Source organism: Bubalus bubalis, chromosome 8 (assembly GCF_019923935.1).
Source record: "Bubalus bubalis isolate 160015118507 breed Murrah chromosome 8, NDDB_SH_1, whole genome shotgun sequence".
NCBI classification, from domain to species: domain Eukaryota; kingdom Metazoa; phylum Chordata; class Mammalia; order Artiodactyla; family Bovidae; genus Bubalus; species Bubalus bubalis.
Genome location: NC_059164.1, coordinates 87,437,014 through 87,509,102, shown reverse-complemented (window position 1 = coordinate 87,509,102; position 72,089 = coordinate 87,437,014). Strand labels below are relative to the sequence as shown.

The 72,089-nt window shown below is 39.9% G+C and overlaps 2 protein-coding genes across 2 annotated transcripts; both read right to left on the bottom strand.

Annotated features, from left to right (window-relative positions):
- Positions 1-6,109: 6,109 nt before the first annotated feature.
- LMOD2 (leiomodin 2) lies at positions 6,110-14,940 on the bottom strand. Its single transcript, XM_025291455.3, has 3 exons — positions 14,542-14,940; positions 7,299-8,660; positions 6,110-6,342 (listed from the first exon to the last, which is right to left on the bottom strand). The coding sequence occupies exons 1-3, from the start codon at positions 14,812-14,814 to the stop codon at positions 6,316-6,318; spliced, it is 1,662 nt and encodes a 553-aa protein (XP_025147240.1). The 5' UTR covers positions 14,815-14,940; the 3' UTR covers positions 6,110-6,315.
- Positions 14,941-31,773: 16,833 nt separating this feature from the next.
- Positions 31,774-66,417, bottom strand: ASB15 (ankyrin repeat and SOCS box containing 15). Its single transcript, XM_006060580.4, has 11 exons — positions 65,455-66,417; positions 59,790-59,858; positions 51,511-51,647; positions 49,926-49,978; positions 49,708-49,839; positions 48,440-48,598; positions 40,938-41,183; positions 39,377-39,548; positions 37,239-37,809; positions 36,563-36,716; positions 31,774-32,813 (listed from the first exon to the last, which is right to left on the bottom strand). The coding sequence occupies exons 3-11, from the start codon at positions 51,615-51,617 to the stop codon at positions 32,641-32,643; spliced, it is 1,767 nt and encodes a 588-aa protein (XP_006060642.3). The 5' UTR covers positions 51,618-51,647; positions 59,790-59,858; positions 65,455-66,417; the 3' UTR covers positions 31,774-32,640.
- Between the last annotated feature and the right edge of the window lie 5,672 nt (positions 66,418-72,089).

Here is a 72,089-nt window from a genome sequence, read left to right as displayed (position 1 = left end):
TGGGGACATCCCCTGGAGAAAGCAATGGCTAGCCACTCCAGTATTCTTGCCTGGAAAATCCCAAGGACAGAGGAGCCTGGCAGGCTACAGTCCATGGGGTCACAAAGAGTCGGACACGACTGAGTGACTAATGTCACATCACATCATATGCACATACATATGTCACTTTTATTTGACATGAGGAAAAATATGTACATAATATATGAATGTATTTGTATCTAAATATGTAAATATTACATATAAATAAGATTTTATCACATCAAGTAAAAATTATAGTAGATAGTTGCGTATGTAAATACATCTGGTTGGCCAAAAATGTTCATTTGAGTTTTTCCGTAAGAAGGTACAGAAAAACCCAGATGAACTTTTTGACCAACCCAATATATACAATATAATACAATATAATGACATACCAGGAATATGTGACTTTTAATTCTGAGGTTTGTGGACACTCCGACCCTCTTCAAGAGGAGCATATCCATTTTCTGAAGCATTTGAGTTATCGCACTCTACCCCTCCAACCTGATGTCCATCTTCACGGCTCCCATGGACTTGCTCCCACCAAGAGCACCAGTTTGAGTGAACGCCTTTGAGCTCAGGAACACACTGAGGCATTTTGCGCTGCCAACTGGCCCTTCCTTAGCGCAACTCTCTGCTTTGCCACCTGACTCTCCTCTGGTTTTTCTTTAGACATACTCAGTCAGCTTCTGCCCTTTTCTTGGAGTGACCTCGTCCAAACCCCCATCTTTAAGTGCTACTCTTATTAACCCCACAAATCCTTATTTCCAGCACAAACCTACCTTCCCCATAATCACTACTTTCAAATGGACAGGTACCTCAGACACAACACTACTTAAAACTGAACGTATCTTCTTCCTCCAATACTTGCTGTATCCTGTTCTCCCATTTTGTGGCATGACTATCCACCCAAACGGCCCAGCCTGAACATGTCAACCTGGACGCCTCTCTTCTGTTGCCCCCTGCCTCCCTTCATCTAATCAGTCACTAAATTCTGTGGAGCATGCGCTTTCTCAGTCTCTGCTTTATCTGTTCTGACGTCTTCACACCTACACAGTGTTCACAGTCTGTCTGCATTTCTTCATTTCTAGGTCATTGCAGTGGTCTCCTTACTGGTCTTCTTGCCACCAGCCTGGGCCTCACTGAGTCCGTTCTTCTCTCAGTCACTGTTGTTCAGTCGCTCAGTTACAATTGACTCTTTGCAACCCCATGGACTGCCATGCTAGGCTTCCCTGTCTTCACTGTCTCCTTGGTCAAACTCATGTCCATTGAGTCAATGATGCCATCCAACCATCTTATCCTCTATTTCCCCCATCTCCTGCCCTCAATCTTTCCTAGCATCAGGGTCTTTTCCAATGAGTTAGCTCTTTGTATCAGGTGGCCAAAGCCATATTTTTGCAAAGCTGTATAAACATCATGTCATGCTTTTTGAAATTCTTTGATGCTTGCCATGACCTTCAGAATTAATCCCCATTCTTTAGCTTACACTGAGCTGTTCAGGGTAGACTATTGTGGCTCTTAGACCCTTCCAGCCTTTTTATTCAGACATAGATAATTTTATGGACTTTTGGAAATTTGTCTTACCAAGCCATGCCTCTGTGGTTCAGTAGGCATATGATTTGACTGAGAGAAAGCTGGTAAACATGACAGTTTGGTCGAAACCTAATTTCCAGTTTTGGTGCACCATAATGATGGTGTATTCACAAACCCTGGCTAACTGGGGGATGGCTTCTCAGCTGTGATTTTTTTCAGTCAGTCGTTTCTTCTAGCGGCTTTTCAGAAAAGTTAAATGTTAGAATGACTCAAAAAGATAAGTTGGAACAAACCAAATTCCAAATCAGCAGTCTAATCAAAATAACCTAAATATCGAAGTTATTAAAATTGCTTAAATAAAATACAATAGGTTATGTGATGGTATGTAAGTTATATGTGTGTTTAAATATGCATTAAGAAGGGTCTAAAAGGATATACTAAAGAGTTGTCAGCAATTCTGCATGGGTGAGATTGTGGAGATTTTTATGTTTTTTGCCTTATCTGTATATTCTAATTTGTCTTAATGATCACATACTACTTTTGTCAAAGACCATACAGAAACTATTTACTAGTACTAGTCTTAATCCACAAAATCTATCAATACTAGAAGAAAGACTGAAATATTAACTCTTCACCAAATTCTTGCTTTTTATGGAATGACATTAACCCTATGATTTTCTATTTTCGGTAATACCCTGTTCTCTCAAGCTTAAATGTCTTCCCTCATTCATCACCCCTACCATTTGATTCCTTTTTCAGCCTGGTGTCTTCTCCATTCTTTAAAATTCTAAAACAAGTGTCACCTTCCTTGAGAAGCTTTTATTGACCCCTTATCTGCTTATGGTCAAGGGTCTATGGTAAACAGTGGCTGGCTCACAAGTCAAACCCATCCAATTCTTCTACTGTCCAGTCTGCAGACTAAAGAGAGTTTTAACATTTTTTAATTGTTGAAAAAATGATCAAAAGAAGAATATGAACAACACATGAAAATTACATGAAATTTGAATTTTAGTGTCTACAAATAAGTTGTATTAGAACACAGACATCTCATTCACTTGCATATTATCTGCAGCTGTTTTCACCCTATAATGGCAGGGTTGAGTAGTTATGGCAGAGACCAAGTGGCCCACAGAGTCTAAAATGTTTAAATATGTTATACAATATTTTAAGTATCTCTGGCCCTTTATAGAAATTTGCTAACACCAGTTTTAGAAGATTAGGCTTCCTCAGTGCTCACAAAGGACTCTATACCTCCTGCAAATTCTGGAAGGAACAAGGATCCTGTTTGGAAGTGAAAGACACTTTCTAATTTAACTTGGTCTCCCCAGCATCAAGCAGAGAGCCTCATCCACAGGAGGCACCTGATAGACACACAGTGCTTGAAGGAATGGTGTCAGTTACCTCCCCCAGACTTGTAAGTGACATGAAGACAGGCAGTTTTATCTCCTTTGTTCACTGCACACCCTCGGTGTCCAGAAGTATTTGGAAGGTGGCAGGCACTCAGAGAACAATTGTGAAAGTTCAGTGCCTCAGTATCAGTGCAATATTTCTGAGTTTTGTAATTCTTAGGTCAGGTCTTTGACTTTTATATCTACTATTTGATGACTGATGAAAACAAAACCCCACCTTCCAAACCTCAGAGAAACAAAGAAAAGACAGTGTGAACTTCTCACAAAAAGAAGTAGTTAAGAGGTCTTTTCAAGAACATATCAATTTACCCCTGTCTATGGTGCCTCTCAATACATGCACTGCAGTCTGTTTTTACCTCTTCCTCTCCCTCACATCGCATGCGAAGAGTTGACTCATTGGAAAAGACTCTGATGCTGGAAGGGATTGGGGGCAGGAGGAGAAGGGGACGGCAGAGGATGAGATGGCTGGATGGCATCACTGACTCGATGGACGTGAGTCTGAGTGAACTCCGGGAGTTGGTGATGGACAGGGAGGCCTGGCATGCTGTGATTCATGGGGTTGGGAAGAGTTGGACACGACTGAGCGACTGAACTGAACTCCCTCACTTGGAGCAACTGCATCAGGGCAGGTATTAAATCACGATCCTGCTGACACTGAGTTATTGAATACCTATGGCAGCAGGGCTCCAGACGCAGAGTGAGACTCAGCATTTTGGCCCTGTTTCAACCAGGATGAGGTGTACTTTAAGAGATTAATGTGCAGATATAAATCATGGTCTAAACACTTCATCTGGTCTTGGACAGCCCCTCTCCCAGTGAGCTGAACGCTCTTTATAGGGGATGAACTAGCTGGCTTTCATACCAGGTCTGTGAGTTTGCAGGAATGATGAACTTGGGATTCCTGTTCTGGGCTGAAGAGGCATGACACTTTGCCTGGCTCTAGTGCTGTCTTCTGAAATCACATTCTAAAAATGCTTTCCTTGAATGAAAAATATGCCAACTTAGTGTCCGACTATATTGTAAAGTTTTGAAGGTTGAGTATGGGGATCTGGATGCTTATTTCCATTTTGTTAAGTGCCTTATCAGTGGATGCTCCTCTCTCTCGAAGCTCAAAAATTTCCAGCAAGGCCAAAATCAATGTTTTGAAGGTTGAGTAGGGGATCTGGATGCTTATTTCCATTTTGTTAAGTGCCTTATCAGTGGATGCTCCTCTCTCTCGAAGCTCAAAAATTTCCAGCAAGGCCAAAATCTGAAGGAGGAGATATTTGTCTCCCAAACACTCTTGTCTGGTGAGAAGGCCTAGCCAGTCCCCACAGCCTAGCGTCTCTTGGCAGCCCAGGAACTAGCCTCTTCCTCATACCTCTGCACACCCCCTTTTTTATGGGATTTATACATGGTTTTATCAAAGGATCTATTTATCAGCAACCATTTACTCCTTTGCTTCATCATGGGGGAGCTAAAAGCTCTTCACATTCAGAAGAGCCCTGTTCTCATGCACACACAGAGGTCAGGGGAAAGGAAGGTCAGTCTTGGCTTTTTGTGCTAATTGACTACACACACACACACCCCCATGCTTGCCTTTTAAAAACCTATATTTTAGCACTTTTTTTTGGCACAACAGTAAATGAGCATGATTGTGAACATTCATGAAAAGGGGTAAAATACTGAAGTCACTGCTAAAGGAAACTGACATTCCCATCGTCCTTCTAAGCACAGGGAGCCTTAGGACTCTGAGTCCAGATGGAAGCAGAGACATGCAGGGATGCAGAAGGAGCATGCATGGGCTTCTGAAACAGTCTCCCATGCATGCCCAGCCCCTCTGAACCTGGTTTTCCTCGTGGATTAAATGGAAAGAGCACCTTTTAATGTTGTTCTGAAAACAACATTAGTTTGTTTTCAACAACTTAGTTCAGAAAATGTCAGTCACTCCCCACACAAAGTCAGGAAATAATTATTAAATGGGTGACCCAAGAGCTCACCAGGACCTCTGTCATTCTCTATAGGACACAAAGGAAACATTGCTAATCAAAGATAATATGAAGGACTTTAGAGGAGATTTGTAGTTTTCATAAGCTGGAGTGCAGCACCAGGTGGAATGAAGGTAATCTCTGACAGATCTTTCTCTTATGTGAAAATCCAGATCTTTCTTGAATGAAAGAGAGATGGGGTAGGATGATTGCAAATGCATGCACCCTTGTCGTGCATGTGTGGAGTGGACGCTGACATCACCACTACGTAGGCAGAGCACAGAGACGCACTAAACTCAGGGTCCCCAACCTCCAGGATAGAATGCCTGATGATCTGAGGTGGAGCTGATGTAATAATAATAGAAACAAAGTACATAATACAGGTAATGTTCTTGAATCATCTGGAAAATATCTTCCCCTCCCCCACCCCCTTCCATGGAAAAATTGTCTTACATGAAATCAGTCCCTGGTGCCAGAAAGGTTGGGGACCGCTGCACTAAACTAAAGCTTATCACAGGAGGAGCTCAAAGGAGACTTGAGTGGTGACTCTTTAGCATTACCCTCAAGACTCTTTAGCATTACCCTCAAGACAGGTATGCAGGGGGCCTATCTTCCAGGTGTTCCCTTAGCACTTGTTTCATCTCTACCAAGAAACTTTCCAATTTGCCATTTTCTTCCAGAAATAGTTAACTTTAAATATAAATGGTTGAATGACTTCTGGGTGTCTATCAGCCTTATGGGAATGGGGGAGTATCAGTTGACATCCTGGGTCCAATATTCATGCCTCTAGGATGACAATGGTTAAGTTGGGTCTTTTCCCAAGCTTTTATTAGTATCTCACTACCAAAAAGACCTTTAAAAGGGTTCTTGATTCCAGACCTTTAGAGAGAGCTCTGATCAGATTTTCTTAGACATGAGAAAACAAAGGCAAATGCTAAGTACCCAAAACTTTTTTGGGGTAAGAATGTAATATGTTTAATATTTAGCAAAGTTACATACACACCTGACAGATGTGATTATCCACTTACAAAAAATATTAGTTTGCTTAAAAAAAAAAAAACCTTCAATCCAAATTTATTAGGATTACAAAAATAACAGCACATTTCATGAACTCATTACAGCTCAGAGTTACCAACACATCCAGAGCATGTTTAAATAAACTACTTCTTGTCAATACAAATCTCATGACATAAAAAAGAAGTTTATTTTCATATTTACAGAAGAAACATGCCGGTAGTTTCTTAACATTCTCTTGGAATTAATGGGTGAGGCTATTTTTAAAGTCGGAGAACATCTCAAATTGAAGAAGGTATTTTAGAAACATCTCACAATACATTTTATCTAATACCAACTGAATAATTCTGCATCCTCTTCTAAAAATCAGGCTTTTATCGCAGAGCTTCTGGAACTTCCACCTACAAAAATAGGGGATTCTCTTTCAATAAAAACAATGCAAATGATAAAGTGAAAAAAATATATCTGTAGAGTATGACTTTAGCAGTATTTTCCAGAAAGAACTCAGATTGCTGTGAGTGTGTGTGTGCTAAATTGCTTCAGTCGTGTCCAACTCTTTGCGACTCTATGGACTGTGGTCCGCCAGGCTCCTTTGTCCACGGGATTCTCTAGGCAAAAATACTGGAGTGGGTTGCCATGCCCTTCTCCAGGGGATCTTCCCCACGGATTGAACCCAAGAGGTCTCTTACCTCTCCTTCATTGGCAGGTGGGTTCTTTACCACTAGTGCCACCTGGGAAACCCAGATTTTTGCTGGGTGATGTTCAAATTTTTTATTATAAATTAAGTGTTAAGTCACTTGCAAGAAAGAAAAGGAAAAATTGCTCAGTTGTGTCTGATTCTTTGTGACCCCGTGGACTGTAGCCTACCAGACTCCTCCATCCATGGGATTCTTCAGTCAAGAATACTGGAGTGGGTTGCCATTTCCTTCTCCAGAGGATCTTCCTGACCCAGGGATCGAACCCATATCTCCTGCAGACGCTTTACCCCCTGAGCCACCAGGGAAGTTCAATCACTTGCAACTCGGTGGTAAAATTTTTGTCAAATGATGAATCTGTTTTGGAGATATATACCCTGATTTCTTATTAAGGAAATTGGGATTTTTTTTTTTTCTTTTTTAGGTTGAAATGTCTTAAGATGAGCCTGGCCCTTAAAAGAATGAGATGCCAAGAAGGTGGACCAAGCACATATCTCAAACAGAAACGTCCTCTCTCTAGTGAGCTGCTCTTGATGCTCCAGATTTGGCAGCCTGCTCTGGCGTATACTGATACGTGTTAGAGAGGTGATTTGGTACCCGAGTGCGGTGGAGGCTGACTCCTATGCTAGGTGCTCGCCCCAGTCTGCCCTTTAGTTACTTACCCGCCTTAGCTGTTTTATGCTGCTTCCCCGAATAGCTTCCATGAGATTCTCGTGAGCTGATCTCTGTGGGGTAGAAGGTCGGGAACTGTCTTCCATTTTCTTCTCCTGCACCGACCTCAGGGAATTTTTAATTTCCTTTAGGATATTGTTTGGCTGTTTCTTAGCCTTTTTCCCTTTTTTCTTTTTCTGTCCGTTTTGTAATGCCCGCTGGGCACTCTCCTGCTGTTTGATGACTTCCGCAATGTTGCGGGTGATGAGCTTCTTCTCTGGGGGCGGAGGCGGGGGAGGCGGAGGCGGGGGTGGCAGCCTTTGGGGAGCAAGAGGGGGTGGCGGTGGGGGTGGAGGAGGGGGAGGGGGCGGAGGCGGAGGCGGGGGCGGGGCCGCCGGAGACGGAGGGCGGCTCCTCACAGTTTGGACTTTCTTGGGGAGTTTGGGGGACGACCAGGGGGAGTGCTTGGGAGACGCGTACGGTGAAGAGCCTGGCGTGCCTCTCTGCCAGACTTTGGTCCTAAGATTGGCTCCTCCGTCGTATCCCTCCTGCTGTTTCTGCTCCTGCATCCGCTTCTGCCGCTGCTTATCCATGTTTCTGGTCAAGAGGCTGGTCATGCTCATTCTTGGTCCTGGCAGCTCGAAATGGTAGCCCAGCCTCAGGAGCGTGGTGTTCTCCCTTAGCAGCTTGACGATCTCCATCTCCACCTGGCTGCCCATGATGTGCCTCTGGTTGTGGAAGCGCAGCTCAGTGAGCACGGTGTTGTGCTGCAGCGCCCTCATGATGGCCAGGATGCCCTTGCCCGTGATGAAGTTGGACTCGATGTTGATGCTGGTGATGTGCCGGTTGACCCGGAGCATGTCCGCGATGGCCGTGGCCGCGCTGTCGTCGGCGCGCGTGTTGGCCAGGCTGAAGGTCTTCACCACCGTGTTGGCCTTGAGGGCCTCGGCGAAGCGGGCGAGCGTCTGCGAAGTGATGTTCTCGATGTTGTTCAGATTGACTTCCGTGGTGTCGGGGTCGTTGTTTTTAATCTTTTCCAGAGCATCCTCGATCACTGTGGGGTTCCCGCAGGGGTGAATGGCAGCCGGGGGGGACTCCGTGTTCCTTCCACTGTGGCCGTTAGTCAGATGTATGTTTTCGATTTGACTTTTAAACGTCTTTGGCCTCGCGTTGTCAGAATGGACACTATCGGAATGCACAGCTCCGTTCATCCCTTCCGCGTTTGCACCTGTTCTTTCCTCTCCTTCGCTGTCCTCCTCCTCGTCGTCCTCGTCCTCCTCCTCCTCTTCCGTGTACACATCCTCAGAAACCTCACTGTTACATTCTGTAAAGACAAGCTCTTCCTCACTCTCCTCTTTGTCCTCTTCTGCAACCTGAAGAGCAGAGTATCCTCATGAGGTTTGCCGTTTTAAGCGCATTGTTACATTTTACAAAAGTAACACATGGCTTTGCAATATATACCTGTGCCAGATCATCACGGTGGTCCCTCTAAAACTCACACAATGTGATATGTCAATTATATCTGACTACATTCTTAAAAAAGTAACACAAGCAAGTAAGACAAAACTTCCTAAGGATAAAAAGTTGTCTCCAGCTACTAATCTCCCTGGTTCAGGTGAACAGGGTTAACATTTCCTTGCATAACTTTCACCAGCTTTTTCTGTATTCTGCAGAAATTTTTTTGTATTCTGCAAAATAAATACCCAGAATTCAGTTGATGGAATAAGAGTTCGCCATCATTTTGCCAGTTTTTAACAAATAAGTGGGAACTTCTGCTCTGGAAAACCCTTGATAGCATTCTTATTCTCTTAACTCCCTCTCCTGAATGACTTAAATTTTAGTCTACTTACAGTTTAGCAGAGTCAGCCGTCCCTTGGGGAATCACCCTTCTGTCCTTCCTTATTTCTCCATCCCAAACATACAAATGACAACAAAAATACATAACACATTTATAAGTTCCCTTTCTTTTCTTTAAGATTTTTTTTGAGGGGACCATTTTTTAAAAGTCTTCATATTGGATTTTGTTCCATTATTCCTTCTGCTTTGTGTTTTGGCTTTTTGGCCCTGAGGCATGCAGGATATTAGCTCCCTGAACAGGGATGGAACTTACACCTTCTGTATTGAAAGGCAAAGTCTTAACCACTGAAACATCAGGGAAATCCTTGGGTTCCCTTTCTTAATGTGCAGAAATTCTTGCCCCAGTCTGCCTCCTATAGTCTCTGTGACAGGAGCCCAGAGTCCTCTGCCATGTCCTATGTCAGTGCATACAGAGGCTGGGCACCTCCCTCTAAGTAGAGCCTGGCACGAGGTCTCAGAGACCACACCACCTGGAAGCTGAGGCTGTCTCTGTCTTTTTTCTGGGGAAAAAAACCGAGGGAGCAGATCAAAACCCATCTCTATGCAGAAACTCATTTGGGTCACCCTTTGCAGCAAATCAGCTTGAAATCTCATGTTATCATAGGGTTAAATGAGACGGGACTTCAGAAGACACGAGGTGGGAAAGATAATTGCCTTTGGCACTAACTACATTTCCACCGTCATGTGAAACAGCAGAGAACAGTAGGAAAATCTTGAAGCAAGCCACTGCCTCAGCCTGATGGCCTTAAATTATTTACCAGGTATCAATTATGAAAGACTTTCAGGCAAACACAATTTCACTTCATCTTGGTCTTTCCTGTTTACAAGACTTTGTACTGAGAAGTTCAGCTGACCCCCACTTTTTTCTTTTCCTTGCTACCTTTTCTGATAAAATAAAAATCTGGCAACTGCTGACTTTCCGATTTTCCCTAATGCTATCTTTTTAATCCTTTAGTTTCTCTAAAGCCTGAAGACCCTTTCCTGTCCCCAAAACCAGAATTCTTCCTTCTACATGGGAATGTTTTTGACCCCAGCCTCCTGCTGCCCGAGGCACGTGGAATGAGCTTTGGAAAACGCTGCGCTGGTCTCCAGGTTTGTGTGCCCAGTTGCTGTCACAAAATAGCCTCCAGTTATCCACTTGTTTGGAGTGGCAGGCACCAAGTGATGGCCTGGGGAAGGGGTCAGCCACTCCTGGGATGGCTTGTCCAGTCTTAATTTACTCACTTGTTCAGGAGCAGGAGGGAGAGTGACACTGTGTGTGTGTGTGTGTGTGTGTTTAGCTGTTTCAGTATTTGGAGGAAAGGGGCCTGTCTCAAAATTCAAGGTATGCTGCCTGTCATACCACTGTTAAATGGTACCCCTCTAGTTTTTCAAAGAGCTTTAGGCTTTATCTGCAAGAGATATTTTTCCCTTAAATATATTTGCAGAGATCATATCTGAAACTCTTATTCAGCAATGAGTTGTCCTGTGACATCTCAATGACATTTCCTCCAGAAAGCCTTCTTTGACATCTCCTCAAATTATCTTTGTGATGTGATCCCATGATGCTGTAACTCCTCCAATAAAGTACCTCTTTAATTATTAGGTTTTTTTTCTCCTGAAAGACTGTTTGCAGTGTGACAAAAAGGATCATGTCTGTTCTCACCTCACACAGTGCTCAGCAGGTATTAGGGGCTCGGTAAAATTTGTTAACTGAATGGCTCTAAATTGACATTGGTTAACAGCCTTTGGTGTTAACAGCTTCAGGCTTCCCTGGTGACTCAGTTGGTAAAGAATCCATCTGCAATTCAGGAGACCTGGGTTCGATCCCTGGGTTGGGAAGATCCCCTTGGTGGAGGGCATGGCAACCCACTCCAGTATTCTTGCCTAGAGAATTCCATGGACAGAGAAGCCTGGCAGGCTATAATCCATGAGGTCACAAAAAGTCAGACATGACTGAGCAACTAAGTACAGCACAGCATAACAGCCTCTAAGTCAGGGGAGGTCTCGGATAAGAGTAAAGATCGGGTGGATGGGAAGAAGGTGATTGATTGTCCTGGTTTGCCCGGGGCTGAAAGGTATTCCAGAAAAGAGTTCTGCATTCTAAAATCTACACAGTCCAAGCCAAGATGGTTAGCCACTCTAGTTGGGGGACATCTCAGAGAAGAAGAGCAGAAGGGAGAAAGATATCCAGAGAAGAATGAAGAATGATGTTAAAGCAATTGTTGCCCACTTTCAAAATAATTCTCTCATTTGGACTGACTGCAGTGTTCCAAATCGCCTATCTGCAACTGCTCTGAAGTTAACCCAGATCCTTGCAAGGGCTTCCCTGGTGGCTCAGATGGTAAAGAATCTGACTGCAATGCATGAAACCTGGGTTTTATCCCTGGGTTGGGAAGATCCCTTGAAGAAGGGAATGGCAACCACTCTAGTATTCTTGCTGGGAGAATCCCCATGGACAGAGGAGCCTGGTGGGCTATAGTCCATGAGGTCACAAAGAGTCAGACACGATTGACTAACACTTGCAAGAATGGGGGTGGAAAGGTTGGGGTGGGGTGAGGCAGGGAAGCTTGAGGCACTGAAGGGGGCGATAGGGAGAAGTGAATATGGGTACACTTAGGGAATAAATAAGGCAACAAGAAGAGGGTGGCCAAATATTTCTCCTCATTACTTCCCTGGCACCATTACATGAAGAAGGAGGCAGTAAGCATGGTTTCCCATTCTGGTTCTGGTTCTACCCATAAAAAGCTGGTTTTGTTTGTTGTGTTAGTCACTAAGTCATGTCCTACATGTGGTCACAAAGATGTGACCCAATGGACTGTAGCCCACCAGGCATCTCTGTCCATGGAATTCTCCAGGCAAGAATACTGGAGTGGGTTGCCATTTCCTTCTCCAGAGTATCTTCCCCACTCTGAGTTTGAATCCATGTCTCCTGCATTGGCAAGCAGATTCTTTACTGCTGAGCCACCAGGGAAGCCTCAAAAAGAGCTGGTTGATTTTAGAAAAACCACTAAATCCCTGGGATAGATGGTCTCAAGAAAACTGCAATAGAGTTGAGCGGTTCTCCAACCACAGGGTATGTCAAAAGCACCAGGAGGGCTTGTGAAGCCACACAGTGCTGGGCCCTACTCCCAGAGTTCTTCATTCAACTGGTCTGGGGGAGCCCTAGAATGAGTTGGAAAGTTCCAGGTGATGCTGATGTACCCACATTCTGAGAATCGCAGTCTTTGTGCCAACAGGACTTGGTTTGAATTTCAGCTATAAGCTGTTAATCTCAAGTGAGTTTCTTAACCTCTCCCAGGCTCACTTCTCACATTCAGAAGGTGAGAGTTCAATGAAGTAATGTGAATGTACTTATTGGCACCTATGCCTGACCCAGCAGATACTCAAGCTCAGGGAGTTGGACCTTTGGGTCTCCAGGGCCTCTTGGAGATGTTTAATGTAGGATAAGTTTGTGGGAGTCCAGGTGGACAGAAGCTGTCGTTCAATAGGTGTTGAACATGATTTTCATAAATATTTACAGAGCCAACAGTAGCCTGAGAAGCATGACCCCTCATCTCCTTCTCATGGTCTACACTGGGCTGCTCTTCACTTACACTGTCACCCCTTCCCCCACTCACCCACCAGTCAGCTGCTCTGAGCTTTTTCCTGGAGTTGAGATGGATTGACACCCTCCACTGGCAAACTTCTGCTCAGCACTCCTTGTGACTCTAGAGACAACTTGCCAGAGGGGAAAGGGTAGCTGGAGAAAAGTTAACTAGCTGAGAAAGGAATCAAAGTTCATCAACACACAGCCTGTCTAATTGAGCTGATAAGCCATTGGCAGGGCTCAGGGATCAGCAAAACCTTTGGCAGGAGCAGGTGGGTTTCATCAACAGCTGACAACAGGCTTTGTCCTTTGTTTTCCACTCATCTCAATACGTTATGACATTAAAATGCCTTTGTTGGGTGATTACTCCAGTGGCTGTCTGTCCCAGATCTTATGAGGCAATTTTAATCTTTTTTATTAGGGGAAATCTTTAAGAACGTTAGGAAAATGTGATACTTCCTATATTTGACCAGATTTCAGACACACATTTCCGCATAAGAAAAAAAAAGACCTTATGTTTGTGGAAGAATTGACCAACCCAAATCCTGGCCCATTTTGTGTAACCGTCCTTCTCACCACCCACCTTCAGACCCTCAATGCAGGTTGCCACTGTGGCCTTGGCAAACCCTGGCCTGATTCTGGTGGCCCATTCTGCAATGATTGACATGGACAAAACTCACACATATCTTACTACAAATGTGGCCCACACACTCTATCATCAAGATCATCTAACAGTTCCTGGATTAGTACTATGAAAATCTTGCCATTGGCGTCAGGCCATTTAGATCTTAGATGATTCCAGTAGAGCACACAGGTTTTAAACTATTGCTCTTGAGCAATGTTCTTCCACAAATTCAAGAATTTGTTATTTTTATATTCTTATTGCCATAACTATATTTCCAGAGCTTAGTCTTTTGAACTTCCTTCTGTGAATGATTTATTTGACAAATTCAAATTAACTATTTACTGGGCAGAGAACAAGAGCTTAACAGACCTGACCTCTAATATAAATGTATTTTCTGGCCTCAGAATCACCATTATAAAATAGGAAGGAATCTTAGAGATCATCCTAGCAGGGATGCTTAACCTGGAGCCTTAGGAGGGTTTCAGGATGTGTGCCATCATTTTGAAATTCTATGTAAAATTTTGTATGTTTACACAAGCACACATGCATTTTCTTAGGAAAATCTTTAACATAAAAATCTCAAAATGGTGTCTGAAGAACACCCTCCATTGATATGAAAGAGAACTCTGCAGAACTGACTCTCTGTTCAAGGTCTTACAACTTGGGCGCAGAGCAGGAATAAGAAATAAGGTCCCCTGACTCTCCACCCCATATATTACTCACCACCCTATGTTTCCTCATGTTGGAAAAAGGAATTAGTTTTATTGTAGCCACCATCACAGTCCAAGCAACAGATTACCCACTATTGTCTTTATAGAAGAAAATAAATTTACTTAGCTGCCATATACGTTTACATATATATGTGTATAAAACAAGTATTATGCCACATCCTTAACTTATGACTCACATTAGACTTTTGTTTGGCAAAATATCTAAACCCATGCTTTGCTTGCGAATTATTTTCCCCTTGAAGATCCCATCCTTGTTGATGACGGGACCCCCCAACTAAGAATCTTTCATATAATCCATTAGGTTGTGATAAAAGTTAGATGACTATTTCAGCTTGAGAAAATTTTCAATAGCAGGTGCAAGTGGATTATAAGAAAAGTGATGAGGAATGAAAAATTAGAAAAAAATAAAAAAGATTCCTGGGTTTGGGGTTGGGGGATTGGGAATAGCTAAGGAAAATAATCCAATAGCCTACCTTTCCACACTCCCCCAGCCTCTCCTTCTCCAAGAGTTTCTGGGACTCCTTTTCCCAATAGGCCATCAGCGCCTCTCTGCTGAATGTCCCTGTGGGGGTTTTCTCGGTCAGACTCTTTTGCCTCATCCCCACCGGGAGGCTGTGATCAGGTTCAATGTCGTCCAGCTCCCTCTCTAGCTCCTTCAGCTCCTCGGCTGACAGGGAAGCCAGGAGTTCGTCCTCATCGATGGATTCATATTTGCTAAGTCCTCTCCTGTAGCCAAAGGTAGACATGGTCCCTGCTTTGTCAGACCCACAAGGAGCTTGGGGAACCAGGCATTCAAGGCAGCCAGCAGCAGGCAGGGAGGAGAGTGGGCAGGCTGGTTAGCAACTGGTGCTGGGAGTGCCTGCGATAGCCTTTTAAGAGTGGTGATACAGGCAGTGACAATGCAGAGAGGGGTGAAGGCATAGGCTGTTTTAAGCATCAGACGTCAGCTAGACATTTGAACACAAAGAATGTCACATCAGTGGTGGATGGAGGTCTCAGAACCAGTGGGGATTATTCACATACTGGCCAGGGACATATTTAGCTGAGCCTAATGGCTCATGAGGACAGGCAGACAGGGCTTCAGATAGGAAGTAACCGGCTTCTTACTTTGTTTTCAAACAACAAGAGGGTAAAAATGTCTTTCTAAAATGGCTCACTACCACCACCAGGGTCATGAAAAGATTCTCTTCCTATAATCTTCCAGGATGAGAAATGACTATACATGCCTTTAGAGTAGTTATTCTGGTTCTCCTAAAAAACATATCGTGGGTGGCATTGATGAGAACAGAAGGTTATACTGATATAGCACTTTTCTATTGTCATTGCATTTGCAGTTTACAAAGCGCTTGAATGTAATTTTCCTAATCATAAGTCCTGAGAGATGATTTACAATAAAATCTCCCTTTACAGATTTTGGCAAGTGAAGCTCTGAGAAATGAAGTGAAGTCAGACAGCTAGAAGGGTGGAAGCCTTTGCACTCTCTCTCCTCTGCACAAAATGGCTTCCTTCTCCTCACCCCCTAAGTATTAGTAAACAATTTGATTCACAAATGAAACTCCCCAAAAGACAAATAACAATATTGGACAAGATTTATTATGAACTGACACTACGCCAGTCTAGTGCTAAGCATTTTAAATATTTATCTCACTTAATCCCACAGTCCCATGAGGTGTATGCTATTACCCATATTCTACTAGTACAGATTCAGAGAGGTTAAGTAACTAGCCCAGGACCACAGAGCTAAGAAATGGTGGAGCTAGAATTTGCAACTGGATTTGTATCTGGGCTGAAAACTGAAGAGATGCTAATTTGAAATTATATACTTGCCCACATTTTTATGAATATGGTGAAATAAACACACAGTTTACCAGGTTTCATAAATATATCATCCTAGCATACAGATATATGAACATCTGTTAAAATGTATATATAGAACTATACATGTGTCAACACAAATACATGATATTTTGTTTATACATTCAGTAGTTGTGAATGTTTGGGTTGTTTCCAGGTTTGGGGAGTTATGACCAATGTTGAACACTTACTGCAAGTCTGTGTAGCCACATGTTTTTATTTCCCTTGGGTAGCTAGTTTGCAGTAGTGGAATTGCTGAGTTATATGGTAAATTTGCTTTTCATGAAACTGCTTAATTATTTTCCAGAATGGCTGTACCAATCTACTTTCCCACCAGCAATGAGAAGCATTCCAGTTTCTCCACATCCTAACATGTTTTTGCTGAAGTGTTGGATTATAGCTATTTCAGTGCCTATGAAATGGTATCTCATTATTGTTTTAAATTTCATTCCTCTAATAACTAATGATGTGTGCTGTGTTTGGTTGCTCAGTTGTGTCTAGCTCTTTGCAACTTCATGGACTGTAGCCCACCAGGCTCCTCTGTCCATGGAGATTCTCCAGGCAAGAATACTGGAGTGGGTTACATGCCCTCCTCCAGGGGATCTTCCCAACTCAGGGATCGAACCCAGGTCTCCCACATTGCAGACAAATTCTTTACCATCTGGTCCACCAGGGAAGCCCATAACTAGCGATACTGAGCATCATGTCATATGTTTACTGGCAATCTTATATCAACTTTGGTAAAATATTCATTTAAATCTTACGCTCATTTTTAAATCGGGTTGTCTTATTACTAAGTTATAAAAATTATTTTTATAATCTGGACTTTATCAAATTTGCAGATATTATCTGTCATTCTGTGGATTGTCTTTTGAAAAGTAAACCTATTTAATTTTACTGAAGTTCAGTTTGTCTATTTCTTCTATTGCTTGAGCTTTTGGTATTATAACTAAGATATCTTTTCCTAACACAAGATCTGAGACTTACTTTTATGCATTCTTCTAAGAGTTTTATAGTTTGGGGTTTTCATAGGTATATTACACATTTTGATTTAATATTTGCGTCTGTGTAGGATAATGGTCTAAATTCATCTTTTTGTATACAGATGTCCAGTTGTCTTAGGATTTTTTTTTATTGAATTGCATTGGTGCCTTTGTGGAAAATTAATTGGTCATAAATGTAAGGGTTTATTTCTGGAAAGTAGGTTATGTTCTGTAGATCTGTGAGTCTATTTTCTTAAGACAGTACCACCTAGTCTTAATTATTATAGCTTTGTACTATGTACTGAAACCAGGAAGTATAAGTTCTTCACTTTTTTTCTTTTGCAAGAATGTTTTGGCTAAGTATCATGATCTTAACTCATTATGAAATTCTGTCTCCCAAAATAACTATGACTCTTTTCAGTGATACTACTGGGATAATTATGATATTAGAAATGATGAGTTCATTGTTTTTTTTATGGCCTTTAGCATATACCTTTGTTGTAGCCTTAGTGATAATACATTTTTTATGTGAAAATAATTTTGATTTTTGGAAATTACATCAAATATTATATCCAAATCTGATGAATAAGATGAGTTATTGAGCTGAATAATAAATTTTAGGTTAAAAGATGAATTATGACTGTTTTTTTTTTAAAGATGAAAAATGCATTAAAATGATAGTATACTTTTGTTTTTTCAACAATTATGTATTAGGCACATATGATATGCTGACCACTATATAAATTTGAGATGCATAATTGTAAAAAAATAAAACTGTGTTTTACTTTTTCTCTCTTGTTTGTAGTTTTTCTATTTTAATATTATTTTCATCTGACAACTTATTGAACATACACTGCCTGTCAGGTTCTAAATTAAGTGCTGGCGTTAGAGCATTGAAGAAAACCAAAAATAAAAATTCCTTCCTTCATGGAGTTTACAGTCTCACTGGGGGAAACAGACAATATGTAAATAAATGAGTAAATACAGAACATACAGACAGAAGTTCAGTGGAGAGAAATAAAGTGGGATAAAAGGGAAGAAAGAAGTTTGTGCAGGTAATATTTCAAGTAGGGAAGATCTCTGTTTTAATAAGGTGACTTTTGAGCACAGATCTGAAGTAAGGTCTTGATGCAATAATACACAGTTAATATGACTATAAAATAATGACTGAAATATTTTTGGAATCACAGATTCTCAGCTTTCAAAGGGAGTTGGAAAAACCTCAATCCTCTGTGACTTCTATAAGTGGTCGTTTAGTTAGTGTTTGCTTGAGTACTTTTGGTGAAAACTGTACATTACCAAAAACTCCTTCCATTGTTGGAGGGCTCAATCACTACAACATCTTTCTTTCTATTGTGTTAAAACTGATCTCTTGAAAAACCACCATAAATATATTTAAGTTTTCTCATTGGAACAATGCAGAATAAATATGTTCTTACGTGAGTTTCTTCTTTCAAATCTTGGGTAGCCCATGAATGACTCTGAAAATTACTCTGGAAGAGGAGACATTGAAGTGTTTTGCTCTGTGGCAGCATCACTGGGGGAAAAAAATAAATATTATGGCCTCTCAAGACACTCCATTAAGAACAACGGTCATTCAGACATCCTAGTATATATATTACAAATCACTCTAATTATGATAACAATCACAGCTCAGGGATGATCTTAGTTCACTGGATCCCTCTTTATGTTTTCTCCACAGACTTTAAATCCATTGGATAAAATTCTGTTGACTAATTAAACATCAATGCCTGACTCTGGCCAGAAGTAAGTATGATGAAAAATTTAGATTTCCTTGCAAACTTGTCTGCATCGAGCGGAAAAGTCCCAGTCAAAAGTTCTCTGAGCATCACCATTTTCTATTTCGGGATATTTAACCTGATCACATTGTGTTTTTGAGTAGGATTGCTTTAGGGCCATCAGTACTACAAACCCTCTGAAGATTTGCATTTTCTCTTTAAAACATTCTCTCTCGGAGGGAATTATTTTCATGCTCCTTGATTGTCAATCAGATATACATTATTTCCCAGGACATCAGCATTTCCTTTTTAGTGAAAATAGTTTTTTTTTTTTCTTTCAACCATTTTTTCCTTTTGATTTCCTCTTGAAAATAGTATTATTTGTTTCTTTATTCAACGTCCATTTGCCAGATGTCTGCTGTGTGGATAGGTGCTGTGCTGGAAGCTAGGGTTATAAATTGAAAAATAAAAATTGATCTAGACGCTGCTGCCCTCAGGAGCTCATGCTTCTCAGAGAGAGGCAGACAGCTGACAGTAACACAGTGCAGTGACAGCCCCGCCGAGGTGCCAACAAGAGCAGAGCTGTGGAATAAATACAGGTGAAGAAGCAAGGCAGCCCACGTGGCTGCAGTTGGAGAAGTCACAGGAACCATAGAGAGATTTCCTGGAAGAGAGAGAAGCCTCTGAGCAAACACACAAGAGTATGAAAACAAAAACACAAACAAAAACAAAACCAGGCATTGTTCAGTAGAGGTGGGGAGTAGGTGGGGCTAGGCAGAAATTGGCCCTGGTTCTTACTTCCCCTGTAACTCCTTTTTTTCCCTCCTAGCCACCACCATCATGGCTGACACCTGGTAGACACATATAGATGCTGAATATTTTATATTTACAGGGTCATGTCAAGGAGTTTTGGACTTTATTACATCTAAAGTTAAGTGGAAATCTCTAACATTATCCCATAGCCACAACTTGCCTTCTTAAATGTAAGCTACCGTTAATCCCAGCAAGTGTCCTGGTACTAATGGAGACTCAAGAAGAGCAAAACTCATCAGCACCTCCAAAAATCAGCACTATGGGCCCTGCCAGCAGAGCTGGGATTTCAATAAGTAGTATTTTTAGGCAGTGATCAGACACCTCCTAACTCCAATGGTGTGTAATAAATGCTTCAGCCTAACCCTTGATAATTGAGGGAGACCCTCTCTTTAAGGTGAGTTTCTTGGCTTGTGCCTTATGTACTTTTGGCTCTTAATGTTCAGAAATGTTGAGAGGTCGGTTCAATTAAGTTCAGCCTCTCGTCTTGCTCAACTTTGTGACCTCCCTGTCCATCACCAACTCCCAGAGTTTACTCAAACTCATGTTCATAGAGTCGGTGATGCCGTCCAACCATCTCATCCTCTGTCGTCCTGTTCTCCTCCTGCCCTCAATCTTTCCCAGCATCAGGGTCTTTGCAAATGAGTCAGCTCTTCCCAGCAGGTGGCCAAAGTATTGGAGTTTCATCTTCAACATCAGTCCTTCCAATGAACAACCAGGACTGAACTCCTTTAGGATGGACTGGTTGGATCTCCTTGCAGTCCAAGGGACTCCCAGGAATCTTCCCCAACACCACAGTTCAAAAGCATCAATTCTTCGGCACTCAACTTTCTTTATAGTCCAATACATCCATACATGACCACTGGAAAAACCATAGCCTTGACTAGATGTACCTTTGTTGACAAAATTATGTCCCTATTTTTTAATATGCTGTCTAGGTTGGTCATAACTTTCCTCCCAAGGAGTAAGAGTCTTTTAATTTCATGGCTGCAATCACCATCTGCAGTGATTTTGGAGCCCCCCAAAATAAAGCCAGCCACTGTTTCTCTATCTATTTCTCATGAAGTGATGGGACTGGATGCCATGATTTTAGTTTTCTGAATGTTGAGCTTTAAGCCAACTTTTTCACTCTTTTCTTTCACTTTCATCAAGAGGCTTTTTAGTTCCTCTTCACTTTCTGCCATACGGGTGGTGTCATCTGCATATCTGAGGTTATTGATATTTCTCCCGGCAATCTGGATTCCATCTTGTGCTTCTTCCAGCCCAGCATTTTTCATGATGTACTCTGCATAGAAGTTAAATAAGCAGGGAGACAATATACAGCCTTGACGTACTCCTTTTCCTATTTGGAACCAGTCTGTTGTTCCATGTTCAGTTCTAACTGTTGCTTCCTGACCTGCATATAGATTTCTCAAGAGACAGGTCAGGTGGTCTCATATTCCCATCTCCTTCAGAATTTTCCACAGTTTATTGTGATCCACACAGTCAAAGGCTTTGGCATAGTCAATAAAGCAGAAGTAGATGTTTTTCTGAAACTCTCTTGCTTTTTCGATGATCCAGTGGATGTTGGCAATTTGATCTCTGGTTCCTCTGCCTTTTCTAAAACCAGCTTGAACATCTGGAAGTTCACGGTTCACATATTGCTAAAGCCTGGCTTGGAGAATTTTGAGCATTACTTTACTAGTGTGTGAAATGAGTGCAATTGTGCGGTAGTCTGAGCATTCTTTGGCATTGCCTTTCTTCAGGACTGGAATGAAAACTGACCTATTCCAGTCCTGTGGCCACTGCTGAGTTTTCCAAATTTTCTGGCATATTGAGTGCAGCACTTTCACAGCGTCATCATTTAGGATTTGAAATAGCTCAAGTGGAATTCCATCACCTCAGGTTCTATTAATTGAGTCTTTATTTTCTTTAATAACCCCCACGTTTCAGGAAGAATTTGGTAATTTCAGGAACTGGTCATATTTCAAAATATTTATGTGCAAACCATTATATATAGAATGGATGAATAACAAGGTCCTAGTGTATAGCCCAGGGAGCTATATTCAATGTCCAGTGTAGTAAGTCATAACAGAAAAGAAAAAAAAAGTTTGTATAGGCATTTTTAAAATTTATAACCACAAATAAAAGTTAAATGAATGTATTATAAGAATATATTTAATAAACCTTTCATTTCCCCTCGTTTTTGGCTTTATTCTACTGTAGGCACTTGTTGCTCACAAATTTAACATACGTAGTTTCAGCGATTTGAAAGGACCCCAAAGGGCCAAGATTTACAATAACGTGTAATTTGATTGAGCTAATATTTGTGTCTTCAGGAATTTTTTATGAAACCATCAATAAAAACTTCACTGGAGGTGGGAAGGAAGTGGGGTAGGAAAGAGTGTTGTCTCATGGCACGAAAACCTCAACTTGCTCCGAATCAGTAACCTGATTTTCTTCTTTCCACTTCCCCCGCCCCAAAGCTTTCACATTTCTGAAAACGGTCTCCTCATCCACCTAGTTGTGGAGGCTGCGTGTCTTCTTCTCTCACCAATATTATCATATTCAGTCACGAGCTCTTGAATCCTACTTTATCTGTGTATGCTCCGCCCAGTCCCAGTCTAAGCTCCTGTCCTCATTTTCCCTGATGCCCAGCATTGTTTCCTTTGCCACAGTATAGCTAATTTTATGAAACCACAGATCTCATCTGGCCATTCTCTACCTAAGACCCTCATATAGGGCTCCCATTGTCCTTCAGAAAGAAACTTTCATCGTGCCCTCTGGCCACTCCAGGAAAAATCCCCGCTTACCTCTCCAGCCTCAACTTGGGTCACTTCCTCCAACCCTCACCCTCAACCACTTGGGGCTTCTGAACCCTAGGCTGGCCTCCATCCCAAGCGATTAGCATGCTCCCTCCACTTGCCTGGGAGGCCTCTGCTTCCTCTCCTTGCTCTTTTTTTTTTTTTTTTTCCCCCTCTGTGGCAGTTACTATTTTATACATTCTTTTTAAAATTTTTTATTTTTTATTTGAAGGATAATTGCTTTACAGAATTTTGTTGTTTTCTGTCAAACATCAACATGAATCAGCCATAGGTGTACATATGTCCCCTCCCTCTTGAACCTCCCTCCCATCTCCCTCCCCATCCCAGCCCTCTAGGTTGATACAGAGCCCCTGTTTGAGTTCCCTGAGACATACAGCAAATTCCCATTGGCTATCTATTTTTCTATTTTACATATGGTAATGTAAGTTTCTGTGTTACTTTCTCCATACATTTCACCCTCCTCTCCCCTCTCCGTGTGTCTATAAGTCTGTTCTCTATGTTTGTTTCTCCATTGCTGCCCTGGAAATAAATTCATCAGTGCCATCTTTCTAGATTCCATGTATATGCATTCAGTTCAGTTCAGTTCAGTCACTCAGTTGTGTCTGACTCTTTGTGACCCCATGAACTGCGGCATGCCAGGCCTCCCTGTCCATCACCAACTTCCAGAATCCAGCCAAACCCATGTCCATTGTGTCCACGATGCCATCCAACCATCTCAACTTCTGTCGTCCCGTTCTCCTCCTGCCCTCAATCTTTCCCAGCATCAGGGTCTTTGCAAATGAGTCTGCTCTCCGCATCAGGTGGCCAAAGTATTGGAGTTTCGGCTTCAGCATCAGTTCTTCCAATGAATATTTAGGACTGATTTCCTTTAGGATGGACTGCTTCGATCTCCTTGCAGTCTAAGGGACTCTCAAGAGTCTTCTCCAACACCACAGTTCAAAAGCATCAATTCTTTGGCACTTAGGTTTCTTTATAGTCCAACTCTCACATCCATACATGACCGGTGGAAAAACCATAGCCTTGACTAGACAGACCTTTGTTGGCAAAGTAATGTCTCTGCTTTTTAATATGCTGTCTAGGTTGGTCATAACTTTCTTTCCAAGGAGTAAGCGTCTTTTAATTTCATGGCTGCAATCACCATCCACAGTGATTTTGGAGCCCCCCAAAATAAAGTCAGCCATTGTTTCCACTATTTCCCCATCTATTTGCCATGAAGTGTAAGTGCATTAGTATGCGATATTTATTTTTCTCTTTCTGACTTCACTCTTATAATAGGCTCTAGGTTCATGCACCTCATTAGATTCCTTACTCTTAAGTAACACTCCCAAAGGGAGGACTTTCCTGATGCCTGAGGTCAGCTTAGTTCTCTAAGTTCCCACAAAACTTTATTCTATACAGCATCCCACTTGGGATCACTTGATTTGAATTTGTCTTCACAGGAAAGGAATTTTTTCCCAAAGGAAGGAGCTATGTCTGCCCATTCATCATCCCCAAGGCCTACTAAAGTTCTCAGGTGTTTAAGAAGAATTAAAAAAACAAAACAAAACAAAACACAAAGCCCAGAGACTTTCCTGGCAGTCCAGTAGTTAAGATTCAGGTCTCCCAATGCAGGGGTGGGGATGGGGGTGGGTGCAGGTTTCCCAGTCAGGGCTAGATCTCACATGCCATCTGGCACAGTCTATAAATAAATAAATAAGATTAAATAAAGTAAAAATATAAAAGAAAGAAAAAGTTGAAAAAACAACTCAGATGGTTTCCAGTGTAGACAGAGGTAGATCCAGGTCTTATGGAGTCTAGTGATTTTACACTGGTGGGGACCTCTTTAAGAATAATAATATAAAACAAAATTAGTTATAAGAGTGTATAAAACATAGCTACCCTGGTGGCTCAGCAGTAAAGAATCCACCTGCAATGCAGGAGATGCAGGAGACTCAAGGCCAATCCCTGGGTCCAAAAGATCCCCTGGAGGAAGAAATGGCAACCCACTTCAGTATTCTTGCCTGAAGAATCTCATGGACAGAGAAGACTGGAGGGTTAGAGTCCATGGGGTTGCAAAGAGTCAGACATGACTGAAGCAACTGAGCAAGCAGAGCTTTTTTCTCTTGAAGTGGCTTACCAGAAATGCATATAGTGAAATGGCACCTAATTATAACCTGGCTTCTTGGCTCTCACACAAAAACCCCCTCAATATTCCATTACTCCTGGGACTCCCAACACTCACAAGGGCCCAGAAGCTCCTGCTTCACGATCAGTCTGCCTCTGAATGTGGCTCCCAATCTAACAAATTAGCCTGACTGGTCACTATGTGTTCATATCTCACAATGACTGTTTTGTTCATTTCATGGATGCCTTTCTTATTTAAATTGTTCTCAGCTTGCTGATGAGGAAACATGAAAATCATATGCTACAGTGTCATTTGCAAAGTTGGGGAACTGGAAATTCTCTTATTTTCACAAGTATCAACTATCTACTGTTAACAAGTTATTCCTAACTTTCACCTTCTATTTTTGCTTTTTTTTTTTTTTTTTTTTAAAAAAAGGGCTTAGCTCCTCTCTCTCATTGTACAATTGCCAGATTGCTTCCTGAACTAGATTTAACCTGTTTTTCACTTATGCAGAAGAATTTGGGTTTTCGACAATTCCTATGGCTGGTTGATCCAAAGGCTGCAGAACTAACGCAATGACCCCTAAGGAAGTGAAGCTTCCGACTTCACTCAGTCTGTCTGCTGGGAGCTTCTCAGATAGCAGGAGACAGGATCCCGGGGGGAATGTCAGGCAAAGGTCAGGCCCAGCACAGATGACAACCAAACAGGCCCCATGGATCAGATGAGAACTGGCAATACCCTTATCAAGTCTTCTCTCTCAGGCTTGGCAGCCAAGCAAATCTCCCAGCTGTGCCAGCTTGTGGTTGTGAGCATGAGTCAAATTTAAAATTATTAGAGCTATTTATAAAGCCAATATCTTGCCATTGTATAACGTTTATAGTTTACAAAATGCTTTTACGTACAGTGTGCCAGGCAGTCCGACATAGTAATTGGATCTCCACTGAACAATTGTGTGTAGCTGCCACTTACTGCGTGTGAGGCGACGCTTGGTGAAATAGATACCATGCCACCCATTTTATAAAGGGTGAAAATGGGTTCTGGGGTTCTGAGAGGTTAAAAATTCTCTTTAAGTATACCCAACTACGATGTGATAATTAGTGTTATGTTCTGTAAGTCCGAGTGCTTCTCATGTTGAGATTTTCCAGTTTGTCATTTCAAAACGTACCAAAATAGAAGACAGATGGGATGAAAGACAGAAATTTTTAATAGCACAGCTAATGCTTTGCCTTTTGTGTAGTAGGTTCAAGTATCCTTTGCTGAACTAATTCAAACACGTAAGAATGAGCCCCGGTGCAAGTTAATAGACAAGCTGATAATGTTAAAATTATAAAGACCAAAAAAAAGTGGTTGTCAGAAAAAATTCAAAAGTGAGGAAAGAATAGCTGAATTTCTTCAATCAGGTTTTCCTCCTAAGGCAGCTCATAAACATGAAATTCCACTTACGGAAGTGGCAACAGATTTGACATATATCATATGAAATCCTGATAAAGGAAGTTTTATGTGGGGTATCCTGGAAGGTCTGAGGCTTTCATTCATTTCAGTAACCACTTAGTTGTAACCCCACGTGTTGATATGATAGTTTGGGGCTGGTTTGTTCACTGTGTATTAAGAAGAATGATCGGCACTCGAGACCACCCAAGACACAGATTTGTTCCCTGGGAGGGCTCTCTCCTCATGTTTATGACAACTGTCACTTAAGAAAACTCCAGTCCTGCAGGGAAGTGGTAACTGAAAAGGCAGAACAGCTGAGATTCCACTGTGAAGAGGGGCTAGAAAGGTAAATTCAGTGTCAAAGTCTGGGAATTGTGGGGACACGGTGTGCTCTGAGATGGCACAGTCAGTGCTTGAGAGCTGGTGTCTGGTTACTGAGCTTTTTCACTGGCAGATTTCTCGGGAAAATCAAAGGCACTGTCTTTTCACACAGACTCACAGTTCCTCACTGACATTTCCGTCCTCGGTTGTCCTGGATTCCTGAGATCCACAAACTTTTGAAAGCTTGCCTTCTCTGATTTTCCCTGGAATGCCATCCCACCCCCATTTCTCCTGGCTTTCTTTTCCACTGCACCTCCAGGGAATCCAAACTAGTTCTCATGAGTGTTACAAAACACCCATCCATCCCAGGATACCATGGTACCTTGTCAGTTTATGCCCTCACTTGGACAGGAAAGCTTCATTTTTAGCTCTCTAAACTGCATGTTTTTGTGTGTTTTGTAGATAATAATAATAATAGGTGGGAAAGTCATATTATAAGCTTCATGGAAATGTCAGAGGCTGGCAGAGCAGGCTGTGTTTGTTTGGGTTTGAGAGCCAGTTCGATTGGTGAAGGCAACAGGCACTGCCCTTGAATGCTGTGTCCTCATCTGCTTTTCATGGTCTTATCAGCAGAGCAAAACTAATAAATCATGGGCTGCCAGTGCAAGAACTGAGCGCTTTCCTCTGAGCCAGATGACTCCATTGTTCAGCTGGGCGACCTCAGCAAAGTTGTAAACATGGCACCACCTGTCAGCAAGAGACATGCTCTTCTTGTTTGTTTTTGTTTTTTTTTTTTTAAGTGATTTATTCAGATGTAGTTGATGGGCCATAACATTCACTCAACTTTGTGTAAAGTTCGATCATTATTTTCAGTAAATTTACCAAGTTGTGCAACCATCACCATGATTCAATTTTAGAACATTTCCTGTGACTTCCCAAAATCCCTGTGCGTGCTTGCATTCAACCTTTGTGCCCACCCCATTGAGCTCCAGGCAACCACTCCTCTGTTTTCTGTCTCTGTATATTTGCTTTAGCTGGACATTTTATACAAACAGAATCATGCAATAGTGTTCTTTCACATCTGGCTTCTTTCACTCAACATAATGCTTTTGAGATTCATCCATGTTGTAGTATGTTGCCAAATAGTAACCCATTGTATAGACTGGCCATACTGTCTTTATCCATTCACCAGTTGATGGACATTTGGATTGCTTCTGCTTTTGGGTTGCTCTCCAAATGCTCTCCTAATCCGTACTAAAAATGATGTGGTGAAAACAACATGGGATTTGCAATCAGAAGCCCTAAACTGCATCCTAGCCCCAGCATTTACTAGCTTAGTTAACTGTAAAACTGGTTTCCTTATCTATAGAGTGGAGTTCATTAACCCCTTCACTGTTCTGCTCCTACAGCAAAGGGGGATGACATATGAGAAATGCTTCGTGAACTGTAAAACACAGGACAAAGGAAGGGCATTGTTACTGAAGTAGTCCTGCTAGAACATATTAAAATGAACCATATTTCTCTCAAGAATCTTTCCACATTCATAGAACAAATGCTCTATGGCAGAAAAGTAGGAAGTAACTATCTTTTTCCTTCCATGGTCATTGGGTTCTCGTCATTTTCCCTTACCAAACCCTGCTATTTAGAAAGATTTTTAAATGATTCTCTCTTAAATGTATTTGTATTTTAAACTCTATCTTTGATTGTCAAATAAAAGGCTTGTTTCCCATTGAAGAGAGGGTCTTCAGATATCCTAGAATCAATCATGAAGTTGGACTCAGTATAGTTGCAGTTCAAATTTAATCAGGGCATCCAACCCACAGGTTCAGTTATTGCCTCTTCGGTACCTCAGACGACTCTGAAGGTCAGTTCCCCAGTAAGGGACTTAGGGCCACAGTTGAGTCCAAGTTGAAAGGCTTCTAATGAGTTAAAGCCTGAGCAAATATTTCTATCCTCCAGATAAAAATTATTAAAACTGGTGCTTCACTGAAACAATATTAAACCAATTGGGGTAACTAGATCATGAGGGGCTACTAGAACAATCAGGAACATAGATTGCTGACTACTGAATGTCATGTCTGGTTATTTGACTTCCACAAAGCATGAAAAAGTTTTTTTTGAGAAGCTAGTACAGGCTTTGCTTCAAACAGAAAGAACCAGATACTGCTGTCTCACACCCACTCGATCCTCAAGTAAGTATCATATTTATCACCCTCCACACCTTCTACCTTATCCAACACTACAGGCTGCTTCCAAGGAGTTTTATCTAAAATCTCATTGGAATCTTCTGGGATGAAAGACTTCCAAAGAAAGAGAAATGACTGTCTCTCATCTACTAGAATCTGAAACACAGAATATGAGCACCCATCCAGTGCCTCTGGTGGAATCCCTGGTCAATCCATCATTAGAACTCAGGCACTCCCAGTGCCCAGATTCAAATTACTAGACTGTCTCCTTCCGAAAACAGCAAATCCTCAGACATCCCTAGCACTCCGTGAGATTACACAACACAGGCCACTGAGGTCAAGTAAGTCTATTTCCTTCTACACATCTTCTCCCCTAAGAAGCCCTTCTTCCTTTTTGATGATCGGGACTTTATCAAGCAATAGCAGATGTGGGGTTTCATGTGCTATGTTATAAAAGATTCCATCTTTTTTTGGAAGTTTCCATACTGTCTCACCCTTATGTACTGATTTTTCAAAAACCTGCATCAAAGCAAGTGTTACCTAAGAATATTTGCTGTACAACATTTACACAATTGTCATATCTTATGCACCATTGACTTATGCCTGGAAACATGTTCTGAGACTATTTAAAATGATTAACCCATATTCTTCAGGAGGTACATGGTTTCAATGAGCTTATGGAATTATTGTAAGCCAGAAATGGAAATAGTATTTAAAGATGACCTACTGAAAAACTAAGCAAACCTCACTCAAATGAGAAGCCATATCTGCTTCTTCCCAACCAGAGTCTCTGTATGGTACAAAACAGAATCCACAGTTACCAAAACAGCTATGATCATCTTGGCAGCATGGAAGATGTCATCAAAACCCTATCATGTTGATTAAACATGATAGTGGTTAAACAGGCACCATGTAGAATGTTTGGCTTCTCCTGAAGCTCAACTGGGGAGAAGCAGCTGTTGCCCTCCCAGATAAAGTGACATATTCTTGGAGAAACAGAGTCCTAATTAGATATAAAATAATCCTCTTACCATCCAGCTCATCCCAAAACAAAAACACTGCGAGAAAATTTCAACATGTAATAAAAAAGAGGTTGAGTCCATCTTGAATATAGTGATTGTCTCAGTTTCATAGAATATATTTTTCTCCTGCTTCACAAGTACCAAAGAACCACTTTCAACCCATACATAGCAGGTGCAGTGAATTCATATCCTTTCATTCAAGTGTTTCTTGAATATATTTACATAAAACGCACTAAAGAAAATGTCAAACTTTGTGTAGTAGAGTTTATTTAATATCTGAGGTATCTTGAGTGTATTTATACAAAAATACAGTAAATATCCAAGTTTTAGTTTATTTAATATCTGAACTATCATATGGTACACTTAAATCTTTAAAAAAAAATCTACTTAGAGTAATATTATAGATAACAATGCATTTTAGCCACAAGTAGGAGAGCAACAGAGGAATCACAAAATCCCATACCCAGAACATTATAGTTCTAATTAAATACATTAGAGTTTAATTTATATGAAAATATATTCTTTAGGGAATAAAAGTGGTTAAAACTATATGTCTAATTATACAGTTTTTTCATACTTATAGCTAGAGCTAAATACAATTTGTATAGCTCATAAACTAGTGAGATAATACTATTGAAAGAATACAATAACTCATGATAAAAATGATTATAAGAAAATCTAAGAATGAATCCAAGTAATTACATAATTAAAGCTATATAACCAATTCAGAGATTCAGAACTATCATTTTACCATGAGGTCACTGATTAATTTTGTCTGGATCTTATATAACATAACAGTCACTCATTCAATGTATTCAACAAGTAATTTTTGCATTCTCTCTATGCTCTAGGGAACGTGTTTGGCCCTAAGAAAACACTGTAAAACACATCAGACATAGACCCTGCCCTCACAGAGCTTACAGTCTAGTGGAGAGACAGATGGGAACATAGGTTTCTATAATACGGCACAAGAAGTGCTGCTCTAGGGCCTCCCATCCCAAAGGAAGGAACACCTAAACTGAGACCTGTAGGATAAGGGGTGGAGGGAGGAAGGAGGAGGCGGAAAGAGGATTCCAGGCAGAAGGAGAAGAACATACAAAGACCCTGAGGGCTAAGAAAATAGAGTCTCTTTTAAAACAGTGGTTCCCAAACCAAAGACCTCAGAGACTTGTTGGGCTAGAATGAAATTTTCACTCATCAATGTGGAAATGAAGACCAAACTGTTAAGTTTTTACAAAGATAAAGTAATTCAATTTTAATAATCGAGTTTAAGGCAGCCCCATTTTCTGGCACTAAAATGGCCCTTCTTTTATGAAATATCCATGATAATAGATTTTATATATGTATATATAAAATAGATGGCCCTATTTTTAAAACAGAAACTAGTGATGTATAGGTAGCCTAGTTGGTAAAGAATCTGCCTGCAGTGTACGAGACCCAGATTCTATCCCTGGGTTGGGAAGATCCCCTGGAGAAGGAAATGGTAACCTACTCCAGTATTCTTACCTGAAAAACCTCATGGACAGAGGAGCCTGGTGGGCCAAAGTCCATGGGATTGCCAGAGTCGGACATGACTTAGCAACTAAACCACCACCACAGTGATGTATAAAATCACTGTTCAAAGCATTAACTTATCAGGGGCATTTAACATGTTTAAAGAGATGGCACAAGGGAAATACCAAGAGATAAGGCTAAGAGGAAGGCAGGGAGTTGGAGCGGATGGAGAACTTTGGACTTTATCCCAAGAGCAGTGGGAATGATTTTAAGCAGGGGAGTGAAACTTGCTTACATTTGTAAAAGATCACTCTGGGATGTTATGTGTAGAACATGGGTTAGATGAGGCAAGACAGCAGAGAGAAAGATCAGTTTGGCAGCACTGCAATATCCCAGGAAGAAAGGAGATAAGAGCTGGTATTCAGGCTGAATCAGTGAGACTGAGTAGAAGAAGATGACTTCATGAAATAAACTTGGATAAGGAAAATGGGATGGTCAAGTTTTATGTCCAAGCTTTTGACTTGGGAAACTGAATCAATAATTGGGTTAATGAGAGTCCCTTGGACTGCAAGGAGATCAAACCAGTCAATTCTAAAGGAAATCAGTCCTGAATATACATTGGAAGGACTGATGCTGAAGCTGAAGCTCCAATACTTTGGCCACCTGATGCAAAGAACTGACTCACTTGAAAAGACCCTGGTGCTGGGCAAGATTGAAGGCAGGAGGAGAAGGGGACGACAGAGGATGAGATGGTTGGATGGCATCACCGACTCAATGGACATGAGTTTGAGCAAGCTCTGGGAGCTGGTGCAGGACAGGGAAGCCTGGCGTGCTGCAGTCCATGGGGTCACAAAGAGTCAGGTATGACTGAGCGACTGAATAATTGAGCTAGAGATAGTAAGAGGAGGAGGCTCTTTTTGTGTGTGTGTGTGGAGGAAGACAGCACGTTTGCTTTAGGATATGTTGAATTTGAGGATTCTTTGTATTCAAAAGTCCTTTAGGCCAATTGTCTACACAGGTCTCATGTGCATGAGAGAAAAAGTTGAACTTCAGATATAAATTTTACAGTCAAAAAACATGTAGGTTGTAAATAAAACCATGGGTATGGATGAAATTTCCTGTTGAACATAGCATTAAAAAAAAGGGCTTAAGATATGTTATTAAAGAGTTGGTAGGAGATGCACAGCATAGAAAGAAGCCAGAGACAGAGTGGTTAGAGGGGTTGGAAGAGGGCCAAGAGAGCAAGATACCTGGAAAACCAAGGGAAGACCATTTCCTGGAGGCAGACTAGGTAATAGTGTCAGATGCTGCAGCAATCAGTTGCAAAGACTGGAGGATGCTCACGGAAAGCAGCAACAAACAAGTTGATAAGGACCTTGGGAAGGGCAGTGGAGGGAGTAGAAGCCAGATGACAATGAGGGCGTCTGCAGAGACAGGGAGGAGCTCTTTTATACAGTGTGGCAATAAGAGAAAGGACAGAATTTGCCAGCAACTGGGGTTTGAGAAAGTGATTCTTTGTTTTACAAACAAAGGAGAGACTTGCTCATGGATACTGTAGGAGCCACTTGATAGGAGAGTTTGAAGACTTGTTGCAAGCGAAGATAATAGAAATGCAAATGCAAAATATTGACTCGCTTTAAAAAAATCACAATGTAAAGTTCTTTAAAGATGTGAAATATGGTGTTCCCCAAAGAACCCAGGATCCAGTTATAAAATTGTCAATGGATTTAAATATATGTCAGGATGTAACATGATTCCAAGAAATTCTCTGAGGGAATCTCATTTAAACATTTTTAAAGTCACATTTAAAAATATTATTTTAAATTATGGCAATTTAAGCTCTTGTCCATAGAGGTCATACTCTTTAAATAATATGTATCTTTGAATAGTTGGTGGTAGAGAGAGCTTCTCCATCAAGGTTGGCTGGCAGAGCCGCTGCAGCCCCATCAGTCTTCGAATTTTTAACCGACATAAATGCTTTAATGAGCATGGATTCTCTAAAGTGAATGGGAAAAACAAGCAAAAAATAAAAACAATATGAATGAAACTATAAGATACAGACTGTTTTAGAACAATACTAAGTGTCATTCTAAAAAACAAGCATGCACATATTAGTAACTGGTGACTAAGTAAAATTCAAATTGCAATTAAGCATTCCACACCATTCCTCTAGAATACAAGCTCCATGGAGGTAGGCATTTAGTGTGCCTCTGTGTCAAAAAGAGAGCTTGACTTCTAGGGAGTGTTCAACTAGAATATGCTTTTTGTTTTTGTTTTTAACCTCGCCATGTGACATGGGGGATCTTCCTCCCTTGGGGATCAGACTCCCTGCAGTGGGAGCATGGAGTGGAATCTTAATCACTGGACCATCAGGGAAGTACAGAATATGTTAAATGAATGAATGGACTTGATTAAAGAAAGCAAATGCTCATATCTCCTACTATTTATTTTTTAGAACTGAGTATTTTAGAGATATATTCCTTCGCTTCTGTTCTCTCCTACCATCTTTCTGATGAATAGTTGTCTGTGAAACATCTGATACAACTGATTCCATATGTCCATGATTCAATCTTAGGTTTGGTTCAGTGTATGACACCTAAAAACTTTATATTTTTCAAAAAATCTGCTAATGTTCAAATAACTGATGTTAGTCTTTGTTTTCAACTCTTACTTTATCTCTAGTAACTTTATCTTTAGTATAATTACAGTACCAAAATATTAATCCAGCAACAGAAGTGAGTGAAAAGGCAGCATTGCCACAGGCTTAGAGGTAAGCTCTGGACTCAGTCGGCTTGGATTAAAATCATGTCTCTGCCACTTAAATAGTATTTGTGTTATCCTGGACAAGTTCCTTAACCCCTATGATCTCAGCATTCTCACCTGGGAAATGTGGATAACAATGGGACTTACCTCATAGGGCTGTTTAAATATGGAACAAATTAATTCATGTAAAGCATTAGAAAAGTGTTTGGTACATTGTAATCATTTGTGAAAGATCACTCAATTCAATAATCAAAGAGATCACATTTCTTGTTATATTTGCAATTACAAATACTCAAATTATTTTGAAAAAATTAAGACTGTTTTTCAAAAACTATTGAGGCAAAGTTATCATTACTAAAATAGACAGAATAAACCCATCTTTAAAAAAATTTATTTTTTCCTCTAACAAAAACTCTGCCCTACATATACCTGGAGAAATCCTGACATCCAGCGGTTAACTATACTCATAGCAGTCAACTGACCACACTCGAGTCGCAATGATGTGTCTGAAACAACTAGAAAACTTTCTGGTCTTATTCTTACTTGGATTTCTTTTCTAAAGTCACAAAAATTTGTCATTCTTTTCCAGTACAAACACATGGACAATGTATTACTAGTTAGAAGCAAAATTTGTTCTATGACAGGAAGTACAGTAGTATTGGAGAAAGAGCCTGTGTTTAAATGAGATGGACTAGAGTTCAAATCCTTGTTTTGCTATTTTTCTGTCTGTAACTTTGGGAAATAATTTATATAAGCCTTATGGTTTTTTCCTTTACAATCTCCAAAATATTTTAACTCTTTCATTGTAAAATATAGATAAAGCAACTGTACATATAGTTTCTTAAGTGTTTATCAGGTGAACATCTGCAAACCTCTCCTAGGTCATGAATAGAACTTCCCCAGTCATCCCAGAATTCCCTCCACAATCCGTCCAAACTTCATTCCCTGTAAGAAACTACTCTTCAGACTTTTATAGTAATCACTTTCTTTACAGCTTCATTATCTTCATGTGCTATCCCTAAACTGTAGTATTGACAGTATTTTTTTTTTTAGTTTGATGCGTTCTTTTTAATTCTTTTAATCTGTTGGTCCTTCTCTCCATCCCCTTCTCTTTCTTTCAGTTAATCTTTAAGATTCAAAATGCTGTCTTCATCTGTCCTGCTTGATTTTGACTTCACTCCTAAGGTGGGCTTTTGTTCAGAAGGGTAACTAGCTTCAAGAATTTATAGAGTTCAGGCTATTATGTAAATCCCCTTTAGCCTTAGTTTTTAATTTTTAAAAATTAGCAATGATAATACCTAACTCTTCAAGCTGTGGGGGTTCATGACATGCTTACATACACATTTCAGATACTTCATATAACCTTACCATGTAATAAAAATAACATAAAAATACTAATAATTTAGTCTTTAAAATAGGTAAATTTACTAAGTGTTTTAAATGCTGTAGGCATTATGCTAAACACCTTACATGTGACATCTCTTTAAATTCCCACAACAACCTTAAGAGGTAAATACTATGCAAGCCCATTCTGCAGTGGGAAAACCTTGATAAAAAAAGAATAAGTAACCATCCTCAAAGTCACACAACCAGTATGACTATCTTGGTTTTCTTATAGGAAATTAAATATTAAAAAAATCCCCTTCCCTGAATGAAACAAAAATGATAGAATAAATTGTTGCTTGTTTCCATGAAAATATCAGCCCTGAATGACCTATGCACCATGTGGCTCAGCAATGCTATACCAGGGCAAGAACAATGCTGCATCCTATTTCAGACCTATCTGACCCCAGAGGTCAATTTCTAAGCTTCATCATTCACTAGATTCTCTGAGATTCCTGTTTTAGTTGCCAAAAAGTCTATTCTAGCATAGAACTCTTTCCAGTGGAAGAGCCATGTGAGGAAAACCCAAGCTTACCACCTAATGTGTGTTCAGCTGAACTAACACTTTTTCTAGCCAATCAAATCTCCACTGTTTTTGCCAACTTCCGTCTCTTGCTACCATGGTCAGAACAGTCCAAGTTCAGATTATATACTTTAATGTATGAGACTCTGATTGAAACTAAGTGCTTAGATGAACATTTCTTTTTATAGAACTTTATATCTAACAAATATGGTATGTAAATCAGGTAAACATTTCAATTTCATCTTTTTGACTATAAAATATCTACTAATTTGTATAAAATTTGCTTGATCTTAAAGAATGGGATGTTGTGGTTTTGTTATACCATTGAAGATTGATTTAGGTGTATTAAGAGTGCCAGAATATTTAAATATATTGTCAGGTTCTAGGATGCTTCTTTAGCCTCCATGAAATTGTCCAAGTAGGTTTTGAAAGTACATTTTTCCAAACTCATATTTTGAAAGAGAAAACATTCCCAATTTATAATTTTTTTTTCTGTTTTTTATATGTATTTGGGGGTGATTTTAGATGTATTTTATTGAAACTTTTATAATATGACTCACTTTTATGATTATAACTAAGCTTTAACCTAGAAAATACAAAATGGCCTGCCTGTAAAACATACTTTTAATAGTAGGAATTTGTCAGTAAAGACCCAGAGAGACTAGATCAAAAAGGATATTTTAATTCATTCCATTCATTCATTTATTTAGTATTGAGTATCTACTGCTTATGAGGCATTATGCTAAGCCCTGAGAGTACAAAAATAAACAAAACGGATCCCTGCCTACATGGAGAATCCTATACTTTATGATATTATAGAAGTTAACTTTTAAAAAGTGGGTTCTATTCAGAATGTTAATACAGTTATGGTATTGTTCATTATACAATTAAACAGTTGGAAAGTGTCAAGAAAAAGCAAAAAGTATCTTCTATCAGAGGAACTATTAAGGATGATTTGAGAAAACAGATAAATCTGAATATAAGGTAGCACTGAAAAGGTATCAAAACTGACATTAAGAAATTTTTCCTATATACATTCTCCATAAAAAATTTTGTAGGAAAAACTTTTGCTTTTACCTAGTATTTGACGGATTTCTGGCCATTCTCTCTGTACTTCTAGTGCAGATTTCAGTTTAGCACACAGAGGGATATAATCCATGTAATCTATTAATACACGAATAACACTGCCTACCAAGTGCTTCATCCAGGGGACTGTAATAAACTCACAGAACTGAGAGAAGTAATAAAATTGAAGTTAGTAGCACTTTTAATATACTATATTCATAAACAATTTTGTTCTCACAAATTACTACCTTTGCCTTTTTACATGAAATAAAAGTACCCTTCTTGTTATGAACCAAAAAAGCAAAGTAAATGATTTGTTTGTTTCTGTGAAACAATGAGCCCTGAAGCATGCGTGGCTCTGATGTGACAGTACCCAGCATAATGTGGAAAAACGATGCTATTTTCCATGATTCTTCTTACCGTGTTTCTAGCCCCCAGATTCCACCAAATAAGCATGAGTTACTAATTGCATACATTTTCCAAATTATTCAACATTTGGTTTCCAATTCAAGAAAACTATACTTTGGGGGGCCTAGTTTTATGCTTATTTCCCCATCTCATTGCAAACAAAAACACAAGAAGAAGAAAAATATAAAAGTTGGAGTTTGTTTTTCTTTTCTTGGAATATCCCTAAATGAGCAAAATTATGATGCTGACCCAATACGAAGAAGAGAAGGGTGTAACTCACCGGGTTATCTTTTATGACACAAGATGTCCATCCCGGCAGTACCTCTTCCTCTATCTCCGACCACACAAACGAGTTTCCAAAGATGTCCCCATGCATGCATTCAAAGCACATCTCCACCTGATAGCCATTATTCAGCAACAGCCTGAGCATTACCTCGTCATTTAGGGCATACTGTATGGCACTGGGGAAACGAGTGTCATTCACATGCATGAAGTAACAATTGACATTAGCTCCATGGGCAAGAAGCAGCCGGACAATTTCATGATTATTGGCCCTCACTGCCACCAGTAGACAGTTGAGGGGATCTAGGTTTGGGTCTGCACCTGCAGCCAGGAGGATTTCTGTGCAAAGGATATCATTATTGCAAACAGCAAAATAGAGCGCAGTCTTCCGTTCGTCATCATAGCTCTCAGAAATGTGGTCAGCAAGCAGGCTATTGACATCAAAGCCATTTTCAATAAGCAGTTCTAGGCACTGTGCATTTTGTCCATCTGCTGCTGAGTGAATTGGTGTTAGCCCACTTTTCTGGATTGCATGTTTGGATGTTACTGGAATAAGATATTTCAGTGCACTAAAAAAAAAAAAAAGAATCAAATATCCACATGGCAGGAAGAAAATTAAGAAATGAAATAAACCAGCTTCTGTGCTGGACAAGTGAACACAATTTGATTAGCTTCCTTTATTTTCTCTAGATAACCTTACACAAAGATATTCAGTCTTTGTCCATAGACTTAGTACTATCCAGTATAGTTTTGATTTAGCTTCCCAGTCTAAATATTCCTGGGGAACCTACTAGATCTTAAATATTTGGTTCTAGAATTGTGATTCCTCAGGAACCCTCCCCATTTTTCAATTCTTCTCTGAACAACATATTATCTATAATCAACCAGGGCTACTTAATGAAGAATATATAACAGAAAAGTAGGTCCATTCAATGTCACAGATGAATGCTTCATACTGTTGACTTAATTAGAACCATGGAGTAACAGGAATTTAGAGCTGGAAGTCACCTTGGGCATCACTGAGTCCAACCCTTTTATTACCAGCAGAGCCATACGAAGGCTTGAGAAGCGAAATGACTTGTCCAAGGTCACACAGATGCAGAAGAGTAATGACTAGAATTTAGGCCTCTTGAATTCTTATTTGTTATTCCGCTTCACTGCTCCATGAACAATCTATGCTTTAATATTGTCCATGTATATCCTCTCTACTTACTTGAACTTGAATTATTAGCAACAAGAAGGGTCTTTATTGTTCCATCAATCTTACATGAGTTCAATTGAGATAACTAACCACAGCTTGTATTACTAAGAACCTGTGACGAATAGCTGTGAATTTCACACTTGACTGATGAATTGGACATGTATGAGAGCCACAGGCAAGGAGAACTTGATCTCTTGTGCCTAATTCAGAGCTACCAGGTGTGAATTTATGAACACTGGGAGTAAATCCAGGTAAACTTTAACAACATGTCACTTCGCATCAATTACTTGTCATTAGCCACTTAACTTAGCCAACGTCACCACTGAAAGTGATGAAGCCTAATGATTTCAAAGTTTTTGAATTTATGACATACATTTAATTGCCAAAAACCATCCTTTCAAGGTGGGTAGTTTATTAAGATTATAGATTTCTATTGATGTGTTGGTTGTGGCACATTTTGTGATTTTAAAATATATCTGACCATTTTATTAAAGAAACCTAAATTTATAATGATACCTTTCTATTCAAGGATATATTTTACATTATAATATCTTTTTATGTTGATAAAAATTGGAGTATTACAAATTTCAATCCTTTGCCAAGGGCAAAATTTTTAGAAGCCCTGTAGCCTTCTGTTAAACAGATTTTTTTTTAAAAAGGCACATTTGGGTGGCATGTGCAGAAGTCTCACTTATAACTTTCTTCTAAAGGAAAATATCTTTTCATTTGACAAGCAGTATAAATTCAATGTGGAAATTTTTTAAGGTATAAGAATATAAAAAGAAGGGGAAAATCAAACAAACACATAGATATACAAAACTTGTGAACATTTTGCCTTTTTCTTTTTGGATGTTAAGAGACATATTTAAGATTATGCCATATATACAAGTTTGTGTTTTCAACTTGAAGTGATCACGCTATGGTTTATTACTCACAGGTAATGTCCCTCATAGGCAGCTCGGTGTATAGGAAGGTGCCCTGCTCTGTTAGGTATGTTTCCACTTCCTCCATATTCCAGCAGGAGGGAGATGCAGTCAGGATTGCCCCCTCCTGCTGCCTCAAACAACACCGATGCACCGTCATCCGCCAAAGCAAGCACGTCACCTCCTGGCGGTACAAGGCATGCAGCAGGGTGATCACCGGGCAGACGTCAAGATCATCTCCTTAAAAATAACCTGTTGTTTCCTTTCTGATTAGGACTTAAAAATACAGAATTAAGAACATCTGTGTTCTTAGCCTTTTCAATAAACAATCATGAAGCATGTTTCATTCTATTAGGAAATCTTTCCCTCACTGACATCTGAGAAATCAAGTCAATTTTCATGATAGGAAAATGCTCCCTAAAAAAGGTTTAGTTAGACTTTTAAAGACAACAGTTAATGCTCTGTCTCATTTCAACAAATCTTTATTAACTGTCTTCTATGTGCAAACACCATGCATGATCCAGCAGAAGATCCTAAGATGAATAAGCCTGACTATCTTAAATGGCTCAGAGGGAGAATGACACAAAATATCATCAAAGAACACAAATTGTGTAATATTCAAATGTCATGAGGACCAGAAGGCATGATGTAGGGGAAAGCGGTCTGTTTGAATTATGGCTTTGTTGCTGACTGTGAGAGTCTGGGGCAAGCTACTTACTTCCATGAACTTCCAACTCCTTATCTGTAAACTACAGTAATATAGCTTATTTCATATGGCTTATTTGATAATTAAATGAGTTGCACTGTGGGGGAATTTCAAAAATATTAGTCTTTTCCCTACAGAGGATCCTTGAGAATAATGTGGTCCTAGGCAACCCACTCCAACACTCTTGCCTGGAAAGTCCCATGGGCGGAGGAGCCTGGTAGGCTGCAGTCCACAGGGTGGCGAGGAGTCGGACATGACTGAGCGACTTCACTTTCACTTTTCACTTTCATGCATTGGAGAAGGAAATGGCAACCCACTCCAATGTTCTTGCCTGGAGAATCCCAGGGATGGGGGAGCCTGGTGGGCTGCCTTCTATGGGGTTGCACAGAGTCGGACACAACTGAAGCGACTTAGCAGCAGCAGCAGAGATAGCCATCAGGGCCGGGCACTCAGATTTGCAGGTCCCCATGCATAGGATTCAAGTGAGCTGTGCAATAGGGGCCTATTGTGGGGCTTATTGAGGGATGGGGTAAAAATCTGATGCCCAGATACATTCAGGAGAGGAAGACGAGGCAGTGAGAGATGGAGAAAAGGAGATCTGAGAGGCAGGAGAAACACTGTGCTTGTGCTCAGTCACTCAGTCATGTCCAACTCTGCAACCCCACGGATGGTAGCCCACCAGGCTCCTCTGTCCATGGGATTTCCCAGGCAAGAATGCTGGAGAGGGTTGCCATTTTCTCCTCCAGGGGATCTTCTGACCCAGGGATCGAACTTGTGTTTCCTGCATTGGCAAGCAGATTCCTTACCACTGAGCCACCTGGGAAGCCCATGAGAAACATCAGCAGCGTGTAATTCCTTTCCACGTACCTTTGTGGATCAGATGTTCCAACACATCACAGTGACCATACTCGGCCGCAACACCTAACGGGGTCACTCCAAATCCGTCTTTTAGGTGGACATTGCCTCCATTGTTTAGTAGCAGAGCTATGATGTCTTTGTGGCCTTGTTTGGCTGCTTCATGCATTGCTGACCATCGCTTCACACAGGCCTGGTCAAGACTGGTGTTGTGTTTAAGCAGAGCAGACACCATGTCATAGGAGCCTCTCTTAACAGCTTGAAGATGATTTTTAAAAAGAACAGTCAACAGGAGGCATATAACATAAATCCCTTACATGGCACTACACTAATTACCAGATTTACTATCAAGAGAGATATTAGTGACACCTTTTCTTGTATTTTCCATACCCCTCTGTTTCTCATAACTGGTTTCTCTCAAGGAATGTAAGCATATAAGATGATACTGCCTTTTCTTTAAGACCCTGACCTGAGGAGGGGTAAGAGTTTCGTGGAAAACAGGATGCATGTCACTGAGTTAGGATACTCTGTGTACTCTTTCTAAACTTCCACTTCATCGCCGAGATGAAAATAAGATCAACTTTTGTATCAGTTAAATAATTAAATAATATATGTAAAATGCTTAGTATACAGTAGGAGCTCAATAAATGATAACCATTATTATTATTATGATTTCCTCCCTTCTAGGATCATGGAGCCACCTGTGTAGATAATGTTTATCAAGTTTTTCTCCCTCTAGAGAGAGTTTTTTCCCACCAAAGTAGGAAATATTAAATGAACATTTCTTTCCCATACTCTTATGAGATGTTAGCAATAGGAATGTTTAGAATCCAGGTAGGTCAGTTGTTCTTCTTACAGGTGAAGTACACGACAGCTGATGTACTATGTTTTCTGAGGTTCAATAAATCAGATGTCTCTCTCCTTCTTTTCTTTTTCTAGTAGCTGAAATTACACTGTTAAGTCTTTTTCTCTTTCTGATTGTTAATGGATTCTCCCAGGTTAGATATAAATACTTCTCTAAGGTGTCATGCATTTTCCTCTTATCAGTATGTAAAATCTTAATAAGAAAAACAGCAGGATGAAGGTTACTCTCTAACACTTATTCATTTGTTCATTCTTTCATTCAGTTAATATGTGCTGGCTATATGTAAATGTTAGTCATTCAGTCGTGTCTGACTCTTTGTGACCCCGTAGACTGTAGCCCACTAGGCTCCTCTGTCCATGGGGGTTCTCCAGGCAAGGATACTGGAGTGGGTAGCCATGCCTTCCTCCAGGGAATCTTTCTATCCCAGGGATTGAACCCAGGTCTCCTGCATTGCAGGCAGATTCTTTACTGTCTGAGTCACTTGTTAGGTACAGCAGGCAGCAGGAAAAAGACAGACATGGTTCTCACTTGGGGAATTTGAAGCCTGGGGAGTGAAGGCGATACTGCTTTCTGTTTGAATAAAGATTCAAAGACTGGGCCTTTGCTGGGAAAGACAGAAGGGGATATGGGGGCACACGGAACGTCTTGGGCAGGTAAGAAGCTGAAGGTGGAAAGGCTCTGAGGCCAAGGCAAGAGAAATGGCTCCAAAAGGCAGAAAAGGAGGATGAGGACAAATTGTCTATTTCACTAGGAGGCAAGCAAGCCTTCACTGCAGCAATTTCAGTTTTTCTCCTGCTCACCGTCTGAAGCAGAATCTGTTGACAAGTGCCTTTCTCTGAATCACCCACCTGCCACTGGCAGCTCTAATTACAGTGAATTACCTCATCCTAGCTGGTGGTCTTGCGAAGCAAACATCGGTAACTTAAATGAAATAAGAGGTAATGTGCCCTCATTTATCTTCTTGCTCCTATTCCATTTTTTCTAATTAGAAAAAAAATGTAATAAAATAATGAATCTCTTCTTTTATGATCTGTTTTCCTTTTGTCTGACTCAGGGAACATGTTGATTAGAGATACTAGCCTTTCTTCAAGAAAATAACAGCATATATAAGCCATATTAAACTTGAAATAACTAAAAAAAATAAAACTTTACTTGTAGTTCAGCTTTTGGAACTAAAAATATATTTTATTTCTCATAGAAATAATAATGAAAATCGTGGGGAACCCCTCTTCCAAGCTAAACCATGAAGACATCCTTAACCAATAATTGGCTAAAATACTGAAAACTAACAAGGTACAGTATGTGCGTAATGTAACTAAGTAAAATACAAATTAAATAATTTATGAAGTAAAGAATACATTTCACATAATATATGTATCGTTATATGCTTAGAGGAGAGCAAGCCTCAGCTGAAGAGTTAAGGAATTTAAGGAGGTATTTTGCATAAGTTATAGGCACTTTTGAACACCTTATAGTTTGCTGGCACTTTCTTTCTTTAAAAAAAATTTTGTAATTTTCTTTCTGGATATATGTGTTTTGCCCATCCAGTTCCAGTTTAGTTGCTCAGTCATGTCCTACTCTTCATGAGTTTTGCCCATATAATTTACTTAATATCTTCAGTGATAATCTGACTCATATGACGTACCAATAGAGATTTTCTTCTGCAGTACCTAGAGAAGGATTGGAAGACTGAGAGAGGAGATGGAGTAAAGAGGATATATACCGATTTGTGAGAAAGAAAATGAAGTAAAATTAACTGAGCTGTGAATGGCACCATATTCTGGGAAAGTGGAAAGCAGAGGAGCTGAGCTGTTGTACCAGACATTTCCCTTGGCTTCCTCTGCACGCTGGGACCCTCTGGTCAGGACAATCATGTGACTGTCCTACTGGAGGAAGGTGACACCAAGTTTAGAGCGATGGGCTGAGAAGGAGTCTGTGTGCAAAAAACACTTAATAACTATAAGATCATCACAAATCAGATATCTACACTCACTTCTGAATTGTTGTGTGAGAGAGGAATGAACTTCTTTCTTTTCGAAGTCATTGCAGTTTGTTTTATGTATCTGTGTTTGTTTGCTGGTTTTGTTATGGAAGCTTTACCTGTACCCTGACTATAATAATTAGTTTTTCCAATTTAATCTGAATTGGAGAAGGCTAAAAGCTGCCACATAGGGCATGAGTAAAGAAGAAATCAGAGCAGAACGCTCCCAAGATGTGATAACACTATTCATTTTAACATTTATGGGCAGGGGCAAAGGCCTGTTGTTGATCTCCTCTATGTCCCTTGAGTCACAACTATTTCTTTGGAAGTTTCACAGATTCCACTGCTCTCTTATTTCCCCAATTTACTTTGGATATACACCTTTGTTATAGCATTTATTAACACTTGTTTTCTATTTCGATCATATCTAGGGTCTCACTAGATTCTTTGAAAGATGATCATTCCATTTGTACTGTGCTATTCAGCATAGAATCTGGTTTACTGTGACTTCTAGACTGGTTCCAAATCAGGAAAGGAGTACGTCAAGGCTGTATATTGTCACCCTGCTTATTTAACTTATATAAAGAGAACATCATGAGAAACGTTGGGCTGGAGGAAGCACAAGCTGGAATCAAGATTGCTGGGAGAAATATCAGTAACCTCAGATATGCAGATGACACCACTCTTATGGCAGAAAGTGAAGAAGAACTAAAGAGCCTCTTGATGAAACTGAAAGAGGAAAGTGAAAAAGTTGGCTTAAAGCTCAACATTCAGAAAAATAAGATCATGGCATCCAGTCCCATCACTTCATGGCAAATAAATGGGGAAATAGTGGAAACAATGGATGACTTTATTTTTCTGGACTCCAAAATCACTGCAGATGGTGACTGCAGCCATGAAATTAAAAGACGCTTACTCCTTGGAAGGAAGTTTATGACCAACATAGACAGCATATTAAAAAGCAGAGACATTACTTTGTCAACAAAGGCCCCATCTAGTCAAGGCTATGGTTTTTCCATTAGTCATATGAGAGTTGGATTATAAAGAAAGCTGAGTGCTGAAGAATTGATGCTTTTGAACTGTGGTGTTGGAGAAAACTCTTGAGAGTCCCTTGGACTGCAAGGAGATCCAACCAGTCCATCCTAAAGGAGATCAGTTCTGGGTGTTCACTGGAAGGACTGATGCTGAAGCTGAAACTCCAATACTTTGGCCACCTGCTGTGAAGAGCTGACTCACCTGAAAAGACCATGATGCTGGGAAAGATTGAGGGCAGGAGAAGGGGATGACAGAGGAATAGATGGCTGGATGGCATCACCAACTCAAGGGACACGAGTTTGGGTCAACTCTGGGAGTCGGTGATGAACAGGAAGGCCTGGCGTGCTGCAATCCATGGGGTCGCAAACAGTCGGACACAACTGAGCGACTGAACTGAACTGAACTAGATGAATGTTGGGTGCATTGATGTTGCTGAATTAATGTTGTCAACTGTAAATATTTTACTGATGTTTGAATTATCTAAGTTTTCTGTTAACAATATTCATGCTGTTCTTAAAATTCTAGAGATTTCCCTGTGGACAGGCACTGGGGTAGTGTTGACTCACTGTGACCACAGCTCACGATGCTTTATTGGCTTCCTCTGCGATCTCTGAATATTCATAAGGACTGATGCTGAAGCTGAAACTCCAATACTTTGGCTACCTGATGCGAAGAACTGACTCATTTGAAAAGACCCTGATTCTGGGAAAGATTTAAGGCAGGAGGAGAAGGGGATGACAGAGGATGAGATGGTTGGATGCCATCACCAACTCAATGGACATGAGTTTGAGTAACCTCTGGGAGTTGGTGATGGACAGGGAGGCCTGGTGTGCTGCAGTCCATAGGGTTGCAAAGAGTTGGGCATGACTGGGCAACTTAACTGAACTGAATGGCTGGAATGCCTGGTGAACAATCTCAGGGCTGCTTCCCCTCCTCCTGCCACACGTGCATTATTTCATAACATCTCTCCTCTCCTGAGCATCTACCATGTGGCAGAAGTTTACATATTAATATTTTTCTCTATTGATTTTATTGACTATGCAAAAGCCTTTGACTGTGTAGATCACAACAAACTGTGGAAAATTCTTAAAGAGATGGGAATACCAGACCACCTGATCTGCCTCCTGAGAAACCTGTATGCAAGTCAGAAACAACAGTTAGAATTGGACATGGAATAATAGACTGGTTCCAAATTGGGAAAGGAGTATGTCAAGGCTGTATATTGTCACCCTACTTATTTAACTTATATGCAGAGTACATCATGAAAAATGCCAGGCTGGATGAAGTACAATCTGGAATCAAGATTGCTGGGAGAAATTAAATAACCTCAGATATGCATATGACACCACCCTTATGGTTGAAAGTGAAGAAGAACTAAAAAGCCTCTTGATCAAAGTGAAAGATGAGAGTGAGAAAGTCGGCTTAAAACTCAACATTCAGAAAACTAAGATCATGGCATCTGGTCCCATCACTTCATGACAAATAGATGGGAAAACAATGGAAATGGTGAGAGACTTAATTTTTAGAGGTCCAAAATCACTGCAGGTGGTGACTGTAGCCATGAAATTAAAACAGACTTGCTCCTTGGAAGAAAAGTTATGACAAATCTAGACAGCATATTAAAAAGCAGAGACATTACTTTGCCAACAAAAGTCTGTATAGTCAAAACTATGGCTTTTCCAGTAGTCATGTATGGATGTGAGAGTTGGACTATAAAGAAAGCTGAGCATTGAAGAAGTGATGCTTTTAAACTGTGGTGTTAGAGAAGACTCTTGAGAGTCCCTTGGACTTCAAGGAGATCCAACCAGTTTATCTTAAAGGAAATCAGCCCTGAATATTCATTGAAATGACTGATGCTGAAGCTCCAATACTTTGGCCATCTGATGTGAAGAACTGACTCATTTGAAAAGACCCAGATGCTGGGAAAGATTGAAGGCAGGAGGAGAAGGGGACGACAGAGAATGAGATGGTTGAATGGCATTACTGACTCAATGGACGTGAGTTTGAGCAAGCTCCGGGAGTTGGTGATGGACAGGGAAGCCTGGCATGCTGCAGTCCATGGGGTCGCAAACAGTCAGACAGAACTGAGCGACTGAACTGAATGGAACTGAAGTGATTTTTCTCTAATTTTTTTTGTAAATCAATTAATTTATTTTAATTGGAGGCTAATTACAATATTTTAGCGGTTTTTCCATACATTCACATGAATTGCCATGGATGTACATGTGTCCCCCATCCTGAACCCCCCTCCTATCTCCCTCCCCATCTCATCCCTCAGGGTCTTCCCAGTGCACCGGCCCTGAGTGCCCTGTCTCATGCATCAAACCTGGACTAGCAATCTATTTCACATATATATGTGAAATACACATATACATATTACATACACATATACATTTAGGTAATATACATGTTTCAGTGCTATTCTCTCAAATCATCCCACCCTCGCCTTCTCCCACAGAGTCCAAAAGTCTGTTCTTTACATCTGTGTCTTTTTCGCTGTCTTGCATATAGGGTCATCATTACCATCTTTCTAAATTCCATATATATGCATTAATATACTGTTTTGATGTTTTCCATTCTGACTTACTTCACTCTGTATAATAGGCTAATTCTGCATGGTGGATGTTGTATTTCCATTTTACACATGAGGAAGCTGAGACCCATAACTGCAGTCTCACAGCTAGAATTAACATTCACATGACAATACTGAATTGTATACTTGAAAGTTGTTAAGAGAGTAGATCTTAAAAGTTTGCAAAACAAAGTTTGCTACACAAGAAAAAACAGTGTGTAACTATGTGAAGTGAGGCAGGTTACCTAGGCTTTCTGTTGTAATCATTTCATAGTAATGCATACATCAAATCATGCTGTATACCTTAAACTAGTACCATGTTATATGTCAATTACCTTTCAATAAAATGGAAGAAAAATAAATACAAGTATCTCAGATGCCAAAACCCTAATTCTTACTCCATACCTATGTCCCTGAGAGAAAGAAAGATTACCTGTGGTCATCTATAGTTAATCTCATCTCACTCTGCTACTGCAAATAGACTTGCCAATTCTTATTGGTCAACAAACAGCAGGATATACAAGCCTGAGAAGAAGCTGTGTATAGATAAACAACATCTTCATGCTTACAATCATTCCTTTGATGTGTCACAGTGGTGACCCCAAGGACACACTTGTGTGCTCAGAATCTGCTGGATCTCCTGCCTTCAAATTTGGTTTCATCATTCTGCTCTGTACCTCATGTCTCTCTCTGGAGTCCCCTTTCTGCCTCTTTGATTAAGCTACAGATCACACATGCAATATCCCTTACAGGCTGGACCCCATTTAGAAACTATTGCTTCAAAACTGGCACTCCTGGGCTCATAAAACTCCTCATTAGAGGAGTTTCTGATTAACTGGTACTGATTAACTGGTGCTGAAAGAGCTTTCACATTTCACCTCCTGGTGGGACAAGAAAACAAAATCATATGGCAAGTGAGATGGGGGTTAGGAAAGGACGTCAGAGAGTGGAAACAGATGAGGTCACATAATTTTAGCCAATACACAGTGGTTTCCATTAAATACTGAATAAATATTATTTGTCTCAAATTATAAAAGTTCTAGGAAAAATAGGTCATTTACCAAGCAGAAGGGGCGTCTCTCCTTTGTCATTTTTGGTGTTTGGCCACACTCCTTTCTCTAGTAAAGTTCTTACATTTTCCACCAGACCAGCTTTGACTGCCAAAGTCAAAGGTGTTTCTCCATCAGACGTCTTGAACTCCCAGAGCGTCTTATAAGATGCTGAGATACGAAAGCATGTGGAAAATTAAAAGTCTTTATTTAAAGGATGTCATATAGAACAGAATGATGCAATATCATCTACACTAGATTGGACAAAGTCAATTGACGAAAAAGAGAAGACTAAAAAGAGAAATGATTAAAGTCTAGGAAATGATGGTGAGTAGAAATAGATGAGCATGGGCTTGCTAATCAAGTTGACAGCTAGCAAACCAACATCTGTGTTTCAAGGTGTTTTTTACAAAAAAAGATAATGGGTTGTGACTTCTCACTTCTTAATAAATTATAAACAACTTCCCTAATCCTTTGTATTATTATTTAAATTGAACCTGAAATTGTTTTTTGTCAAATGAAGTCTGTGCCTGTGGGAATGAGAAATATTTGAATCAATGATGTATCCTATCAGAATATGTTACAAAAGAAATACCATGCTTAACATCATCTTCTATATCTGTCTATCTATCCTATCTGTCTATTTTTAACTTTTTGTAGCTGGCTGACTAGCTGGATAGTTAATTACCCAGTAGCTATCATTATCTCTTACAACAGCACTAGGAAGCAACATTGAAGGTTGAAAAGAAGGGCATTCTCAAAGCGTTTTACAAGATGCTGGGATGTGAAAAACACTGTTGGAACGTAGAAATTATTAATAATATTTAACCCTGGGTAGATATACCACAACAGTTATTCATGTTTGCATGATGAAAAAAGTAATGTAATATAAGGACAAATAATGTAAGTATTTCTTATACAAAATAATACTCTTTTGGAAACTATTAACTCAGTTCAAGATGAAAGTTTACAACTGACTTTGAAAAGCACAATATTTTATATTTAAATCAATTAATTAATGGTGTATATAAACTTTTAGGTGATAATCACATCTTCCCACCAAACTGGGTCATATTTTTAGAAAGATGTAAAGGGTAAACCCTGAACTCCACAAAATAGGCTAATTTTGTACTCAGTTTAAAGCATGAGTACTATCTTTTCCAAATTGCAAATCACCTTTTATTCTACTTTTTATTTTTGCTTATTATGTTCATTGGGAATACTCCAGAACATCTGCATTTGGGCTTCAGTTTGGTTAAGGGCATTCTACATTTTCTTACCATCCAAGACAACTTCAAGTATCTGCTGAATGGGTTGAACAACAGCTTCATGCAATGGAAACCATCCTTTTTCATCAGCTTCATCCAAAGCATATTTATATTTCACATACTCCTGGAGCTCAAGAATGTGACCTAAAATAAACACATGAGCTGATAAAAAATCTCTCAGCCAGATGGAATCTCCAGTCCATTCTACTGTAGGTGATAAATCCATTTACCTTGCTGTATGGCCTCCACAAGCTTTCTGTTCTGATCGCTTAGTGGTACAAATCTACCAGGGAAAGAAATACAAGCCATATTTGTATTCATGATATAAAGGAACCAAAACATTTATTTAGTTTTTGCACATGCGTTTAATAATCAGGATCTTCAAGAAATGCACACAACTGATGTTATCTACTTGAAAAATGTAAATGTCTAAAAGTCAGATACAGAGCATGTTTATGATACACTGGACCTATGAACATTAGGGAAGATGGAAAAGTAGAAGGTTAAAACATTGTCTTTGAAATTAATTGTAGGCAATGAAAAAGGGGTAAATAATTGGAGTCAGAGACAGAAGAGCTGCTTTCAGATGTTGTGATTTTGTGATCCTGAGGAGGCCAGCAGCCTCTCTGGATGGTGGTTCCTGCATCAGTAAAATGAGAAGATTATATAGGAAGATCTCTAAGGTTTCTCCCAACTTTAAAAATTCTATGCTCAATAAAGGTTTCTTGCTTTGAATTTAATAATGGATAATTAATGGTTGCTTATTTGGGAGCATATGCTGTACGTTGCATGTTAATCTTTAATCAACTGTGAAAACTAGTGAAAAATAGGCTGAGCATTTACTGAACAAATTCCAATCACTGACCCAGGAGGTCATTGTCAACCCTCATGGAAACTCTCTGATGTGTGTTTATTCAAAGGTGACTAGGTATTGAATAACAAATTGATTTAACTCTATTAAAGCAGAAACATCCACTGGTATTCCAGGGTTGTGAATGCCTTCCTGGGAGATAAGGGAAGAGTGAAAGAGACCAGAAATATAAATGTTAACATGTCTGTTTTTTAAAAGCTCAAAAACAATCATTTTCTAGCACTAAATCTTTTCAAAATCACTACTAATTTCAGAATACAGGATTCTAAATACTATAATCGAATTTAAAGGTAAATTAAAGTTTAGTTTTGTCAGAAGTATAATGTGGCTGCTCAAAAACAAAAATTTACTTTGGCAGTTTTAGATGTATAACTCTTGCCAACACAAAACACTAATTTCATGTATAAACTTAACTGCTGTCACTTTAACAGTAGATAATTAAATAAAAATTCTGGTTTATATATCACTTTGCTATATATTATAAAAGCCTTCAACTCTTTTCCCACTCATTAAGCTTATAGGCAGGTGAGTTAGCATTATTCTTCATATTTTAAAGATGCAAAATGGAATATATTACTTATAAAGGTTGCCTGAGTCAGTAACACAACAGGTTCTGTATATGTATCTATACGTTAGTCATATAAACAGTGTTTACAATTTCATTCACATTCTTTACTGTCCTTTTTGATTCTATATGAATTGAGGAAATAGGCAATCCTATACAACCAAATGAACTGGGAATTTCCTATCTAGGTAGTCTCATACTTCACAGGAGATGGGAATTTGTAGAATCAGATGGCTAAACCTGTGCACAGCAGTTCTTGTAAAGGTATTGAATTTCCTGCCACAAAAAAAGGTAGAGGGGTCTGGAAATATCATTCATTTTATCTTACAAAAAATTAATGCCATGAAGTTTAGTTGAGGATCATCAATTTGAATGTTACCTTTCAGGATAAAATACAGTCTTGCTGGCTTCAATAGATTCTTGAATACTGAGCTGAACATCATAACTTGTAAGATGATCTTCATCAGGGTCATCATTAGCATCCATGACGGGATATAATTTTAAAGCAGGAAATTTCTTATTATCAGTAAAAGCCACAGAACAGCATATAGAGTCAACATGAAAGAGGCAAAATGAAAAATACATTCATCTTTCCTCATTTAAAAAGATACAGAGGTAGTTAACATTTAATTTATATTATATACATATAAAATGCCCATTCTAACTTTTGAAACCTTTGATTACCTGCCCTTTAAGTGTCAGCGTTTTCTGATTTTTCACTTTCTTTTGAGTAATGACTATAGTTGGGCTTAGAATGACTTTTTCTACATTCTGACTTACACTAATTTGGCCCATCATTTCCTCAAGACATTACTCTACATGACACATTAGAAGTTTAAAACTCCTAGAAGACAGACAAAGGAAGGAGTAAAGAAAAATTAGCCTTTCTTTTTGCTGTTTTGTTGCTAAATTGTGTCCAATTCTTTTTGGATCCTATGGACTGTAGGCCACCAGGCTTCTCTGTCCCTAGGACTTCCCTGGAGGAATATTGGAGTGGGTTGCCATTTCCTTCTCCAGGGGATCTTCCCAACCCAAGGATGGAAACTGTGTCTCCTGCATTGGTAGGTGGATTCTTTACCACTGAGCAACTTGGGAAGTCCTTCACATTCTTTACTTTTTCTATATTCTCTGCCCTCTGTGTGTGCTTTTTCACTGATTTAGTTCTTTCTACTCCCAAAGTGGTTTGAGTTGACTGCCTTGAATTGCAGTTATTTTTGTATTTGCGTTCAACTCCTTCTACAAAAACATATACTCTTTGAGGTGAGGGGCTTGATGTGACTCATCTCTGCATCACCTACAACTCTAGAAGGTGCTTGGCATAAGGAAGCATCCCAGCGAACATCTGTTGAATTAAAGTTGAGAGAATGGAACATCACAAACATAGTGACATAGCTCTGCCCTCAGGAAGTTTGATGGTGTACATGGAGAAGACACAAAGGTAACTTTAAATAGAAGGGACTGACAACTTTCAGCCCTGTTCTCCCTGAGAAAACACTGTCTAGTCTCACAATGACAGAGAAGGCAATGGCACCCCACTCCAGTACTCTTGCCTGGAAAATCCCATGGACGGAGGATCCTGGTAGGCTGCAGTCCATGGGGTCGCTAAGAGTCGGACACGACTGAGCGACTTCACTTTCACTTTTCACTTTCATGCATTGGAGAAGGAAATGGCAACCCACTCCAGTGCTCTTGCCTGGAGAATCTCAGGGACGGGGGAGCCTGGTGGGCTGCCGTCTATGGGGTCACACAGAGTCGGACATGACTGAAGCAACTTAGTAGCAGCAGCAGCAGTCTCACAATGAAGTGAACAGCTTTCAGAAGTCCAGAACTTTAATACAGGAGAGGATAAAAATGGCCTTACGCGCTTGAAGAACTTCCTTACTGACCAGATGGGTTTGATAGATCATGTGGCTCTCTGGATGCTCCCAGAAATCCACATTTATGAACTTGGGCTACCTGTGTTCCTGGTTGTAGAAAGATCCTTTCTCACACCTTGGCAGAAGGGCATCCCTAATGCAGTTAGGGATGCTGAAGTGCTAATGTAAGGGAGTGGTAAGGACCTGCTTTATCCAGTGAGGTTTAAATGTGGGGACTGGCAAATATGAAGCCGAATTAAAACTGACTTCTTGCTTTTGAAGAAAACAGTCAAAACAGAAGAACTTCTGGACTGACTTATTTAATTTATTGATGGCTGTTTCAGTTTCAACCAAATCAGAGCCGCCACGAATGGGAGTGCAGGTTGCACACTGCACAAGTGCTCCTGGCTGATAAAATCCAGCCAAACCTCCCCCACATGAGCTGTGCCCGCTGGCAGGCCGCTATGCACACGCCAAGGAAGCAGCATTTTTCTTCATTTGCACCAAAGGGCTTACAGCCTGTGGGGTTCCCGAACTCGGTCGAGCATTTTTTAACACCAGAAAGTCAAACAAAAAGTGGCCAAGTTATTTAGTATTTTAGATAAAAAACAAGGAGAAACAGACATGACATCTTTTACCAACTAGTCTTCAATCCTCTCCCAAAGTGGAAGGACCTCAGAATTTGGTTACTCTCCTTCAGGAAGAATAGGGATACCATACCCATGATATTCATGAAATTTTATGCAGCTACTATTTGGTTCACATTTTCTTTTGTCTTGTTTTACAGCGAAAGTTCTAAGGTCTGACTGGGTCTCAGCATCATTTGAACAGTTAAAATTTGGGTCATTTTAACTCCATGGCCAGACCAGAGATCAGCCCTCCTATAGATTCCCCATTTCTTCCCTAGCACTGTGCTATTACAAACCACTGCTATTGACTGGCCCAGCTCCTCTGAAGACAAACAGAAAAATGTAGCTTATTTCTCATTGCCTATTTTCTTTCAGATATCAAACTAGAGGAGTATGTGTCTCCCATTACAGTTGGATCAATTGCTTTACCTTATAAAGAGAGTTTAGTAAGTATACACATCAAGATAGTTCTAACAGCTGCTGCGTGCTAAGTTGCTCCATCATGTCTGACTCTCTGTGACCCCATGAACTGTAGCCCACCAGGCTACAGGTGGCTCCTCTTTCCATGGGATTCTCCAGGCAAGAATACTGGAGTGGGTTTCCTTCCCCAGGGGATCTTCCTGACCCAGGGATTGAACCCATGTCTCTTACTGGCATTGGAACACGTCATCTCTGCATTGGCAACCAGATTCTTGACCACTAGCGCCACCTGGGAAGCCAGTTCTACAGCTGGCTGATAATCACAGGAAATTATTTTGAGCCATTGAACTTTTCAAGCCAAAATGTATCATCTATGCAAAATTTTACATTGTCCAGTGTGTTATTAAGGGGGGAAAGTCACAAATAGTATTCTGTGAGCAATTTCCAAAACACAGTTGATTCTTGCTTTGCCTCTTCTTGTTGTTCAAGCCTTAAGGACAGCTCTATACATGCTGACAGTCAAGGTCTCTGACCTGTGGACAGACTGCACATGAACTCAATGGCATCATGACTTTATTGCTTATTGTTCTGTACCAGTGGCCCTACTATAACCTTGAAACAGAAAGGGGAGAACAGTGATAATGTTCGGAGGATGTCCATGAGATAGTAATAGCACTCCACTATGTATGTCTCTCACACCAGGGTATCTTAGCAACCTTAAAAGCTCAACATATGGGCCTGGGATCCTATTCACCAAATAGACTCAGATGGCATTTTAAAAAATGTATTGCTTATTGGTTCATTGTCTATCTCTTCCTCCTAGAATGTAATGTAATAAGAATAGAGAACTAGTCTAACTTCAGAGACTAGGAAAGCAGTATCTCAAGGTACAGGGACTCTAAACATGTGTTGAAAGAATGAAAAAATGAATGAATGAGTTAATAAATGAACTTAAGATAATCTAGGCTCTGCTTTATTCTTAGAACTAACCATTTTCTGTATGGAGAGTCTTTATTCTGATGGGAACAGTTTTAAAGTCTCTATTGAATTTGTTATAATATTGATTCTGCTTTATGGTTTAGTTTTTTGACTACGAGGCATGTGGGGTCTTAGCTCGCTGACCAGGGATCGAACCTGTAGACTCTGCATTGGAAGGCGAAGTCTCAACCATAGTACCATCAGGGAAATCCCTGGTGTCTTTATTCTAATTAGATGAATTAGATTACCCATTCTGTGTTAGGCTTCATTTTTCTCCCTTCTGTGCTTTTATGTCTTATGTCTTATCTCACTTCATTCACAAGGCCCTCCCAGCTGTTTCACTCATGGTCTCCACAGCCCCAAGCCTGGCTCCAGCCACTCCTCCTGTGGAAGCCTTTGATGAATTCTTCAATTCCTCTCTGACCCTCTTAATCCTTTAGTATCTCTGCTTACCCGGTGTTTTCCAACTGAATTTACAATCATTTTGTATTAGTTTTGCAAGTTCTTTACATTTTTGTATTTTGTATTCTCACCAGGACTATTAATTTTCTGAGGGGAATAAAGTCTTAACTTTTTGTCTTGTATATCTTTTCTCTTTGCTCCCACTCCTAGTCAACTATAGGAAATGGCTGTTCTCACGGTCACTGGAAAACAGTTGTTGACTCATTACTGGCAGACAAGTCCTGAGTGTCTTCAGATAGCAGGACTGGATGATGAAGTTAGACATATGGCATCGCCTGTCGCCTTTCTCACTAATGTCATGTGGTGATGGGGGGCATCGCACGGCTCTGGGATTAGTAATAGGATACAGGGCCTATTGTATCTTATTGTATTAGTAATGGGATACAGGGCCTCTTTAATCACCAGCTTAACGCTAAACCTGCTTGAAATGTAGCCTTCCTACGTGAGATACCACAGACTCCTTACGGCAACAGTTCCCAAACTTTTTGGCACCAGGGACTGGTTTCATGGAAGACAATTTTTTTTTTCACAGACCAGGGCTGGGGAAATGGTTTTGGGATGATTCAAGTGCCTTACATTTATTGTGCACTTTATTTTTATTATTATTACATCAGCTCCACCTCAGATCATCAGGCATAAGATCCAGGAGGTTGGGGACCCCTGCTTTAGAGAACTGAGTTGCTCTGTGAAAAGTTCTTTTAAATGTCTTTTAACTACCACCAAAAAGGAAATTATCTAAAACTCTTAACTCTTTTGTGGGCTTTACTGGTGGCTCAGATGATAAAAAATCCACCTGTAATGCAGAAGACTCAGGTTAGATCCCTGAGTTAGGAAGATCCCCTAGAGAAGGGAATGGCAACCCACTCCAATATTCTTGCCTAGGGAATTCCATGGACAGAGGAGCCTGGCGTGCTACAGTCCATGGGGTTGCAAAGAGTTACATCTGAGCAACTAACACACAACAAAAACTGTTTGGTATCTCTAACAACAGCGGGATCTCAATGGAGAGAAAATTCTTACTGCTACATGGAGCAACCGCCATCTAAAACAAGCTGTCTCCAACCTTTTCCTGAAAGCTTTGGATGAAGGTGTCAGGCAGACAATCAAAGAAGCATCAGTGGAACAGAACCAGAGATGTCAAGATGCAGAGGAGGGCAAGAGGAGAGCCTGTTTACTGTCAGGCTTTGTTTAAAACTATTCAAATAAAGCACCAGCCAGCAGTCTGATAAAGGGCCAAAAAATATTTGACATCCTTCAAGATTGCCGGGAGAAATATCAATAATCTCAGATATGCAGATGACACCACCCTTATGGCAGAAAGTGAAGAGGAACTCAAAAGCCTCTTGATGAAAGTGAAAGAGGAGAGTGAAAAAGTTGGCTTAAAGCTCAACATTCAGAAAACGAAGATCATGGCATTTGGTCCCATCACTTCATGGGAACTGGATGGGAAAACAGTAGAAACAGTGGATGACTTTATTTTTTTGGGCTCCAAAATCACTGCAGATGGTGACTGCAGACATGAAATTAAAAGAGGCTTACTCCTTGGAAGAAAAGTTATGACCAACCTAGATAGCATATTCAAAAGCAGAGACATTACTTTGCCAACAAAGGTCTGTCTCATCAAGGCTATGGTTTTTCCAGGGGTCATGTATGGTGTGAGAGTTGGACTGTGAAGAAAGCTGAGCACCGAAGAATTGATGCTTTTGAACTGTGGTGTTGGAGAAGACTCTTGAGAGTCCCTTAGACTGCAAGGAGATTCAACCAGTCCATCCTAAAGGAGATCAGTCCTGGGTGTTCATTGGAAGCACTGATGCTAAAGCTGAAACTCCAATACTTTGGCCATCTCATGTGAAGAGTTGACTCATTGGAAAGGACCCTGATGCTGGGAGGGATTGGGGGCAGGAGGAGAAGGGGATGACAGAGGATGAGATGGCTGGATGGCATCACTGACTTGATGGACGTGAGTCTGAGTGAACTCTGGGAGTTGGTAATGGACAGGGAGGCCTGGCATGCTTGATTCATGGGGTCTCAAAGAGTCATATATGACTGAGCAACTGAACTGAACTGAACTGAACTGAAGACCTATTCATGAGAGCCCCACTTCTCCATCTAGATAATTGACTCTTTCTAGATAACAGTTTGTCAACCTTGTTCTGGAAATGCCCACTAGTGAAATTTAGTTATTCTCAAAGTAGCTGATATATGAAATAATTGGGACAATCCTATTGGAAAGTTAGTCTTTTCACTTCAGGCACTGGTTAATCTTGCTTTGGCCACCTGATAAGAAGAGCCAACTCATTAGAAAAGACCCTGATGCTGGGAAAGATTGAAGGCAGGAGGAGAAGGAGACAACAAAGGATAGGATGGTTGGATGGCATCACCGACTCAACAGATATGAGTTTGAGCAAGTTCAGGGAGATGGTGAAGAACAGGGGAGCCTGGTAGGCTATAGTCCACGGGGTCACAAAGAGTCCGACGTGACTGAGTGACTGAACAAAACAAATCTTGCTTAGAGTCAGGAACATGTTTGATGAAAGCAATGGATTCTCTCTCCAGAGGGATGTATGTCACTCAAAAGTTTGCATAAAATTGTAGGGCATTTATGGGGTTCTCTGAAGCCCATTCTTGTGTCTCAGTTAAAGAACTACTAAATTAAGGATTTCCAAATGCATTATTCAGAGACCGGGAATTATTAGTTTACTTTCAGAATGGACTGAGTGAAATCCTAGATTTAGATAGTGGGAAAGAATAACTTTGGTAATCATAAAAATAGTGGTTATAATAATAGTGAGGGCTTGCTTTATTTCCAGCCCCATGTAAAGCACTTTGCCTATGCTGCCTTGCTTTAAATCCTCCAGTTCTACTTTCTAGGTATTAGAGACTCATCATGCAAAAGTGAAAACTTAGACTTCCTGAGGTTAAGAGGCCCACCCATTGTCACAGAGCTGATAAGTAGAGTCTGGACAGAGAATGGTACCTTCATTTTAATGTCTTTCCAGAGCTGCCGGGAAAAAACCCACAGTCTGTTGTCCTTAAAAGAAAGCACTCTGATCTTGTCAGCCAGCTCTTGATGACAATAACTTCCAAAAATAAAACATAGCTTCTAGGGACACATGAATCTTTATCGTCGACTCTGTGCAATAAGGCTCTGTGTTGCTTAGGGGGGATGTGGTGTCCTAAACTTGCTTTCACTCTGTGTTCTTTTCTTGGAGTCTAAACATTACTGTCTAAAAAATTGGATCAACATTCCATTTGGTGCCTGCCTGAAGTGGCTGGGGGTTGGGACAATGGTACAGGATATGAGACAGAGGTGAATATGGGTATATGATGCCTCTTGGCACTGAATTCTCTAAACCACCCTCAATCCTCAACCCAGGCTTCTCCTCTACTGTTGATAAGTTTGTGAGACCTCTCAGGCCTTCCCCTGAAGCATGGGAGCTCCCAAAACATGGGCTCAAGGTATTTTCCTTTTACCGGGACCAGAGCCAACATAACTTTGTCCCCTGTGAACTGTCTGGTTGGCTTGTTTCCAATTACATTAAGTCTTCACCCCTCTCACTCACATACTCTGTCTGGGGCATAAAAAACTGAAACCATCTCTGTGGGTCCTAAACAGGGCTGGCCTTAAGAGTTCCCAGAGTGGACAGGTGCTTCCATGATGCAAGGAAGGACTCTGTATTCATAAATATCACCCTGCCCCAGCACCTGTCACATCAGTGCAATTCTGTTACATCAGTGAGCAATTCTGTCCTTTGTGGCTTATTGTTCCATCTTCCAGTTTCCCCTTTTAAAGCGCCAGGAGCACCATACTGGCCCCCAGTGTCGAACCAGGATATCTTGGAATAGTTGCTGAGGGTTGAATGGGATGGGGAAGATGGTAAACGATCTAAGACTGAATCTTGGTGGCTTCCCTGATGGCTCAGACAGTAAAGAAAATCTGCCTGCAAAGCAGGAGACCTGAGTTTGATTCTTGGATCTGGAAGATCTCCTAAAGAAGGGAATGGCAAGTTACTCCAGTATTCTTGCCTGGAGTATTTCATGGACAGAGAAGCCTGGCAGGCTGCCGTCCATGGGGTTGCAAAGAGTTGGACACAACTGAGCAACTAACACTTTCACTTTCATTAAGACTGAATCTAGTGGGAGGTAACAGGAGGGGATAAGAAAAGGGCAATACAGTAAACTTTGTTTTTTTGTTTTTTTTTTTATACAGGGCTAGCCCAGTTCCAAATGCTCTGAGGTTCTGCTGTTTGAAACAGGGGCGTGGGGGCAGTGGGTAGGGGCAGTGCTGATACTCTGAGGATGTTTTCTTTTACCTTGAAACTGCTATGGTCCCAGAGAAAATCATCTACTGGAGATTCCAGAGAGAATCATCAGGATTCGTCCTATGAGAAGAGTAGCTTTAGTTAAAAGGCCTTTTCACATTTTGGTTTTGTGAAGATTTCACAGTTAGTGTATGCAAAACAATACTCATTTTCATTTTTCTGCACTTTGACAATTCACTTGTGTAACTCTGAAGACATACAGAAATAAAAATAAATAAAATGTTGCAGCAGTTTTGTTTTTTATTTGGTGGCTACACATGTTTGCTTCTTCAGAATCCTGTAGTACAAAGTGGCAAATCAGCTTTATTAGGCTCATTTCAGCAACAGAGTCAATGAGTCCCCAGGAGATTTCAGGAGGAGGTAAAACTGTCAGAATTAGTTTCTAACACACAGACACAAGTAAATTCTATCTACAAATAATAAGTCACAGCCATTCCCTCTTCAAGATATTTGTCTTTTAGAGAGAAATCCTATGGATGACAAGGAGACATAGACCAGTCCAAACAGCATTTTTCTTAACAGCACAGCTAGTTCTGATAAAACACACACACACACACACATACACACACACACACACACCCCTTAGTCCAGATGATGAAAGCTACTTTTATGTTGCCTTAAAATGTCTTCAGGGTTTCCCTGGTGGTAAAGAATACACTGGCCATGCTGGGTGGGCTACAGTCCATGGGTGTGCCAAAGAGTCAGACACAACTCAATGACTGAACAACAACAAAATGCCTTAAACATTTTAGAAATGACATAAAAAGCCAAAATAGATATATTTTTCTCTAGACACTAAATATGATATCTGGTATGTAGTAAGAATTCACTATGTATTTGCTGAATGAGTAAAAAATGGAATGATCAAATACACACTCTTAAAATTAGCCAAAGGATAGATTAAGCTTGTGTTTTTTCTCAATGTCACACATATGTTTTTGCCAAGTTCACTTCCAATTTCAGGACTGCACTAACTTAGGCTTAATTTCTAGGTGAATGCACTATGATAAAGCCTGTCATACTAGTTTTATCTCTAGTTCCATATTACAACATTAGACATTTTTACTCTGTAATATTGATTTCTAAGGCAATTTCAATTGTGACAGATGGAAGAAGATGGCATACTACCTTTTGAAAGTGATGCAGAGTGGGAGGGAGCTATAGGTTTACAATTATGTGGATTTCCAGAGGAATATAAACAGAGAATGGATAAGAATAGAGCAGGTATGGCCTGTGAAGAGGCAAATTATTCATAGATGTGTCCTTATCACAAGCTGGCATGATAACTTGATCCTTTTAAAGACTCACCCTTTTATCTGTAATTCTAAGACTCTTACAGAGATTCAGAGATGTGGAAAAAGATTTGTATGTGAAAATGCTCATCGCAGGCAGAGTTGAACAGCCAAATCATTAGAAACAATATAAAATGTCCAACAAGAGGGAATTTGTAGAAGATATTATTGTGCAGTCAAGCTATGGAAAACTATACAGCTATTAACATTCATATCCTTGAAGAATATTTAATACTATAGATAAGGTATCATATAAGAGAATGAGGTTCATGTAATCAGATATGACCAGACACTTTGAGGGAACTAAGACTGACTTTATCGAGACAAATCTTACAAAGTCTTCCAGAAAACAGGCTGGTATCTGGTTCATGAGTGAACCTTACAGGTGGTAAGATAGGTCGCTTCCTGGCAGGCCAGACTTTGTGAGGTCGAGAAGAGAGAAAATTGCCCTCATTTATAGTAAAGCAGAGAAGGAGGATCCACGCTATGCGGGAGATCTGGGTTTTATCCCTGGGTTGGAAAGATCCCCTGGAGAAGGGAAAGGCTAACCACTCTATTATTCTGGCCTGGAGAATTCCATGGACTGTATAGTCCATGGGGTCGCAAAGAGTCGGACACAACTGAGCTACTTTCACTTCACTTAATACTTAGTAGAGAAGAAGGAGCAGAAATCTGAAAGACTGATCCATGTACATGAGTCATCCAAGCAAAGGTTTCATCACCTAAGTTATTGTGCCATCTGCATGAGACCAAATTTATTTTGCACTAATCAGTGAGTGGCAGCTCCTGGGGACGGTGAAGCCAGTTACAGATTATAAAATAGCTGCACTCTATTTATACTGTTTTATTACACAGTTGAGGTGTAGGGTGAGTAAAATCTTCTGATTACATTATTAGCCACAATAACAATAAAAATAATATCTTTAGACCTTAATAAAAAATGTACATATATATGCATATATGTACTTGTATATATACAAAAAACATATATTGTTATTGTTGTTTAGTCAATAAACTGTGTCTGACTCTTTGAAACCCCATGGACTACAGCCTGACAGGTTTCTCTGTCCATGGGATTTCACAGGCAAGAATAATGGAGTGAGTTGTCATTTCCTCCTTCAGGGGATCTTCCTGACGCAGGGATGGAACCTGCGTCTTCTTCATTGTAGGCAGATTCTTTTACCACTGAGCCACCAGGGAAGCCCAAATACATATATACATATGCATATATTCTCTCTCTAAAAATATTTGTTCCTGAAAGGTTTCACTGATCAGGGCAGAAGTTCTTGTTTGCGTCCATGCATGCTCGGATGCCCAGTCATGTCCGATTTTTGTGACCTCAGGGACTGTGGTCTGTTTGGTGCTCATCAAATCCTTTTCTATTCAAAACTCAAACGAGTCATTGCATTTCTTCATATGTTATTTTGAAATCATATACAGGCTTTTGGTTTCTTTCTGCTGGAGACAGTAGTTGAATTTGCCTTCCTGGCTTAGCTGCCTTATTAGCTGTGTCTGACATGTAGCAAGTAGTCATGAAACATTACCTGTTACCTGTTATTATTCTGTGACTGAACCCCTCTGGAACAAGGAAGTCTAATTCTAAGGATTGTCTGGTGGTTTGAGCTCTAATCCTTATCTTTAACAGGTTCTCTGGCACACTCATTATTTTGTTTCTGGGGCTTCCCTGGTGGCTTAGATGGTAAAGTGTCTGCATGCAATGCAGAAGACCTGGGTTTGATCCCTGGGTCAGGAAAATCCCCTAGAGAAGGAAATGGCAACCCACTCCAGTATTCTTGCCTGGAAAATCCCATCAGGCTCTCATGAGGAGCCTGATAGGTTACAGTCCATGCAGTCGCAAAAATCACACACGATTAAGCGACTTCACTTTCTTCTCTTTCTTTTCTCTAGAATCACCAGACTTCAGAGCTGAAGACCATTAGGTAAGCCCCACTTGTAAATTCCATTTACAGATGCTGTCTAGAAATTGTCCAGCCTCAGCTTGAAAAGCAAAGTAGCAGGCAGATTACTATACCCCACACAACCCTTCATCTTTGGCCAGCTTTAACAATTAGAAAATATATTGAACTAGAATCCATCTCCTCAAATCAGTATTCTATACTCCTAGTTCTATTTTTCAGAGCCACGCTGAGGAAATATTTGTCCTCTGCCACATGAGAGGCCTCAGGAAGGCTGTCAGGTCTGCACCGAGCCTTCTCCACCCAGGCCTGGACAACTGTTCCTCCTGTGAACAGTTTACCTCCCTCCACCATGTTGATGGCTTTCCTGTAAACACACTCATTTATCCATCTCTTTCAAAAAGCAGCTGTGGACCATGGACTCTGAAGGCAACACAACAGCTACAGTCACACCAACACAACATGAAGTGACTGTGACCACTTCCCTTTTGCTGGACACTGAAGAGGCATTAATTTAACCCACGTTCAGATGAATTTGGGGCTTTCATGTTACAGACTTGATTTGGATTCCTGTTGCCCTAAATTCTACATGTCACTTTTTCCATCCACATTATTGCTGCACAATTCTGTGCAAGACTCTTTATTTAGTCCTATTACATTTTCTTCTTTCTTTTGGATTTGACCTTTATTTCAGTCAGCTAAAAGAAAATGCATTTTCTATCCTCCAAGTATCATTGTTCTATTTGCAAGTCTTCTGTGTCTACCTGCTTCATTAATAATGATAAATGTTGAACAGAAACTGGCGTGGGACAGAGACCTTCAGGTTGACGTTGATCTATTATTTAGCACCCTTCAACAAAGGCTGTTTATCCATTTACAAATCCTCCCAAAGACACCACATCTAGTATTAATGTCTCCTTTTTGATAACAAGACCGTCGTCAAGAGATGCTGTCAAATATCTTATTGAAATACAGATACATTGTATCTACTATGTTCTCTTTCTCCACTGAGACAAAAAAGCAGATGAGGAACACTGACTCACCAGTTCTCAATAATTATTATTAATTTTTCTTAGGAATTTCAGACCATCCTATTTGCTTATTCAAATATATTCAATATCTGCTATATTTCAGGCACACTGCTAGACACCAGACAATAGGATCCATGCCCTAAGGAGTTTGCTGCCTTTAAATAATGCATTCTCCCCAGAAACAACACCAATATCTGCCCTTCCTTCAATGGTTTAGCAGAGAGTTAAGCACACAGGAAGTCCTCAATAAATATTTGTTTTATCAAATTTAATAATTATTATAGGTAACATCTATTAAGTGCCTATCTGTGACATGCATTATGCTAAGTATGCTAAATAGATTATAACTCCCATTTTACAGATGAGGAAACTGAGGCACACAATGGTTAGGTAATTTGTCTAAGCCTGAATATCTACTGAGTGATGGGGATGATGTAGATGTGAACTGAGGCGTCTGACATTAGAGGTCACACAGCTTGACCTTTGTACTGTAACTGATGACTCAGCTACTGGGAATTAATACCAAAGGATCATATTCCTATAACCCAAATATTCATAAGCCTCAGAAAAAATTTTCTAATGAGTTTAAGCAAGCAACTAGCAAACTACCAAACAACTCTAGTAAAACTATAAATATTTTAGGTATATTTTCATTTCAAAACAAGGTATTCCCATTAAAAACAACAAAGTGCAGAATTATGATATTTTATGACAATTATACAATGTTCTCAGCAAAAAATGTGTTAAAAAAAAGTGTTCTCTGTGCACACTGCTGCTGTTTCCTAGGAACCATTTTATTTTAGATGTAGAATGTTCCTTAGAAATTATCTGTTCACTGAAGAACCAGATGAGTGATGGTCTCAGATAAGTTCTAAGGACTTTCTAGCCTCCAGACTCTATGATTGAACTTCCAGAAGTGAATTTACAATTCTACTGAGTTCCTTTGTTTTCCATCTGACTAAAAGAATTTAAAGGAATTTTTAATCTGAATATAAATTAATTTTTAAAATTTAATTCATTTTTTTGTTATAAGTGATTTTAAAAAGCCTTGAGAGAAATTTAATTTTTCACAAAAATCATTTAATTTTTCCTCAGAAACCAAAGCTAGCAAAGACATTCCACAGTGTATACATTGATACTTATAAGCATATTCATTCTTGATCTGCTTTACTCATGATACTATTTTTTATTAAGTTTAATAATTATGCAATTGCGTTAATATTCTGTAAACAAACAAAACAACCCTGGCTTTATTCTATAATTAAAAACGCCATTGACAAGCAGACCCACAAGTGATCAATCAGAAAGAAGGTAATGAGAAGTGATCACAATACGTTTCCATCTCTTCAAAATATTCCCAATACTAAACTACTGAAGCTAGTTGATGAGGTACAGACCAAATATTTCATAATCTCACCTTTTGGAATGATCGTCTTGTCATTCTTATCCAGGGCCTTGCCTTCCTAAATCAGAGGAAGTGCCCTGGAGCCAATGTGTTCCTCTGTGTATCTAAAATTAAGTACCCAGTTGGTGGCTAAATTAAGCTCTGACCTTGTACAACTGAAACATGAGCGATTCCTGGCACACAGTGAAGCGTTACCCACCACTTCTCTGGACCCTCATCACAAGAAGCACACGGCCACAGAGGTATAATAAGATTATCCAGATCCTCATTGGTTCAAAAAGCTCTCATGAAAACAAACGACCTGCCAACCCAGGGTCCTTGATGAAGGAACAAAGCAAAACCAGCTAAGTAAAATTTAAAAATATTTTAAAATCAGTGGTTCAGGAAACAAACCTGTGACTCTTTGTATCTGCAGACTCCAGTCCACTTTTAGTCAGTTTTAACACACATTATTTCTGATTCTTCATCTTTCAGACTCATGTCAAATCTCATTAAATACAATCTTCTTGTTGTAGGAATCTACTGGTTTTGATTTGCATTTCAAAGCTGCCAGTCTGATACACAGATGGGGATATGATATGCAATGACATCTAATCTGATCAAGACTTTTAATGTCAAGTTATAAAACATATAAAGTGAGCAGCAGAGGTAAAGCAAGCAGAAAGTTATTTTAATCAGGAAGAGTTGTTTGTTTTCTATTAAAAAAAAAAAGCTTAGGGTCTTACTGATTTTCTAATGAAAATAATCTGCCCTAAGTTTGTTTTGACATGGGTATCCTTGGATTAACTCAGTCACTGTCAGCACTCACAAAGCCATCTGGCTTCTGTCCCCACCACTAGACTAAAACAACTCATCTCAAGGGTCTCATTGACCTGCTAGTGTCTAAGGTTGATGGACACTTTTTGGTTCTTATTTTTCAGGCCCTCTATTGGACTTACTGCTCTTACTCCCTCCCTTTTTTCCTGGAACTCTCTACTGCCTAGGCTTCAGGGAGTACTATATGCATTGGTTTTTCTTTGTATCTGATTTTTCTATGTGTCACTCTGTACTTAGTGTTAAGGAATAAACACATGGACTGTAGTGGATTTATCAGGTTTATTTCAAAATGTGGAAAACCATAAATGTGAAGTCAGAGGTTCTAACCTTCTCTTTGTGATTAAAAAAAAAAAAAGGCTATATTTCTGTCAGCCTTGGAACAAACCCCAAGAAATATTTTGTATTTATGCCATTATTACCATGTCTTGAAATAATCAAGGTTGAAGGCTAGAATACTGTGCATGTTTTATAGTTATTAATCTGATTTGGAATTTTTCAATGAAGCAGTCACATAAAAAGCAAGCAGCATTGTGAAACTCTACTTTTTATTGAGCTTTTCTTAACTTATAATATTTAAAAATTTATATGAAGGTTAAGAAAAATCTATACTCAACATTTAAAAATGTGATTTGGCACATTTCAGGGACATTTATGCTCTTATATGAATAAATTTATGTCCATTTTATGCATTTATATAATGATTGCTGTGGATCTAGTTATGTTGCACAATATTAAAAATAATGCTTAATATAATAGAAAAAAACAGAGTGTATCAAATCAATGAAAATATGCTATTGATGACACAGATCTATGAACAAGTCTTGCCTTACCACTTATTCTGTCACCTTACGTTTGCTATTTAAAGGCTCTGGGATTCAGTTTATTCATCTGTAATATGGGGGTAATAATAATCAAAACCATAATAATAACAAATAATAACACAATGACCTTGGCATTCACCATTTTTACGAGATTTATTCCTCAAGTAGCTAATCATCTATACCCACACAGTAAAGCAGGCTTTGAGTAATTCAAGTATTTAAGAAAATGAGCTTTTCATAATGGTAATAATCACTTCCACATTTGCTTGTTTTGGAAATTGACTTTTCCTTCTGGTTTTCTCAAATGGAAACAAAGAACCTTGCACCCCTGTTTTGTAGATTAGGGTGAGTTTCAGTGAGGGGTATGATCAGGCAGTGAAGCGCTACTGAATATTACCATTGTTCTGAGAAGGTACATACAATGATACCAACATCCAAATACGTGTCCTTTCTATCTATATATAGCAAGAAATGCATGTCCTGTGTCAAGATGCTAATTCTAGCAACTGACACCAGGAGGCTTAGGTGGAAATGGTTGTAACACATTGTTAAAGGGACTGTCCCTGGAACTCGGGGGCCGGGAGGTCTGGCAGCACTGCACAGTGAACTCCCAGGGAGTGAGGTGGCTTCCTGGGCTTCGTGTTTAACACACGCACCGCTGCCACACTTCTCACTTGCCCACAGGTACTCTGTGTTCCTGAAAACAGGCGCGGGGCTTGTGGGCCTTCGACTGTGACTTTTAACATACCACTCTTGCTATGATAAGCCATATAATGCCATCTACCCCACAAGGCCATTACCATATTCCCTTTCAATACATCCCGTTATTCATAAAAGCCTATCAGAGCACAGCTTTATCTTTGCCTCCTGAGCAAAATGGGGTTGTCCACACCTTAGAGAACCCTCCTTTGTTCTGCTCTTTTATTCTGTAGTTTAGTGAGTGGTACTGTGTACCTCACTTGGTTTCATTTTTACTTTAGGATAGTTCAGATTTTCTTCTCCTCCTTCCTCCCTTTCTACACGTGTTCATTAGTTTGGTCTTGGGAGCTGTTATTAAAAATTGCACATTTTATTTCAGTTGGGTATAAAACAGAGGAGAAAAATGTGGGAAAAGTATGCTTTTTATTTTAGTGTGCTTCCTAGTACTTTGATAATTGGTTGTTTGCATTTGTTGTGCTTTCTATTGTTGTTGTTGTTTTTTCCCCCCCAAGACTGAGAAACAACTAAAACTGAGTCAAAGGTATTAGCACTGCCTTCCATCAGTGGCGCTGATGTCACAGGCCCCTGGGAGAACCGGCACTGTTGACATCACTGTCATTTTGTTTCCACGCGGAGGGACAAAGGCAAGTGACGAGAAGGTAGCTTTTAGTAAGATAGTGCTGTAGAGAGCACACTGAACTAGTGATGGGCAAAAAGCACGAGTATTCTGTACTGGCTCCCAGTAATACTTACCACTTCATCAACAGTGTCTGGTAAAGAGTTTGCCACGTAGAAAGCACACATCAAACATGTGCTAAATGTTCTGCCTAACACTGGTGACTTATTACTGCCTAACACCGGGTTAGCAGTTACTTCCTGTCTCACTTAACTAAATGCTGATTCAGTTAAAACTTCAGCTGAATTTTAAGAAAGCGAGTTGATCTTTCTTTCTTTCTTTTTTTTAGAACAAAGCTCTTAATTTTCAACATCACGAGAGACATTTCAAGTGCATCGAAGAGAAAGAACTCTAAATTAAAAGAAGGCAGGGAATCTCTATTTTAGCCTCAGATCTGTCCGTATCTTTGTGAATTAAGGCAGATCACTGAAATGCTTGTGCTTTAGTTCCCACCTGTGTAAACACTGCTCTCACTACTTCCCACCGCTATGAGAATAAAACAAGAGCATAATTATGGAAATTCCTTGAAAAATAGTAATCACTGTACAGACACAGTATGTACTAACAGTATCATACTTCTGGGATATAAAATGAACATAAACCAACTGTCCCATTCAGTCGTCTGTGCTATAAACGCAGACATTTTAGTATATGCAGAAGGCGGTGGTGGACCGCTTAAAGCATGCACACCAAGATGGGTGGGACACACAGCTCTAATCCTGAACAAGTTTACCATCTTGCAGAGGAAAATAAGTGGAAAAGAGGCCCAAATTTGGTAAGAGAGATAAGACATAAGTAGGCTACAGAAGAGAGGGTCAGAGAACAAAAGACTCATACAGATACACATTTGAGTTTTACAAAGAGAGATCAGTTTTACATTAATGGAAAATCAAAGTATTTGGAGTCCTTTTCTTCTAATCTTTTCTGATTCTAACCTCTTGCTATGCTATGCAAGTCACTTCAGTCGTGTCTGACTCTGTGTGACCCCATAGACAGCAGCCACCAGGCTCCTCTGTCCATGGGATTTTCCAGGCAAGAGTACGGGAGTGGGGTGCCATTCTAACCTCTTACATATCCTAAATTGATAGTGACTTAAGGCAAGGAGACTCTCACTATTCTTAGTATCTTTTTATATCAATTGAACATAATCATAATCAAGACTGTATAACAGAGCTTCATATTGACAACCAAAGTAAAATTTGAATTATTGAAAATTCAGTATTCTGTTCTTTCTCAAAAGAATCACACTTGTTGTTATGTTTTGATTTTTTTTGAAGTTGCTAGTGTATGATGTTTCCCTAATTAATAGCTAATTATGAAAAAGAGCATTTTGACATTATCTGTTATGGAAAAAGTATAAGAATTTGATGAATAAAATTCACCATGTTAAAATTTTAAAATTTTGACATAAATTCATTACCATTAAGAGATACATTAATACCCCCATTTGCATTCAGATCTTTTATTTTTTACATATCAAAACTGACTTACCATTTTGTTCAAACAATTTCAGTATAAAAGTTAAGCTTAGTGATTCTTTCAGGAAACTAGAAAAATGTGATTATTTCTGCTAGACTTAGATTCACCTCTAGTAAATAGTGTCAATCCAGGAATAAAACACTTTGATTTTTCCAAAATGGCATGTCTACTACCATACATTATATGCAGCTTAGTTGTAACTTGATTTGAGGATTTAATATGCAATTACAATACAAATAAGGTACATTTTCACATTTCCTTCACTGGGGCTATAATTCAAAAATGTTAAAATCAAGTTGAGTTTTGAGGTTTGGTGAAAATGTTTGGATGCAGTTTGGAATGTCTGGGTAATTCTCCAATCCTGAAGATCTGGACCATCTAGTGTCAGGTAAGTGAATACTTTCTAGGGGTTTTCTTTTCTGGGTACTCAGGATACAGGAGGGCTTCCCAGATGGCTCAGTGGTAAAGAATCTGGCTGCAATGCAGGAGATGCAGGAGACATGGGTTTGATCCCTGGAGTCAGGAAGATCTCCCGGAGAAGGACATGGCAACCCACTCCAGTATTCCTGCCTGGGAAATCCCATGGACAGAAGAGCCTGCCAGGCTATGTGCAGTCCATGGAGTTGCAAAGAGTTGAATACAGCTGAGTGATTGAGCACAGGATACAGGAAAGAGCATAACATTTCACCAGCTAATATAAAGGTATTTTGCTCTGTTTGAAGGTAAAATTTACAGATTTTATCTTAGATTTGATGTCAGGTGTACGAAGCGGAGAAAGATGGAGCCTAAACTACCGGAAGGATAGGGTTGCCATCAACTGAGATGAAAAAGGTCCCCAAAAGAGCAGGTTTAAAGAAGAAGAACAGGAGTTCAGCATGGATCATGTAAAGCATGAAATACCTGTTAAAATCCAAGCAAGAGGAAAGGTTAAGGGGGCAGGTGAATGTGAGTCCACATTTAGGCAGGGGAGTCTGAGCTGGAAACACAAATTGGTGATACATAAAGCCATGAGGTTGGATACATTCACCAAATGAATACACAAAGGCATAAAAATACAGGCATTCAAAGGATTAGCCTTGTGCTAACCAAAGTCTCAGGATAGAACAGAATGCAAGCTAGGGGAAGAAAAATATTTGCAGCAGGAGAGAGAAATTAACTGTATCAAATTCTGTTGCCAGGCCAAGTAAGATGAGGACTAAGAACCGACCATGGGACTCAGCAAACTGTCGGTTTGTCTTCTGTTCCAGAATCATCTCCCTAACTGACTTCATTTCAGAGGTTTTCCATCGTTCCCCTCCTCTGTCCTTCTTCTCAGTATAAAGAATAAAGACACAAGGTTCTTATGTCTAGGGGCTTTTACGACCCACATACAATTTCCTTAAATTTAGGGACATTACTTTCTTTACTTAGGCTGTTTCTCTCTGAGAAAAATCTCTCAGCTCATTTTGTTTGTCTCACTTTGTGAAAAAGGGCCATTGATCTATTAAAATCAGTTCTTTTAAAGTTTACATCAGCAGCTACTTGGGGATTAAAAGGATGTCAAAAAGCAGAAACTGAAGTAGAATTGAAAACTGTTGTATTATACTTCCGTAGAAAAATCATCAAACACAGGAGAAGCAAGCGGTGGAGGTGAACATCAGGACTGTGCCATGGTGACCGCCATGTGAGAGGATTTCCTAGGCTTCTTAGAATTTTGCTGCGCTTTATGGCCCTTACTTCCAGCTTGTCCTGAGAACTCACTTTCCATATCGCTTCCTGTGATATAAAATCATCAGAAAGGAAAGTGCCGAGATTCTTTGAAATGGGTCAGTCTCTTACTTCTTGGGATCCTCTCTTTCTCAGCTGAAATATTGAAATTAGGGCTGGAACTACACGAGCTTGAATTTCTCTTTTAAGAATCTGTAATGCTATCATTTCATCTTCTATAGGCTGAATGTTTTAAAGTTTCAGATTCTGCTAAAGTATTTTTGTTTGTGATGCGTGCCATCTCTTTGGCTTCTATCTAAATTAGATTTTAAAAGGCTAATTAATTCTTAAGATTTAAATTGATTTCTTTCACAGTCCTAAGTTATTATTTCTGAGTAACCTAGATAACATGTATCCCCTTTGAACAGCGCTACACTCATTTATTCACTAGGCATGGGTTTATTTACTAT

Excerpts from the sequence above, each read along its gene's own strand:
- LMOD2 (XM_025291455.3), bottom strand. The coding sequence starts at position 14,814 with ATGTCTACCTTTGGCTACAGGAGAGGACTTAGCAAATATGAATCCATC. Across the intron at positions 8,661-14,541 it reads GGCTGGGGGAGTGTGGAAAG|GTTGCAGAAGAGGACAAAGA; the intron begins GTAGGCTATTGG and ends TCTGCTCTTCAG. Across the intron at positions 6,343-7,298 it reads GCATAAAACAGCTAAGGCGG|GTGGAAGTTCCAGAAGCTCT; the intron begins GTAAGTAACTAA and ends CTATTTTTGTAG.
- ASB15 (XM_006060580.4), bottom strand. The coding sequence starts at position 51,617 with ATGGATGCTAATGATGACCCTGATGAAGATCATCTTACAAGTTATGAT. Across the intron at positions 49,840-49,925 it reads TGTGGAGGCCATACAGCAAG|GTCACATTCTTGAGCTCCAG; the intron begins GTAAATGGATTT and ends TGTTTATTTTAG. Across the intron at positions 37,810-39,376 it reads GCCTATGAGGGACATTACCT|TGCACTGAAATATCTTATTC; the intron begins GTGAGTAATAAA and ends TTTTTTTTTTAG.